Below are 72,089 nucleotides of genomic sequence, written 5' to 3'. Positions count from 1 at the left end.
CAAACCTGCAACATAACGAAAATGGCCACAATAAATTATTAATTGTGAATAAAACAGTATAAAAACTGTAATAAAACAATAAACAAACTACAAACAAACTACCAATCAGATACAACTACACAAAAATAAACAGCAAAGACCCAAAATCGTTTTGAAACCTAAAAAATAACAGCAAACAACTAACCCTAAAGAAACTCGAAAAACACATCAAACATAACAACACAAAAAATTATTAATAGTGAATAATACAGTCGGAAAACTACAATAAAACTATATACAAACAACAAACAAACTACAAAACAGATACAACTATACAAAAATAAAGAGCAAAGATCTGAAAATCATTTTGAAACCTAAAAAATAACAGCAAATAACTAAACCTAATGAAAATCGAAAACACATCAAACATACCATTATTAAACTATAAAAAAAACTAATAAGAAACTACACACGACTGATTGTACACACTAAAAATGAAAACAAAACACAGAACCTAAAAGCACAAAAAAACACTGAAAATAAAGAAAACAAAATTAAATTTAAAAACCACACCCAGGGGAGAACCAAAAAAATTGTTAAAAACCAACAATAAATAACTAAAAAATTAAAAAACATAAAACGAAATGTGCAAATGAAACCCTAAAATTACACAAAGCAGAATGAACAAAAAAACGCCAAAATCTGGGGAAAGTGTAAATGTTGGAAAAGGGGGAAACGATAATGAAACTTAAAACCAACCTGAGTTCGATCTTCAGCAGAGGCAAGAGATTTTTTCCCAGAAATTTCTGGAACCGTGTGCTCCTCCACGTTGAGCTTCGTTTTCTTCGAAGAATGGGGTCTCCCACGTTTGGGCAGTGGAGCATCAAAATCAGAATCATAGTCTTCAAGGATCGGGCGTTTACCCTTGGATTTGTTGGCCAAAGTTTTCTTGCCCATTTTCAATTTTTGTTTGAGAACTGGAGAAGGCGATGATGATGAACGAGTGATTGCCATCTTATAAATAAATTTGAAAAAAAATGAAACTGAGAGGGAAAAACAGTTGAGAAATCGTGGCCTTAGTGGGAGTTGAAATTTTGTGGATGAACAAAAAACGAGAGGGAAAAAACGTGATCAATAATGGGTGGTTAATCTTATGAATGGAGGTTACTTGATCTTCAAATCAACTTAGAAACAGAAAGGAAAAATCGAAAATGAAATTGCAAGAAAATGAAAAAAGAGAGGGAAGAGAATGGGATTTGATTGATGAGTGATGGGGATAGCACACTTGTATGTGCATGAAATGATGACTAAGTGGTGTTTTTGTAATAAAACAAACATGGTAAGTAAAAAAGTTGATATAGGCGTGTAGGGGTGTTTTTGTAATAAATTGTGTAAAATGGATTTTTCATGTAAATAATTTAATATTAAAAATTAAATTTAATTATTTATCTGTAACTGAGAATTAAACTTAAGTATTTATATTGTAAATTACTCTTATATAAATCAAATTTACATTATTTATGGGTTGAAAAATATCAAGAAAAAAAAAAACATCTTAAATAATGTTTTATAGTCAGCTTTTTCACCGGAATTTCGTGGGACCTTTGTCCATTTAAAATGATCGAGTTGGAGGTTGAAGGACTCATTTTCGTTATCAACATATATTGGTTGTGGTTGATGTATTTTTTTTTATTCCTTTTAATTATTTTTTTCCACTTTTTTAAATGCAAAATATATATAAAAACAAAAAAAAAATCATAAAATGCAACTCTTAGGAGAGAATATATCACTTAATCCTAAAAAAAAATACACATTCTTCAAGAGAATTTCAATCTCCATTGAAAACTACTTTCTTCATTTCACATAAAATTCCAAGACTAAATAGGCATTTAGATGTCCAAGACTAAATACGTATTTAGATGCACAACAAATGGCATAACAACTAAGGAAAATACAACGAAAACAGCAAATTTAATTGCTCTAGGTGCTTCCCAATAAATAAATGACTCAATTGTTTTTGCTGCCTAGGAGTATTCGCAGTGCGAGTGGTGCAGATTGTAATTTTTTATTCAAACCAAACCGTATATGTAGTTTTTCTAATTTCTCAAACTGCAACCACACCGCGAGATTTTAAAATCGCAAAAATTACACTGCAAAAATACAGTATAGTGCGGTACGGTTTGAGCGGTTTACACTATCATCATTATCGAACATTATAATAAAAATTTTCAAACAATCTATAAAGTTTTAACAATACAAAAAAAAAATCTTATTAAAATTTTAATATTATAATATATATATACTAATTATCAAGTTGTGGAATTGTCTCTAAGAAAAAAATGCAATGTATACATATATTACATATATTTGTTCTTAGATAAAAAAAAAAAAGAATAAAACTCACATTGTAAAAATCGATAATTTGTAATATATAATGTGGTGCCTTTTGAACTATAATTATTAAATTTAAAATCGCCAACCGCACTACACCACGGAGTTAGAGAAAAATAAAAATTGCAACTGCACCGCAAAGGATTTCAAACTGTACTTTTTATGCAGTGTAATGCAGTGCGAGCAGTTTATGCAGTGTGAGAAGTTTAATGAACAACCCTACTGTGGATGCATTAGCTGAAAATCTAATCTCCAAAAGGTGGTAGCATTGTCATCTACAAAAGCAAAGTATATGGTTGGTACAAAAAGAAGCTATTTGGCTAAAAGTTCTCAATAGTGAATTGGGATTCAGATCAGAAGACATGGTTGTTCACTATGACAATCAAAATGCTTTGCACTTGATGAAAAATCCTATGTTCCATAAAAAGTCAAAACATATTGACAAAAAACTACATTTCATTCGAGACATTATTGCCAAAAGGAAGGTTCAAGTGAAGAAAGTGTACATTGATCACAATCTAACAAACATTTTGACTAAATGTTACTCAAGCTAGACACTGTCTAGACTTGAACATAAGCGATAAAGGGTGATTCCTCATCATATGCAAAAGGTTTAACCTATCTTCAAAGTATTCAAAGACCTAGTGCCTATACCAAGGTATATTTGTTGAAATGTAGTTTAGTCACTAAGTCAACACTCTCTCTTTTTCTCTCCACTGGGGTTAGTTAAGTTAGTTGGGTTACTCTATAACTAACATAGCTCAACTCATGTAAAATACAATCATTTTTTATAAAGTTCATTCTTAGAGAAATGTTTAGCTTTAGAGATTGATTACTTAGGTATATATCTTTAGAAGGAGAGACTAGTTCTTCTCAGAGTGTTGTACTTAGAAGGCTTGTGGTGTGTCTGATCAAGCTCTTCTCAATGTTAGGTTTTTTTGTGTGAGTTAATCTCTTGTTAGGCCTTAGGGTAATAAATAAAGAGGGTAATTGGGTAATTGTAATGGGAGGAATTTATGTTACATATATGAGTGAGTAGGGAGGGTAAAGGGGTGGTGAATGATTTAGTTAAGTGAGCTTTTAGCTCTTGGGAGAGAGCTGGGTCTCTCGAATACCCAGCAAAGCTTTTATCTTCTAATATCAATTGATCATCTCAATTATCTCTACTTTGCTACTGTTTGTACCGAAATGATAGAAAATTCTTATCAAATGGTATCAGAGCATGATCTTGTGACCTCCGTCACGGCGCCAAGACTACCGCTCTTTAATGGAGTTGACCCGTATGGTTGGGTTCTTCACATAGAAGAATATTTCCAAGCTTATCAGACCCTAGAAAGCAAGAAGGTTGCTGTGGCTCAAGCATGTTTAAAGGATGTTGCTTGGAGATGGTTTCAAGCAGTGGAGGAGCAAGATCCAATCAAAAATTGGTTGGAATTTCGCATCACATTATTTAATTGCTGCTCGAAAAGTGATAACGATCCGTTTGACGAATTGATGGCTCTCCGATATGAGAATTGAGTGCTAGAGTTTTGGGTTCGTTGCCAAAGCATTCTTCGTTGAACGACAGCTGAAGTTCTTTCATCAAACTAGCACATAGAAAGAAGAGTTGCAAAATGACAGGGAACAACCTGTTAATCTTCTTGAGTCTCCAACGAAAATGGTGGAAATCAAGGAATCTAATCATGGCTTTAAATCTAAGTTGCTCTCTGAAAGAGAAGTAGAGAAAATATCAGGCCATCAATGTTGGGATTTTATGCCCTAAATAAAACCCATTTCAATCTAATCTGATTTATTATCAATAGAAGATTAGAAATTATTTATGTTTACATGTAGTTTTCAAAAGACAATGTCCCTGATTCATCAGTGCACTAGATTTATACTGATGTGATAATCAACGATAAAGTGTACTTACAACTTGGATAAGTGTTATGTTCTTTCCAGAACATTGGCAAAGTATGCTAGTTTCAGATGTATGGAGTATACATTGGACTTGGACCGATATTGATCTTGGTAAAGATATTATAATCTTACCGTTGTATCTTTCTAAGTCAATATCACTAGTTGATCTGACATCAAAAGATCTTAATCTTGACATGCTTAGGTTCAATCTCAGGAGTGTTATTCATGTTCTTTGATTTGTTAGTTAAGCCTACTTTTTGGTCAGGGTGATACGTACATTTTGGGAACATGATAGTGCAATTGAGTGGGAGCGCTAAACATAGATATGGAATCTATAGCTTTTATCTAGACATAGAAGTGAAACGATGATTTCCTTTGAGCTTAGCTTAATAGAGATAAATGGAAGAGCTCTTGTTTCAGTGATTATATTAGCTCACTAAAACATCATTTATAGGAACCTAAGTGTTTTAAGGATAAAATACACTGAGGGGTGAAACGGTAAATTTATCCCTACTCGGTGTAAATCATCTATAGAGGATCTTTAATCATTGAGATTAGAACGATGGTTAAATGTTTATGGTGTATCTATATCGTGGCACATATAGAGCGTCTATATGACTGAGAGTGCAATTCCAAGTTCTATGATGGATGCAATAAGGAATTAATAAGTCAGGGAATTTACTTGGTAAATTCTAGTTCTGCTTATTGGAAGCTCGGTTGTATAGGTCAATGGTCCCTATGCTAGTTGAGACCATACTGCTTGTAAGACTCAGTTAATTGATTTTAATTAATCAATTATAATTCTAAAATTAGACTATGTATAATTTATGAATTTTCACTAAGCAAGGGCTTAAATGTGAAGAAAAGAGGTTCTAGGAATTATTTATTAATTAAGAGACTTTATTAAGTCTAATTAATAAATATTTTAAACGGTAACTTTATTTGGTAATTAATTTTAATTATTAAATAAATAGTTTTGGGATTTAAGTGGTTAGAATTGGAAAAATGGCATTTTTAAGAAAATAGGGAAAGATTGTTGTAAAATGGCAAAAATTCCAAAGTGGGGGCCCACAACCTATTGCCGACCACTAGGGAAGGATTTTCCATTTAATTTCTTCAATATATTTTAATGCCTAAATAATTCTAACCTAAACTTAAGTGGTTGCCTATAAATAGATAGTGATGGCTCACACTAAAAAGATGATGAAAATTCACCTTCAGTCAAAATTTTCCCGAGCCTTCTCTTCTATTATTTTCGAACCAAACCTTTTCTTCCTCTCTTCATATTTTTCATACCTTGTGTGATAGAGTAAGTGCCCACACACATCAAGGGGTAACTCAATCATAGTGTGTAAGGCTGTGAAGAATCCAGATTCAAGAGAAGGACATTCGTGCTCAGATCTTGGTGATACTCTGCTACAGACAGGATACAAGGGTTAGAGATCTGAGTGGAAGGAGCCATTAATATTCCGCTGCACCCACTGTAAGGTTTCTGAAACTTTATATGTGTTTATTTACATTGTTTAAGAAATTCATATTTAGGATGTTAAATAACATACGTGGTAGTAAATCTAGATCCTGGTAAAATATATTCCAACAATCAATTTATTCTAGCGACGAAGCTTGCATTGCCGGAGATGAAGGTTGAGCTACCAGGGTTGGAGACGACATCGGTGCTGGAGGTGATACCGGTGTTGTACAGAGAGAAGTCGAGCTTGAATTTTCCACCCGAAATTCATCAAGCTCGGCAAGGGAAGGCAACGTGGTTAGAAAGCAATCCTCTGTTATTGTCAATGGAGGCTCACAAGCTCTTTGATCGTGGAAAGCACGACCAGCTAGCAATCGACGCTGTTAAAAATGAAGCAATCGCCGATGTCGGATTATGTTGGTCGGAGATTCTTAGTTGGATGGGTGAGACACGACGCTGCTTAAAGGTGGAGGAGCAGCGTGGTCAACTATCGACGTCAAGCTCATGGGAGTTGTGCTGCCCACCGGTGCCGGAGAAGACACACTATACAGAGGATAACTTTTGTTGGCCAGCGATGGTCAAAAAGGAGTCTAGCTCGCTGATCACCAAGGAACCCGTACCTGGTGCGAGCTGTTTCATGACGGCGGACTGTAGAAGATGATTTGAGAATTCAAGATTATCAAATCGTACCTTCCAACCCTATTAGGTTAGGCCCAATCCATTGGGTAACTTTTTAAATCTGGCCCATAAGAATACCCGTAACACAATGCCTTTATTGTTTCCTTCTTCCACTAGAGAAATAAAAGCATATCAGATAAACAAGCCCAAATTTATTTAATTACATTATTGATTGGGCCCACTTAAGCAAAGAATACCCAAGTAATGGGCTGGTGATATGGGCCTAGGAGAAACCCATTTATCTATTATTTTGGGGCTGGACAGTACAAAAGAAAAGCAAGTATTACTTAATGAGAACCCTCACGTAATCTCTTCCTATACACGACCATGCTTCTTGAATTTTATCATCTCTTCTTCGGTCCATCCATGGCGGACGAATATTTTCCAGGTGTTTTTTTGGACTTCAAATCTGATGGCAGCAATGAAATTGCTACAACAACTATTTCAATCTCATCCCATTTTGACAGAGGTGTTAATGAGAGAGAAGAAAATTTGGGAAGGTTTCCATTTTGACAACGTGGCTTCGTGTTCAAATCTGGTGTTCACAGAGAAAGGAAATACACCAACTACTCGTTGGATTTTTGACAGAGGGAGAAAAGTTACTTTTCAAAAGTATCTTGCATGGCCAAGTGTGCACAACACCATATGGTTACCAAGGTATTTCGGAAGGACCAAGGCCACATCTCTTGCTATGTTCATGTTTTCTTTTTGGCTTGAAAATCTGGGTGATGATATATGGGATTATCTATTAATGAGCAATGATATACAATGGCAGTAGAATCAATTTTTAATTTCCATTTATGGAAATTTTTGCTCTTGTTATTTGGTATTCCGAGATTACTGGGCAAATGGAGGAGGGTTTGTTGTTGTGAACTTATGGCCAGAGAAAGAAGTTTCCTCTAGTATTTCACCAATTGTTTATCAAAGGCAAGGATACCAACAAATTTCCATTGAAGGTGTCCAAAGGAAGCACATAAGGAATTTTTCCTCTTGTCACTCTTTGTTTGTTGCTGGTTGGGAATTAAAAAAATGGTATCAAATTGTGAGAAAATATCTTAGGATGATTTTTTATAAAGGGAGACCCAAAGAACAACAACTATTGAAACAAAATCGGGCCATGGAAAGCACTAACGTCCATTCGGTGTCGGAATTTGTCATGTTTCACCTAATTCAGACAGAGTATGCTATTTCCATGGGTTTTTTACAAGGGCAAAATAATCATTTCCCGAGGATTTATTCCGTGGTCGACCCCCAACGAAGTTGATTTGGCGGCAAGCTTGATTGTTTCTCTTTTTCATGGAGAGATAGAAGTGGAGATCCAAGTGACTTGCTTGATTGTTGTACATGAAAGATTGGCAGCCGCTAGGTACAATGGAGTGAAGTCAAATTTGGCAAACTCAAATGCCTTTTGTGTTTTAAATTGGGGTTCCGGAGCCAAATTGAAGATTGTGGTTCTTGCTGCCACATTTATGCAGTCACTAGTTCAGCCTACCAAAGGTGGGAACACAACTTTACTCAAGTGGTTTTTCGAGCGAGGTCGACTTGTTGATTGGAGTCTTTTCTTTCGCAGGAGGAACAACTGTTGGAATTTATTTTACCAGGATCTTAGATCTACTCACAAGTATGTTGTTTAACACCCTAAATATGAACTTTCTAAAACGATAAAGTAAACACATATAAAGTTAAGAAAACCTTACATTGATGCAGCGGAATTAATGTCTCCTTACATTGAAAAATATCTAATTTAAGTTGTATAGAAAAAAAAATCTAGAACTTAAATATTTTCAAATTTAGATTTAATTAAATATCAAAAATTAAGTTGTAACCACTTAATTTGAAAAATATTCCATTTTAAGTTTAAAACTAACTTAAAAAATATCTTAAGAATCTTTAATAACTAATGCCTAGGATTCCTCAACTTAATTTTAAATTTAAATAAAATATTCAAATTTAAGTTAGATATGAAAAATCAGTTAATATAATTGATTTATAACTTAAATAGGAATATTTAATTAAATAAGTTCCAGAAAGAATCTAGTTAGTTAAAATTCTTTATTTAATTAAATACAAGAAAAATACAAATAGTTTATCTAGAAATAATATCTAAAACTAAAAGTATTTTTCTTAAAATTAACTTTAAAATATTCAAATGAAAATAAATTTTTATATATTTTAAAAGTTAATTATGTTGCTAATTCAATTTTATTAGGTCAAACTAATATAATTAACCTAGTACAGTTATTCAAATCAGGCAAATGGGCATTCACAATTGGGGTAGTTCATGTGAGGGGGTGCTGGGTTCAGTATGTCGTACCCACTTCTATGGCTCCCAACTCTCACACAAGGCCCAAAAGAGAGGAATTTAACCTTAAAATAAATAACTGTTATTAATTGAATAGGTCCAAAAACTAAATGGACCTAAATAAAATCTATCATGGTGTGACATTTTATTTAGCAACAACCTATATGCATCTATATAATGAAATAAACATATAGGCTCACACAGGCACACATTTGGATGGATCCTATCATGTTGCTAGGTCAAACACAGATGAAAGAAGATTGTAAAATATACCGTTACAAATTATTTACTTGACCAAGGGAGCCATGAGTTAAAATCAGATCATTGGATCTGTCAACAAGTTAACCATGGCTATTTGCAATCAAGTAATAATAGGTTTTAAAAACTTACAAACAAGCTAAAACCACATACTCATGCAACAAGGTTAGCTGGATAGTTGGACGTAGGATTTATTTAATTTTAAATAATTAAATTTCGAAAATAATTAATTAATTAAATAATAAAAAAATATTTAATTTTCAAAAATATTTAAATAAAAAATATATAATTTAATTTCAAAATTATTAAAAAAAAATTAAAATTAAACCTACAATTTTGAAAAATTAGATTTCAACTAACCTAAATATCATTTCAAAATTTGCTAACTACTTTTAAAAATTAAATGTTATTTTATAAATAAAAATTAAAAAAAGATAAATAAATATCTTTTTCAGATTTTAGATTTAATTTAAATAAATAAAATAACAAAATTTAAAAGTTAGCAAAATATCTTACATCTATTTAAAATATCATGATTATAGTTATCTTATTTTAAATTTAAATAAGGTCAAATAATTTTAAAAATATTTAAATAAAAAATTAATATCTGACCTTTAAATTTAAAAATAAGATAAGATGTAATCAAATTTAAAAAAAAAGATAGATAATTAAGCAAAAAGATAGATATTTACTATTTTCAAATTTAAATTACACTAATATCATGAATTAAATTAAAAAAATATTAATTAATTTAATTATGATAATTAGAATTGAAATAGGAATAGTAAATGTCTAAATATAAAACTACACAAAAAATCGGAAGTTAAATCCATGAAAAAGCATGAAAAATTGAAGAAAAACGAAAAAAATGTGACCTCGGCGCAAGGGGGAGATCGCAGCATTTACGCGCGCGGAGGGGTGTGTTCAGACACCCTGTGCGTGTTGCTCGGACAAAATCCTGTCCAAACACGCGTATGACCGAGGTGCACTCGGTTCCGCGCGCGCGTGGGTGAGGCATCATCCCTGATTTTTTTCGAATCTTCAAAAAATCATAACTAATTCAAATTAAATCAAAATTGAGTTCTGTAAAAAAGTAACTTGCTTAATTTTTTCCATACTATCCAATAAAAATAATTCCAGAAACAAAATTTCAATTATTTTTCAAGAAAATTTACAAACATCAATCAATCATCAAATAACACTCAATACAACATGAAACCATCCAAATAACAAACAATCGTTTTAAAGTTCAAATTTCTTGCAAGCAAATCAATTACCATGGCTCTAAGGTCAGTTGTTGGAATTTATTTTACCAGGATCTTAGATCTACTCACAAGTATGTTGTTTAACACCCTAAATATGAACTTTCTAAAACGATAAAGTAAACACATATAAAGTTAAGAAAACCTTACATTGATGCAACTGAATTAATGTCTCCTTCCACTCAGATCTCTAACCCTTGTATCCTTTCTGTCGCAGAGTATTATCAAGATCTGAGCCTAAATGTCCTTCTCTTTGTGTGTGATCCTTCACAGTCTTCCAATCTATGATTGAGTTACCACTTGCTGTGTGTGGGCACTTACTCTATCACTAAGGTTCGAAATTTAGAAGAGGAAAAGAGAGAGAGAGGTTCGGCCAAGGAATAGAAAAGGGAAGGCTCAGTTTTTCTGAAAAATTGTTTTTCTGAAAAGTAGTGTGTTTTGACTGAGCAATCACTTTCTATTTATAGGCAACTGCTAGGTTTAGGTTAGGAATTATTTGGCATTAAAATAATGAAAATATCAATTTGAAAATCCACATAAAGTGGCCGGCCATGGTGTGTAGAATGGGCCCCACTTTGTTTTGCAGTTTTTACAAATTTTATTTCTATTTTCTCAAAAACGCTAATTTTCCAATTCTAACAATTTAAATGCCAAAACTAATTATTTAATAACTAAAGTAGATTATTAAATAATATTGTAATTTAATTTAATTATTAATTAGACATATAAACTCTATTAATAAATAAATAAACCTAGAATCTCTTTTCTTTACAATTTCGCCCCTGCTTAGTGAAAATTCACAAATTAGACATAGTCTAACTTTAGAATTATAATTGATTAATCGCGAATCAATTATTGAGTCTTACAAGCAGTATGTTCTCAACTAGAATGAGGACCATGGATCTATATGCTGAGCTTTCCAATAAGTGAACCGAATTTACTAAGTAAATTCCTACTTATTAATTCTTCGTTGAATCCACTCTTAGAACTTAGAATTGCAATCTCAGACTATATAGAGCATATTATATGTTCCACGATATAGATATGCTATCTCATTTAACCATTGTTATAATCTTATTGTGATCAAAGATCCTCTATATAGATGATTTACATCGAGATGGGATAATTTTACCGTTCTCACCCCTCAATGTATTTTGCCCCTTAAAACACTTAGCTACCTGTAAATGTTGTTTAGTGATCTAAGAATTAGTCACTTAAACAAGAGCTCATCCATTTACTTCTATTTGCTAAGCTCGAAGGGAATCATCACTTGACTTCTATACACCAGTAGAAGCTATAGATTCCATATTTATGTTCAGCACTCCCACTCAATCATACTATCATGTTCCCAAAATATACGTATCACCCTGACCCAAAAGTAGGCTTAACTAATAAATCAAAGAACATGAATAGTACTCCTGAGTTGAGCCTAAGCATATCAGGATTTAGATTCTTTTAATCTTAAGATCAACTACTGATATTGACTTGGAAAGATATAACGGTAAGTTTGTAATATCTTAACTAAGTTGCAATATCGGTCCAGTCCAATGTATACTCCATACATTCGAAACTAGTATACTTTACTAATGTCCTGGAAAGAACATAACACTTACTCCAAGTGTAAGTACACATCATCGCTGATTATCACATTAGTGTAAATCCAAAACACTGATGAAACAGGGACTTAGTCTTTTGATTCATATGATCACAATCACATTCCACTGTGTTGACGATACTGTAATTGTGAATAAACATATGATATGGATTTAACTGATTTTGTGTATAAATGTAATAAACATATTAAATCATGCAAACATAAATCACTTCAAATTTCTTATATTAATTACTAATCAGATTGTAAAGAGTTTTATTTAGGGCATAAAACCCAACAACAACATGCACCTGCTATCTTGGTTCTTTGACAAAGCACGAGCCAGAATTGTTGTGGAGGCTTGTGTTCTTCACCTTGAGGACAAGGTGAATTTCGGACGACCGATATTGTTAGGCCTTAGGGTAATAAATAAAGAGGGTAACTGGGTAATTGTAATGGGAGGAATTTATGCTATATATATGAGTGAGTAGGGAGGGTAAGGGGGTGGTGAATGATTTAGTTAAGTGAGCTTTTAACTCTTGGGAGAGAGTTGGGTCTCTTGAATACCCAGCAAACATGTTTGCTTTTATCTTCTAATATCAATATATCATCTCTATTATCTCTACTTTACTATTGTTTGTACCGAAATGATAGAAAATTCTTATCATCTTCATTGTTGAGTGTTGCTACCTTTGTTCTTGTCATCTAATTCTCAAGTAATCAACAAAGAAGAGGAGTGCCATGGTGGCTGAATATTTACTGTAACATTGATCCCAATTTCATCTTAGTTTTCTCTTCTATTAATTTGTCAATGTTGTATTCAGGTTTTACATTTCTTGTGTCCATGATTAATTAATGTTCTTGAAATCAATTTTAGATTAACATTTGTGTGATGGATGAATCACAACACAATCAAACTCATTTGAAACCAATCTTCTCAAACCAAACCCAACTCAGGAAAGCTCTTTCTCACCAAGGGAATAAGTGTCACCACACCACCAAGAAACAAGGAGTTAACTGAAACTTGTATTGCTTTCTTTACCATCTGGTAGTCTGGTGAATAAATCTTCTTCAAATTTGTCTGCGATGTATTGCCATCTATTGAGAAGCTTGTTAGCACTTTGTGCCTAGTTCCAGTTGACTGTAAAGACAGTCACAAATGATAGAATTGGAACAAGTTCAAGTTTCCAAGAGGGAACTCAAAAGCTTGCTCTTCGACCGCCGTGAATGACCCAAAACAAATCTTCCCCCATAGATTTTCTATCAAGAATTCTTTCTTCCATGCCAACTATTTCAGCATCTTAATCTTATGTTATCAGCTGCAAGTCCATATCTTCTTAACATAGTCAACAACTATAGTTGCTTAAGTACATGCTGGGAAGCCAAGATTGTTGCTTTTCTCAGCAATCTTATAGTAAAAGTACACTAAGTTTTGTTTTCCTTGTCAACATTAATCGATTGGAGATTGATTTGATTTGAGTATAACAAATGGGACTTCAAAGACCGAAGATAGACCCTTGTAATCATGTCCACTACTTCGACTCTAATCTGCATTTCACATTTTCTACAGCAATATATGGTGGCTTGGACATATGGAAGTGATGCAGTGGTGTGATAAGAACAAAGATGAAGAGAAACAAGGTTTTAGGAGTTACATGATTTTTGACATATTGTGTAAGTGTTTCGAAGAATGATTATGATCGGTAAGGCAATGAAGGAAGTATTTGTGAGTAGGAAGTGGATATTTGCCAACGAAATTGGGACAATGCATGGACATTGAAATAATAAGAAGAAAAAAACACAAAAGAGATATTTTTATTAGACTTGCTCATCATGGTATTTACTTTTTAAGGATATCTAGCTAATTTTCCTTGCAAAATAGTGAAGATGAAGAGTTCATGTTTGTAACTTATTCTTTATGTTTCGTTGGAATTGGAAAAATTAGCTACCCCATAAAGATGGCGCCTGTTTAATGGCTTGATTTAATGTATCTTGTCCCAGTATGATAAAAATTATAGACATTATCTAAACAAAAGATACATATAACACATACATAACTAATCTTGGATGACAGTTCAGATATAATTTATTTGGTAAATTAGGTGCGAAATTAGGCAACTCTAGGAGGCGTTTGGTTGGGAGTAGGAATGGGAATGGGAATGAGAATAAGAATGGAATAAAATTTAAAATGCATAAAAAAAATTGATAAAAAAATAATTAAATTTTTTTTCTTGTTACATTGGAATGGTCATTCATTCCTTTTTAAAATGGAATAGCCATTCCACCAAAATGGTGGAAAGAGCATTCCATTGGAATGCCATTCCAATACTTTAAAATGCAACCAAATAAAGGAATGGAGTGAAAATTGTTTCCTTTCCATTCCATTCCATTTCATTACCTCCAACCAAAAGTAAGTGTTTTTTTTTTCTCTTCTGGGGAAATTATACAGCTCAGACAACCAACATACATGGTTTTCTCTTCTGGGGAAATTATACAGCTCAGACAACCAACATACATGGTTTATAAAATAAAAATAGTCCTTGTAAAACCCTCCAACTCTCTTTGTCGTTTATTTTGCATTACATTAGGACTGAAAATAAAAATATTTGATGGAGGCTTTTACGAATAAATATTAACATAAAAGAGTAAATAAAAGATAAGAGTTTTTGACCACAAATTGCAAAAAGAGGGCAGATTTGACTAAACCAAACCCCTTTTTTGGCGTTGCTCTTACGAATTTCATTTTCCATTTTTTTTTTCAGTACGAGCTAAACAGAGAAACCAGAGAAAAGAAAAAACAAAGAAACAGACAAAATAGCCCAAATAACAAGCTAGACGGCACTCATATAGTGAGTACCTTTTTCACATAATATATCATTAGAAAAACCCAAATTCAAAGTTACTTCTTGAGACTACCACGAATACCAGGGCGGGGCTTGGAGCTCTCGACGGCGGGAACGGTGGAGTGACGATTCACAAGCTTATCCTCTTCGAATGGGATCTTCGGGTGGCGAGCCTCGTGATGAATCTGCATCGATTTCAAATCAGGTACGGTCGTCTTACAGAGTGGGCACTCAAACTTAGCGTGACCACCCTTTTCGATGCCGGAGCGATCGGCTAGCCCTGCCTTGCCGCCGCCGCGGTTGGTTGTGGCTGCATCGATCTTAGCGGCGATTTCCTTCGTTGTGTGTTTCTTCGGCTTCGCCTTTCCAGTCATGGTAAATATGATCGGATCTTAGAGAAGGGTTTTTGTAGATTTCTTATCAGGGATGATAATTTTTCCCCAAAAAAAAAAAAAACAGAGAAAGACCAAGATTTGAAACCCTAATGAAATCGAAGATAGAGTTATAGCTAAATTGAACGATACACGACAAAAGAAATTCATTTCTCTTTACTTCACTAAAGTTAAATGGTAATATTATAATATTATTAAATATGACAATTGCACTAAAACAATCACTCTCAAAGTAGGCAATATCCTTGTAGCATCATTTGAGAGCCTCTAAAACTAAAATCCCTAAAAGTTCAGGTAGAAGGGGAAAATGGTGAGCTTGAAGTTGAGCTGTGAAGAACTAAACCAACCCCACTCTCCTATCATCACAGATAATTGCATCAAAATCGAAGAGTCCATGGCTGGTGGAGATAGCCGCATCTACGTTCATCTTCCAGAGACCAGGCGAGGGATAACATACATTCACATTGGGCCAAAAATATTCTGACCAAAAAATTTAATCACAAATTTTGTGTGTAAGAAAGTTGTGATTAAAATGTCTCTCAATAAAAATAAAATTGCGTCCAAAACTCATTTTAGTCACAACTAATCTTTGTGACTAATAAATGTTATGATTCTCTACAATTAGTCACAACCACAATGTAATCACAACTTATTTATCTTGTGTTCGTGGTGGGGATGATGTAATTTTTGACTATTTTTTCAAACTAATCTGCAAATGCGATTATTTTAATTTTCTAAACTGCACTCTCACTGCGAAACTATAAAACTGCAAAAATTGTACCGCAAAAAATCTTGCAGTGCGATGCAGTTTTTGTGATTTCTGCGGTTTGGATTATCACTAAATAATTAAACTATCACAAATATAACAAAACTTGAACAACATTTGTCAAAAATACCATAAGGCTTGAGAATAAATATGAAAAAAAATTAAGTTTCAAAAATACAATAATTAGTAGATTTTGGTAGGGGTGAGCATCAGTCGGTTTGGTCGGTTTTTTTCTATATAAAAATCCAAAATTCAGTTTTTCGGTTTGGATTGGTGCAATCCGAAAACCGACCGACCAATCCATAACCTATATTAAAACCGACCGTTTTGAACCTCGGTTTGGTCGGTTTAAACCGCCCAAATCGAACTTTTTTTTTTAAAAAAAAACAAAATAATCCAATTTATTCTATAAATATATTATTCTACATTTTAGAACTACAAACATACAAATTAATTGTTCAAAACATAATTATTTTATTCTTTTAACTTTAATATTAATAAAAAAATAATATAGTATTTTTTTATATTATTAGTAATTATAATACATGAAAAAAAAACTTAGGTGGCGTTTGTTAACACTTTTTAATCAGTTTTTTGTTTTTAAAAGTAGAAAAGTGAAAATATTTTTCAAAAACATGTTCTATAAAACTGTTTTTACTTTTCAATTTTATAATTAGAAATCAAAATTTTAAAAACAAAAAAAAATCACTTTCAATATTTTTTTAAACAGTTTTTTTCTTAATCAATCTTTTAGATTACGACCAGACCCGGACCCTAATCCCCTCCCTACAGCCCTGGCGCTAAACCCGGCTTTTGACTTGAACCCGAATCCGACCCCAGATTTAAACCCGAATCAAAAAATAAAAATAAAAATGAACTTTACAGAACACACTTTTGTTTTTTGTTTTTAAAATTGAAAAACAAAAGTGGTTATAGACGCATTTTTGTTTTGCAAAAATAAATTTTTTAAAAACAAAAATTTTACTTTCATTTTGTGATTAAAAAATTAAAAAACAAAAGTGTTACCAAACGACACCTTAATAAATTAAGATATATATGTATAACAGTCGGTTTCGATTTTTTCGGTCGGTTTATTACAAAAAAAAAAAAAAACCGACCGTTTAATGGCGGTTTTAACCGTTAGAGGTTTTTTCGGTTTTCGGTTTCGTCAGTTTCGATTTTAATGGTGTTCGGTAGGTCGGTTTGAACGATTTTTTTGGTTTTCTGGATTTTATGCTCACCCCTAGATTTTGGGTTGGACATTCACATCTTGGACCTAAGTAAATATAAAAATTGGTATTTTTATAATGTGTGGTGTGGTGCGGTTTGAACCGCATATTAACAATTAAAAACCGCAAACTACACTGCACCGCGCGGTTTAGGAAAAATTCAAACCGTGACTGCACCGCAAAGAATTTCAAACCGTATTTTTTTTACGGTGCAAGTGGTTTGAACGGTTTGATAAACACCCCTACTTTAACCAATAGGCACTAAGAGGGCTCCTCCCAAAGTTGTAAATTTCATTTTATAAATTATTTTTATATTTAAATAGCTTTTTATATTAATTAATATATTTATTAATAAATAATGATTTTTAATTATATTTTTGATATAATAGTATATGATACCCTGTTCAGAGACGACGAAGAAAATAAATAAAGATATTTAAAGTATTTTAGAGTATCACAGCCAAACAAAAATATTGAATTTAAATTTAGAAATTAAAGGCTCGTTTGGTACGCCGTATTGTAATGTATTGTATTATATTGTGTTGTGTTGTATTGTATTGTATTGTATTAGTAATATTTAATACAATACAGTGTTTAGCATTGACTTGTATTAATTGATTGTGTAAAGTTATAATGTATTTTTTATACACTCGATCCCAACACCAACTACGGGTCCGCGTCCGGGTTTCGGTCCGAGTCCGGGTCTAGGTCTTGGTCCTGGTCCCAGTCCGGGTTTGTGTTCAGTCTGGGTCCGTGTCCGGTCCGGGTCTATGTCCGATCCGAGTCCAGGTTCGGGTCCGGGTCTGGGACCAAGTCCGGTCCGGGTTGGGTCTGGGTTCGGGTCCGAGTCGGGTCCGGGTCTCGAGTCTCGGGTTGGAGATTGGTGCTGATCCAAAATCCTTTGTAAATATTATAATACAAGCTAATACGCACCATTTATTATGTATTAAATAATACAACATACATTGTATTAAAAAATTTGGTCGTAATAATTAATACAATACATTGCTTTATCCAAACATAGTGTTATTTATTATTTAATACAATACGACCCTTATCCGGCTACCTAAGGAACCCTAAAATAAAATATAAAATATGATGAAATTATATAATCGTTAAAATCCAACTATGTCTTCCTCAAAAATTGTCTTCCAACTGACCTATGCCAATGATTACTACTTGAGTAGATGATCCATGATCACTAAAAAATTTGAAACTTTAAACAAAAAAAAAAAATGCAAGGCATTAAGTAAGTTATTATTTGGTTGATACTTCTCTTCATGTCATGTGTTATGAATACCCTTTTAGGAGTAGTATTATAAATTTAGAAGATAAAAATATTAATTATTTTCTTATTCTTGTAAATTAATTATACAAATGCAAATTTTCTCTTCATGTGGTCCTTGTCGAATTTTGTAGTGGTTGAAGTATCTAGAATCGTAGAAGAAGTACCAATAGTGGAATCGGTTAGAAGAGAGTGAGGACTAGGGCTGAACATCGGGCGGGTTTACCGGGTTTCGGGTTGGCGGGTTTCAGGTTCACGGGTTTCGGGTTCGAAAAATTGAAACCGAACCCGGACCCGAATAGGGCATGGGTTGGCGGGTTGGCGGGTCACGGGTTGACGTGTTTCGGTTGGTCGGGTTTAGCGGGTTGGCGGGTTGACCCGGTCAACTCAGTCAACTCGGTCAACTCTTTAAAAAAAAATAATTTTTATTCAAATAATTATTTTTTTTATTTTTTTATTTATTAAATTAAGCATATATAATATAATATATAACAATTTGTTCATAGTATCTATTATTGAAGGAAAAAAATACATAATCAATCCAACCAACAAACAAACAACCTATTTATCAAAGATTCAAATCAAACTTCATATTCATGTTCATGAATCATGATAAAAGTGAAAACTAAAATATTTCAAAATACATCCATATCCAATATCCATAGTCCATAAAAATCTAAAGTCCATATTATATATATATATAAAGAGTAATAAAAGAAATATATATATAATATATTTATAAACCGGGTTGGCGGGCGGGTTCGCGGGTTCAACCCGAAACCCGGTACCCCTAAAATCTCAACCCGCCAACCCACCCGAAGGGTACCGGGTTGAACCCAACCCGCCCGAAACTTTTTTAAAAAATTTTTTTTGCGGGTTCACTAGTTCGGGTTCGGGCGGGTTGCTCGGGTTCGGGTCAAACCCGTTCAAAATGTTCAGCCCTAGTGAGGACTATCCAAGTAACCCAGGAGAGAGAAACAATCGAAGAATAGAAAAAGAAAAGGGATCGTGATTCGTATCGCATGAAAGAGAGCAATTTGAAACATTAATTCTATTTTATTTTTATGTTTTTTATGGCATTTTTTTTTATTTATAAACAAATATATTTAGTTTGTTTGGTTAACAAATATCATATTTGGTGACATTAAGTTCATTTCATATTATTTTCAAAAAAAAAAAAAAATTGTTTATTTCATATTAATGTAAATTTTTTCTTTTCTTCCCAAAGAACTCTTTTTTAGGGGTTGTTTTTTTTTACAAAAATATTGGATTTTAGATAAAAATTTATAATTTTACTGCTACACGGAATTTTTTTTACAAAAATACTGTCTTTTTATAAAACAATCATAAAATAATAAAACAGAACAATTAAAAACAACAGTAAAACAACTAAGAAACAACCATGAAATAATAGTGAAATTTTAATACAGTGCATAGTATAAAACATACACAATATTTTTGAGGAAAAAAATACACTATTTTAAAAAAAAATTATACGTCACAATAAAAAAAGAAAAAAAATTAAAAATTATGGTATATGGTGTAAAAATATATATTTTTTTAATTCATTTTCCCCACTATCTAGATGGATTGTAGTATGTGTTGACTATTGTGGGATTGGACCTATTTTCTATACGACTTTCCTTCTAAGGGTTAAGTAAGTCTATGTCCCTTTCAACAAAAAAAAAAAAAAAAGTAAGTCTATGTAGCCCACTAAGGTTGGTTATTCTCATCAATTGGGGCCTGGGCCATAACTTTCTGAAGGCCCATAGTCAATCCAGACACACTATTGACCAAAACCCCTTGCCGCCCATGAAGAGAAGAGAAGATAAAAATAGGGAAATTTACAAAAATACTGAAATTTGGGTTAACTTTTACAAAAATACTGTCACAGGGAAATTTTTTCAAAAATACTGTATTTTTATAAAACACCAGTAAAACACAAAGCAGTATAACTCAAAATAACAGTAGAAAACACCAGTAGAACACCAGTGAAAATTTAACACTATATATACTGCAGTATGAAACTTATAAAAAAATACAGTAAAAAAGTAAAAAATACCGCCTGGCAGTATTTTTGTAAAAATATGGCAAAAGTTAGTATACCATGTAAATTTCCCTAAAAATATTAGGGGTTTTTTCATTTTTAAACTTCAAAACAGTTTTTTTTTTTTTTTACATTTCTACATAGAAATTTCTATTACAACTAGCGCTGCAACCTAAATTGCAATAAAAATCGTATAGAAACCTCTATTGTAACTAGCACTGTAACTGTTGCTCCTAAATTCGCCCAATATACGTGGACCAGTCAAGAGGGGACACGTGGATCAAATTACTTGAGAAGAACTGCTAAGTCTTTGTATGACACCAGGAAGCATTATTCGCATGGGTCCCGGAAGATGTACCCGGAGTACAAGGTACTCCCGGAAGCGAGCATAGCTTAAAGGCACTCCGGATGTGTCGATCTCTCCCGAGAAATCAAGTCGCATTTAATGCCGCATGGGAGGAAGCGTGTTGGGCCGTAACACGCAATAAAGTCCGACGGCACAACCCCCAAACAAGAAGGCGACAAGAATGATCATTTAAGTCTAGCGACGGCTACTCTGCGAAGAGTCACGTCAATCATAAGACAAAAAGGACATTCTCCATAAAAACCCTACAACACCTAGGGATTTGACCATGCATCACCCATGGTATATTCATCGGAAATGCCCAACTTTATGGATTCTTACAGACACATATGTAAGAACAATTCTAGGGATTACCCCACCAAAACACTATAAATACCCCCTCAAAGCTCATTTAAGGGGGTCGGAGGATCTTGGCTGCTTAAGAGCAAGAAGAGAAAAAACTCACCAAGAACATTCTTTGTATTAAAGAGGGAAACATTCTCCCAAGTGTAGAATCTGTATTAAAGATATCCATAAATAGCAGTGGCTCGTGGACTAAGGCTCATTAACGCCCCAACCACGTAAAAAGTCTTCATCTCGTTTTCTTACAGCTCATCATTACATTCATATTTTACTAGTTGCCGAAAACCTCGGTCAACATTTTGGTGCTTTCATTGAGAGCTGAGGAAAGCCGCTTCACAACAAGCATTTAACTTCACAACAATGGTGGAGACAAGAGCTACACGTCACCCTCGCCCTCTAGAAGACGCTCAAGACCCCAATGAAGAGGATGTAGCCTCAAGGGCAGCAGAGGAGTCCGAGGAAGAAATTCCAGATGAAAACCACGAGGAACACCTCGACGAGTACGCTTACGATGATGGAAGCTACCAAGAGCTGGTGCTCCTCAGACAAAAAGCTATCGATCACGAAGCTGAGATCGAAGCTCAGAAAGTGCAAAATCAAAAGATGCATGAGGTGATGCTAGCCATGCAGAAAGCCATGGAGGCAGCTGGCATTCACGTGCATCCCAAGGCAATGGCCGCTGGACTCGACAGGGACCCAGCTACGTCTTCGCCTAATTCCCAGCAGCAAAGGCCTAGGGAACCTAGCCCTATAAGGCACCCTGCTGAGGAAAACCAAACAAAAAACCCTACTTCTGTCCCTGGTCGAAAGAAAAAGGCGCAGGATCCGCGTAAGGTCCGCTCAGATTTCCCTAAAGGGAAAGGTCCGCAGAGGGGCAAGCCCCAAAGAGGGAGTCTTGGCCCTCAGGACCGAGGGGACCGGAAAAGCGTTTCCGTGCACCAGGAACCGGGGGGTAGAGGAAGAGGAGGACAGAGATGTCCACCCATTGATCTGAGAAATCAAATCAATGGGAATCAAGGTGACCTCCGGGATCACCTTGATCAAAAAAGATACAGACCCGAAGTCTCCTCGGGTACTGTAAACGAAGGGATTATGGCAGAGCTTGCCATCCTTCGAAAAGATATTGCCCGAGTCTCCGGAGGCGGAAGGGAGATGACTCCGACTCGGACAAAGTGAGGACCGGGAGCCCCGTGCCAAGCATATCCCGGAGGCGGAGCTCCCTAAAAACTTCAAAATGCCCGAAATGGCGGCATATACCGGGAACTCCGACCCGGTTGATCATTTGTCACGATTCAACCGAGTCATGACAGTCATGCGGGTCAGCAATGACGCCAAATGCCTATGCTTCCCCCTCACTCTGAGCGGTTCGGCGGAGGAATGGTTCAAAAAACTAGAACCGGGATCGGTGGGATGTTGGAACAAACTCCAAACCAACTTCCGGAGACAATTTGTCGCCGCCAGGAAGGTCAATTTGGAAGTTAGTGCCTTGACTAACATCAAGCAACTACCCACCGAGACCTTGAAAAATTACATCAAGAGGTTCCGAGAGGAAGCCTCGAAGACCAAGAAGGTCGATGACGGACAACAGCTTGCGCTTCTCCAAGCAGGAATCCGCACTGGGACTCCCTTCTGGAACGAATTACAGCAAGAAGGCGCTGCTAGCCTTCAAGACTTCCAGAAGCGAGTCCAAAAATATATTAACCTCGAAGAAGCCCAAATCGTGGCTTACGGAGGCTATTATCCCACCGGGATAGCAGGATACATGCCAGGAGTATCGCCCTCGGGTACTGTCCCGACCGCGACCCCTCCGATTAGTGGCATACAGTTTTCTGCTACTCCCGGATACGACCGAGGCCAAGCTACGCCCCCGCATCTTCCCATTACGGCAATCCGTCCGGGTGAATGGACGGGCTCCTTCACAGCTGCCCCAACCGCTAGCTTAACAGCCCTACCCAAGGGTCTAAGCAAAAGATCTTCCAAGGGCGACCCGAACGGGGGAGAAGCGCCAAAAGAAGGGGTACACACCCCAATACACCCAGTACACAGAGCTCACGGACTCTCAGGAACGTGTCTATTTTGCCACAAGGCAGAATACGCATTACCGGAGGCCCCAGCCATTGTACAGGGACAGCTCCCGGAGAGATCCGAGTAAAAGGTCCGAATATCACAACGATATTGGCCACAGCACCAACGAGTGTAAAAATCTCAAAGATGAGATTGAGAACCTGATCCGGTTGGGCCACCTCTATGAGTGGATCAAAAATAGGTTGCCCCACCTTAACCCGGGGCAGGTGGCAGGGGGCATGCCTTCGGGAACACCAGGGGGTACAGCAGGAGCATTGCCTCCAGCTGCTCCCGCAGGTGACGCCCAGCATATACCCGGACTACCGCCCCGGCCTAATGGACGGGTAGCCATGATCTCCGGAGGTCCCCATATCGGAGGAAACACTCGAAAGGAGCGAAAGAGATATGCCGAGGCCGCAAGGCACAGTGAGGTGTGGGAGGTCACTCAACTCCCAGCTCAAAGGCCTCGGCTAATGGACCAGCCCATAACGTTCACGGAAGAAGACGCCAAGACGGTGCGCTTTCCTCATCACGACCCGCTGGTCATAGAGACCCCCATTGCAAATAAAGTGGTGGCCAGGGTCCTGATTGATAATGGAAGTTCCGTTAACTTGCTCTTCAAAGAGGCCTTCACTGCGATAGGGTTGACCGACCGGGACTTCTCTCCTAGCGGATCGCAGCTCACAGGGTTTAACGGGACAACTCTAATCCCGATGGGAAAAGTCAGGCTCCCAGTTACCCTGTGCCCGGATACTCCCCAGAGCACGTTCAAGTATTGCACCTTCGTGGTAGTAGACTGTCCAACAGCCTACAACGCAATCTTAGGCCGACCGGCCCTCGTCGACTTTGGTGCAATAACTTCCATCCGACACCTATGCCTAAAATTTCCTACCCAGGAAGCCGGAGTCGGAACGGTGAGGGGAAATCAAGGGGAGGCCAGGCAATGTTACAACGTTGCCACCCACTTGCCAGTGCTCATGGTCCGGGGGCCCCCTGAAGTAGAGAAGGCTGAAGAAGACGAGTTGGATCCTCGTGTAGGATCCGAAAGGGTCGTAGAACCAATGGAGGACGTCGAAGAGATACCAGTGTGCGACGACGACTCCACCAAAGTACTCCGGATAGGGAGAGGCCTAGATCCGGAGGAAAAGGATAAAATAATAAAAACACTGAAGGGCGCCATTGACATTTTTGCATGGCGCCAAGAGGACATGACCGGCATCAGCCCTCATGTCATCACCCATGTCCTCAACGTCAACCCGGACATGCCTCCAATACAGCAAAAGAGACGCCCGCTCGACTCGGCAAAAGCCGAGGCATTAGAGAAAGAGGTGGATAAACTTTTGTCCAATAGCATGATCCGCGACGTATACTATCCGGAATGGCTGGCCAATCCGGTCCTGGTGCCCAAGCCAAACGGGACTTGGCGGGTTTGCATAGATTTCACAGATCTAAACAAAGCCTGCCCAAAGGACTGCTTTCCGCTGCCTGTGATTGACCGGATGGTGGACGCCACCTCCGGATTTAAACCTGCTATCTTTCATGGATGCCTATGCCGGGTACAATCAAATAAATATGCATACGGCAGACCAGGAGTGCACTAGCTTCAGGACCGATAAGGGGGTATACTGTTACCTAGTCATGCCTTTCGGACTGAAAAACGCCGGAGCAACCTATCAAAGAATGGTTAACCGGATGTTTAAAAGCCTCCTGGGACGAAACATGGAAGTATATGTAGACGACATGCTCGTCAAATCCAAAGCATGCAAAAGCCATGCAAACGACTTAGAAGAATGTTTCGAAGTCGTCCGGAGATACGGCATGAAGCTCAATCCGAAGAAGTGTACCTTCGGGGTCAAGTCGGGAAAATTCTTGGGCTTCATAGTCAGCCAGAGGGGGATCGAGGCAAACCCGGAGAAAATCCAAGCTCTCTTGGACATGCCATCCCCCAAGAAACATAAGGACGTGCAAAGTTTGACCGGAAAGGTGGCCGCGTTGAGCCGCTTTATCTCACGATCCACGGACAAGTGCATACCCTTCTTCAACATACTGAAGAAATGCCAAAAGTTCGAATGGACGGACGAATGCGAAGAGGCATTCAAAAGGTTAAAAGACCATATGGCCAAACCTCCTATCCTATCAAAGCTCGTCCTTGGAGAAGACTTGTTCCTTTACTTGGCCGTCTCCGAGCATGCGGTCGATCGTCGCATTGGTCCGGGAGGAAGAAAAGATTCAGCACCCCGTGTACTATGTTAGTAAACGCATGATAGGGGCCGAGACAAGGTATCCGGTCATTGAAAAGCTAGTATTCTGCCTCCTGATGGCATCACGGAAGTTGAGACCATACTTCCAAGCCCATCCGATCAGAATTTTGACCAATCATCCACTCCGGCAAGTTCTCCAGAAACCTGAAGCCTCCGGAAGACTCCTCAAATGGGCAATGGAACTGAGTCAGTTTGACTTGCATTACGTGCCCCGGATTTCCGTAAAAGGCCAAGCCTTGGCGGACTTCATCACCGAATGTAATGAAGCCGAGGCAACAGCCAATACTCCGGAGCCACCCATCCCCACTTGGAGAGTATTTGTGGATGGAGCTTCAAATGAAAACGGTTCAGGAGCCGGAGTGGCTATGATATCGCCTACCGGGTTGCGGCTCCAGGCAGCACTCCGATTCAGCTTCACAGCTTCGAACAATGAAGCCGAATATGAGGCCCTGATAGCAGGGCTAAAGTTGGCTAAAGCTGTAGGAGCCAAGAGGGTGGAAGTCTACAGCGATTCTCAGCTGGTCGTAAACCAAGTATCCGGAGAATACCAAACCCGCGGTGAAAGGATGGCCGCGTACGTAACAATAGTCCGAGAACTGCTCCACGAGTTCACAGACTATAAAATAGAAAGAATCCCCCGAGAAAAGAACGCTCACGCGGACTGTCTGGCTAAGTTAGCCTCGGACAGTGAGATCGAAGAGCTGGGGGTAGTACCAGTGGAACGTTTGGCAGAGCCAAGCATCAAAATAAAAGAGACCACACAAACGGTTGGGCAAGAACCCAGCTGGATGGTCCCCATCATAAAATACATAACCACAGGTGAGTTGCCCCAAGAGAGGGCACTGTCTCGAAAGATTCGCATCGTGCTCATCGTTATGTAATGATGGATCAAATTCTCTACCGAAGAGGACTCAGCATGCCTTATTTAAGGTGTGTATCGGACCCTGAAGCTAGACAAATCATGCTGGAGGTCCATGAAGGGTTCTGTGGAGATCATACGGGAGGACCCAGCCTCTCAAAGAAAATATTGAGGCAGGGATACTTCTGGCCAACAATGAAAAAAGATTGTATAGACTATGTCCAAAAGTGTGACTCGTGCCAAAGGTACGCGAACATACCGAGAGCTCCTCCAAATGAGATCACGCTGATGACAAGCCCCTGGCCCTTAGCGGTCTGGGGCATAGATCTCATCGGGTCTCTACCTACGGGAAAAGGAGGAGTAAAGTATGCAATAGTAGCAGTAGACTACTTCACCAAGTGGACGGAAGGCTGAGCCTATGAAGACAATAACCGCTAAGAAGGCGTTGGACTTTGTTATCAAAAACATAGTGTGTCGATACGGCTTACCTCACAAAATAGTCTCGGACAATGGAAAGCAATTTGATTGCGAGGAATTTACTGACTTCTGCAACCAACACGGAGTAGTGAAAAGCTTCTCCGCGGTAGCCCGGCCTCAAACAAACGGCCAGGCGGAGGCGATCAATAAAATCCTAAAGGTCACCTTGAAAAAGAAGCCGCCGGCTTGTAAAAATAACCGGCTCGAAGAATTGCCAAGGGTATTGTGGGCCTACCGGACGACCCCCGAACCACAACCGGTCACTCGCCGTTCTCAATGGCATACGGTTGTGAAGCAATGGTCCCGTGGAAACATTATTCCCATCCCACGGGAGAACGACCTACGATCCGCCACTAATCGTGCCCCCGCTCCGAAGCTGCGGATCAAGTCGAAGAACTCCGGATGAGTCCCAAATACGGATGGCCGCTTATCAAAAGAAGGTGACCAAGTATTTTAACTCCAAGGTTAAAAACGAGAAAATTCGCTATTGGTGACATGGTCCTAAGAAGGGTCTTCCCGGCCACCCAAGAACCCGAGTGGGGGTACTTGGACCAAATTGGGAAGGACCATATGAAATCGAGGACGAAATCGGTTACGGCACTTACAAACTGAAAAGAATGGACGGAACTACTGTCCCAAGAGCCTGGAATGCCGATCACCTCAGAAAATACTACCAGTAGCGAATTAAAAACTTAGCTTTTGTTCAAAGGGTTTGTACCGTCCAAATGTATGCCTCCTCTATATTAAATAAAACTGAGTGCCTTAAAAACAAAGTTTCTATGCCACTCAAGGGGGTACTAGGGTATACCGCACGGACAAACAAAAACAAGCTAAGTAAAATATCCTGACCCAAAGGGCAGGTCAAGCTAAGTAAAATATCCCGACCCAAAGGGCAGGTCAAGCTAAGTAAAATATCCTGACCCAAAGGGCAGGTCAAGCTAAGTAAAATATCCTGACCCAAAGGGCAGGTCAAAAACATGCGCAAAAATAAAGAGCGTAAATATGAAACCCTGAGCCAAAGGACAGGTTGAAATATATAAAGTGTGAAAAAAGATCGCACATATATATAAATAAAAAAAAAAAATATCCTAGCCCGAAGGGTAGGTCATACACGTATAAATGGCCCGGGGACAGGCCTTAAATTGTCCCCCCTTCAAATAAAAGCTGCCGCCTGTAAGTAAATTGTTCTAAGGCAGCAGCAAGTATAGACAAAGAAAAAAAAAGGAGTTATAAAGAGAACGGGTACAATCTGGGTCAATAATATGGCAGCTCGGTCGGCCGCGGCGGAAGACGAGGTCCGATCCGTGCCTCAAGCTCAGCATCAAGTCTCTTCTTCTTCTCCCGAAATTTGGCAATCATGTCCTCGGGTTTGGGATAGAAAGAAAGCTTGATACTCTGATCATTGGTGGCCCAAGCCATGTAGACACCATCATCAAAGCGCTTCGGGCACCGGGCACAGGAGACGGGAGAAAGGAGCTCGGCCCTCTTGGCCTTCCCGATGGGCGATCTTTGTAGTCCCGAAGCTCCTTCAACTCCGCAGCTAGAGCGGCCTTGGATTCGATATCCGACTGGTGAGTCTCCTCTAGAGACCTCACCTTGGCGGCCATTTCATCCAAAGCCTCCCTGGCCTCCCGAAGGTCTCGCCTAGCCTTCTCGGCAGCCTCGGTTTGAGCCCTTAGCTCCTCCTGATGGTGGGCCTCCATCCTGCCTCTCCGCTGGGCCTCGGCCTGGATCATGTCCTCCGCCTGAGCTTCCCTCCGGATGGCCTCCTCTTCCCTGGCCTTGGCCTTCTCTTCCTTGGCCTTGGCCACTGCCTCCTGGCGCTCGGCAGCCTCCTGGTAGATCTGCCTCTCCGCTGTAAGGTCTTGGAGGACCTTCTTGACGTCGTTCATGTCCCCAAAATCGGACAGAGCGAAGCCATGGCTTATGATGTTCTTGGAGAGGCGACCACCACCGCAAGCTGAACCATGACGGGGTGTAAGGGAAAATTCCTCAAAGGAAGAAAACAAAATACAAACACCAAAAAAGGAAACGCAAGAAATTGCAAAGTACTTACCACTGTGAGGGAATGGCTGAGGTCCTGGACCTGGAAGATGGAGTTCAGGGAAGCGCAAGTGGCAAACCGCTTGGGCGCACAGCGTGTAAGCTGAGAAGCGAACTCACCGGTCATTTCCGCGGCAAAGGGAGCCAAAGTGGGCCCTAGGAGGGGACGGAACCAGTCCGCCAAAGGATCCAGGTTGAGGTTCCACGGATCATGATAGTCCGGATGGCTAATGCTCGCCTCAACCTCCGCTCGCAGAATCCTCCTAAGGGCCTCCACATCGGCATATCCCCGGGAGTACTCGTCCATAGCGTAGTTGTGTTTGGCTATGCGAAGCTCCTGCCTTGCCTCATCCCCCGGAATCGGGGTAAGCTCAATGTGAGGAGGAGCAGGATTTTCCTCCATCGGAGAAACCCCGCCGTCTAGGCCATGAGCGGGAGTGTCGGCCCTCCGAGGCCTCTTCGGCTCATCCTGGGCAACCATCTTGCCCTTGCGCTTGCGAATCAGAGCCACTTCAGGCTCCTCCTCGTCCTCCTCTGCTACCACTGGAAGGGCTTGAGGCTCTCCAGCACCCTCGGCGGCTTCCTCCGAGAAGTCCCACCCTTTCCTCGGCCTTCTCCCGAAGCACCTCCTCGTCATCCACTAAGTCAAGGGTTTCGGGAGGGGCGCCGGAAGAAACCTTCAAGGAAGGGGCCGGGGGAGAGGGAGTGAAAGCCGGAGGAGCCACCGGAGTATGGACCCCGGCAAGCTGTTCCAGGATGGCATCCATGGAGGTACCTGTTCCAATAAAATAAGCAAGTGTTAGAAGTCCGTGAGAAACTGCTTACAAAAAGGTGCAGCAAATAAACTACTCCTACCGGACTCCTAATTCGGCCCTAGCAAAGTCCCGAACTTTAATGCCGGGCATCATCTCCAAGATAACCGTCCGAGGGCCGAAACCACCGGACGCTATGTAAGCCGACGGACCTAAGGGAATAGGTTCGGAGGGCCGAGACCCATCCGGACCGACCTAGGTAATCTCCTAAGTTTGTAAAATAAAATTCCTTCAAATGATCCCCCCACCGGTCGACGGCATCTTAAACCTACGGAGACGCTCGTCGAACCCTATGGGCCTACGACCGGTATATTCATCAACGGAAGGGACATACCGAATTATCAAAGGAGACTTACCACCGGCTCCGGAAGTCTTGCTAGCACGGGAGCGCCCGAGTTTGATTCGGGACCGAAGGCCGAGGCCGGAAGTCTCGGTTCTCGAAGAACCTTCAAGACGAAGGGGTCCCCCGCCGGAAGGACCTCCAATCTCTTCTTGAAGAATCTTGTCAAAAAATTTTGCCTCGGACTTCCCGCCGATGGCTTGGCTCCTCCGCACCACCGGCTCCCCACGCGAAGCCCTCTCCCGCAGGCGGCTCGGGCACTAGAATACGCCTTCTCCTGGGCCTTCCGGTAGAGATAATCTTGGTATTTCTTCTCTGCCGTAGCAATAAGCTCATCCCGGAAGGCCTTCTCCGCAACCGGCGCCCTCACGTTAGGGCAAATAACCTTGGAAAGGTTGGAGTCATCCACGGATTGGTGAGAAAGGATAAGTTTAGCCTTTCTGCAATTCTCCGTGGTGACCAGGCCCCCGACGTCAAGATCGGCATGGTCGTAGGAGGCGAAGGCTTGGGCCCTTCGAAGGAAAGCCTGAGTGGTGAGCGTCCGCTGGTAAGGTGGGATTCGCACCCACTCCGTGAGAAGCTCCGGATGGTCCACGGCCCTAAAACCGGAGGAGAAGAAAAATCGGTGGCGGTACTCCTTAACATGAGTCTGCCTATTATACGGAACCACCCCTTCGTTAGCAGGGTGGATCCGGAACCCATAAAAACCGTCCTTAAGTTTGTCCCCTTTCTTGGGGACGGATACAAGTTCATAAAAATACAAAATCTCCGCCGGGCTGGGAGACCCCCAGCCGCGCGCGGAGTAAAAAATAAATAAGCCTGAGAGCAGGCGGTAAGCTTGAGGAATAAGTTGGTATGGCGCAAGGCCGACAAATACAAGAAAATTAACAAAATAATCCTGGAGCGGGAGCATTGCACCGGCCATCAGATGGGTCTGACTCCAAGCCCCGAAGCCATCATAGTTGAGGTTGGGCGTCTCCGAGTCACGGGGAGGCCGGTGGAAGGTCCCTGAAGTAGAGGGTTTGATTCCAGCTACATTGATGATGTTCTCCAGCTGGTGAGGGCAGGTCAGGGTCGATCGGAGCTCGGCCGCTTCCCAACCAGTAGCGCGGGACTTGTACCCTTCCTGGGCAACAGGTCCCAGAGAAACCTCCTCCAGGGTGGCAATATTCTTCCCCTTCTTCTTTGAAGACTTCGAGCCAGAAGCAGACATGTTATGCTCTGAGAAAGGCAAAAAGAAAAAACCCAGCAGTTAGGCCCCATATCAAACCCTAAATCAGAGAAAAAAGGGAGTGGGGGTCCCCTAACCGCTGGAAAGAGGCCCCCCTCCGGACACGTGTCACCTGGGAAACTCAAAAGAGAATCCCTGAACAAGTGTCGGGTGCGGTAAAATCACAGTAAAAGTGGTTTTGCAAAAAGGGGAAGAAAAGGAAAAAGTTTTCCCATGCCCTAAGCGATGGCTAAACGAAGGATACATGGCCTTCTTCAAACAAAACTGTACGCCTACGACAGAGGCATGACAATGGCGACTCTACAGCTAATACAGTAAAGCGTAAAGCCGAACTCGAAGAACTCAAACACTCACACTCCAGAAATCTCTAAGTACGAACCCAGAAAACAAGCAAAATAAATGTAAGCATGTTATTATCTAAAGATGCAAAAAACTTACAGTTGATTGTTGAACTGGGGGTACTGGGTATGATTGAGCGAGAGTTGAGAAGCACTGGCAAAACCAAACACTGGAAAATTACAGGAAGTGTTTAAGTGTTAGAAGGGCCAGGTTACTTCGAGGAATTTTCTCTCTGAGAAATTCGAGCAAAAATGGTAAGGAATGGAAAGTAACCGAAATGAAGGAAAGGTGGTGGCTTTTATAGGCAAAAATGCATGAGGAACAAGCGTCTCCACCTACCAATCGTACGGCAGGGGAAACGCACGATTCGAATTCCCAAAAGATCAACGGGCTAGATCAATCCACCATTAAGGCGGTGCAAACGTTTGAGTATCCGCCTGACACCATCAATGCGCCGCATCAATCATAGGGCGTGAAACGAATCGACCTCTGCAAAAGTGAATCACTGCATTTAATGCCATTATTAGACACACCTTCACGCGCCCCCAAGTCGTATCATAAGACCGAGGAGGCGGCTGGAAACATTCCTGCGAACAAACGTATTGTCGCATTAAATAACATCATTTAATGTGCCCCCACGCGCTCGAGGCTCGAGCTGGGGAAATGAGGAGTCAACTGGAGACACTTGAACAAGCCTTGGTTTATTTTTACTAAGTAAACAAGGCTTGGGGGGTAAATGTTGCTCCTAAATTCGCCCAATATACGTGGACCAGTCAAGAGGGGACACGTGGATCAAATTACTTGAGAAGAACTGCTAAGTCTTTGTATGACACCAGGAAGCATTATTCGCATGGGTCCCGGAAGATGTACCCGGAGTACAAGGTACTCCCGGAAGCGAGCATAGCTTAAAGGCACTCCGGGATGTGTCAGGTCTCTCCCGAGAAATCAAGTCGCATTTAATGCTGCATGGGAGGAAGCGTGTTGGGACTGTAACACGCAATAAAGTCTGACGGCACAACCCCCAAACAAGCTACAAGGTAATGATCATTTAAGTCTAGCGACGGCTACTCTGCGAAGAGTCACGTCAATCATAAGACAAAAAGGACATTCTCCATAAAAACCCTACAGCACCTAGGGATTTGACCATGCATCACCCATGGTATATTCATCGGAAATGCCCAACTTTATGGATTCTTACAGACACATATGTAAGAACAATTCTAGGGATTACCCCACCAAAACACTATAAATACCCCCTCAAAGCTCATTTAAGGGGGTCGGAGGATCTTGGCTGCTTAAGAGCAAGAAGAGAAAAAACTCACCAAGAACATTCTTTGTATTAAAGAGGGAAACATTCTCCCAAGTGTAGAATCTGTATTAAAGATATCCATAAATAGCAGTGGCTCGTGGACTAAGGCTCATTAACGCCCCAACCACGTAAAAAGTCTTCATCTCGTTTTCTTACAGCTCATCATTACATTCATATTTTACTAGTTGCCGAAAACCTCGGTCAACAGTAACCATTTTAGAAAGGAATAATTACATAAGACACCATTTTTTGTAAAATATATACATTTTTACATGCAAGTAATGTTTTTTTTTTTTTATATTTTTACGGTTTTCTAAAAAAATAAAACGAAAACAACATAAAATCAACAAGAAAACTACATAAAAGTAACATCAAAATAACAATAAAAAATAATATACATATAACAAAAAATCAACAACAAATTAACATGATTACAACATAAAACGACCGTATTTTCTGTAAATAAACTCAAAAAAATCGTAAAAATGTTTAAAAGTCCGTGAAACTGTATTTTTATAATTTTTTTTTGTTGTTTTTATGTTTTTGTAATATAATCCCTCTTAGAAACTCAAACTTTAAATTTAAAAAAAAAAAAAAAAAAATAGTATATGAAATAATTTTTTAAAACATTAATTATTTTTTAAAATAGTCGCACTTAAATATTTTTAGGAGCCAACCCACAATCTTGGCGCGTGAGTGCAATGCCACTAGTAGTAAGAATAAATTGCATGGAATGGAATCCCATAAAGCTGATAAGAGGGGGTAGGTCATCAGTGATGGAGAATCTGACCAGAAAGAGAAAAATAATATTAATTAATTAAACAAAATCCAAAATCCGAAATGCTTTAATCACAAGCTAAAGCTACCAATCATTTTTCTTTGCGTATCAAGTTGAGAGTCATAATAAGCAAGAAAGAAGAAAATCCCAGGAGCTCTGCCCGCTATTTCTTCAAAATTTCAAGCCTTCCCAAGATCAGTAATTGGGGAAGGCGGGCAGATTTGCTCCAAGTTATTTTGATTCTTTGAGATCAACCACAGAGACTATTCTTGTGATTCTTTGGAAAATCTTGTTGGGAATTTTCTTTTTGTGTGATGGGTGTTTCAGATGATTGTGATGGTGGTTCATTATCATCTTCACGGGGTTCACGGGGTTGGGGAGGTGGCATTAAGAGCTTGACCAGGAGGAAACAGGTGGATTCTGCTAATGATAAGAAAGGACCTCAATTGGCCAAAGAGTTATCTGTTCCCTATCTTGTTGCAATTGGTAACATTTGGTTTTTCTTTCTTTAAACTAACTCCAATAATTGGTCGATCTTCCCATTTATTAATATGGATTTTATTATTTTGAAGCTGTTTGTTTTAGATTAATGTATGCCCAGTAGTTGTATGATGATATTAACACATTTCTATCACCCAAGTCTACTGTCAAATTTTAATGTTCAACAGTTCAAAACTGATTGATTGGGACGCTACTTTATTTTCTCTAGTTTGAGGCAGAAGTTGTTTGATTACATAAGAGAGCCATTTATAGTAGGGGTTGGCAATTCGTGTCATGGAACAAAATTCTTTATATCAAATAATTATCAAATGTGAATAAGCTATAATGTATTTTTGTGAGTAATTTTCTTTAATTTCAACAATATACTGAATATAAACAGATTAATTCATGTTAGTTTCGAGCGTGTTTAACCTAATCAACGCAAAAAATTGTTTTTGTCATTCGGGTTCGATCCACACCTATTTTTCATGACACTTACTCGTAATAATTCATGTCGAGTTTGTGTTGTCGTGTCGGGTTGTGACATGAATTACCATCCCTAGTTATATTGTCACCATTGGAAAAGTAAAGATGATCAACAAAGTGCTGATCACGAAAAGCAAAGGTGATAAACAAAGTTTTGATCTAATACTATTCTTCTTAAATTAAAACAGATATCCCTTGACTCTCCTAGTTTGACATGTAACATTTGTATCTTTTGTAGTTTTGTTTTCCTGAACTCATCAGTTAATTCGTCTATATACTTTGATCAGGAGTTGGCTCAACAATTGGAGCTGGAGTTTATATCCTAGTTGGAACAGTTGCTAGAGAGCATACTGGACCAGCCTTGACCATTTCATTTTTAATAGCTGGAATAGCTGCTGCTCTATCAGCTTTTTGCTATGCAGAGCTCTCAAGTCGTTGCCCTTCTGCAGGAAGTGCCTATCATTATTCATATATATGTGCTGGAGAAGGGTATTCCGTTTTTTCTTTAATTATTTGTTTCATCAATTGGGTACTTTTGAAAGAATTAAAATTATAAACACCATTTGAATTATGCCATTAAATGCCTATTGCGAAATATACGTCAAAGGTGACAAAACTTCCATTATACATATAGGTAAGGAAATAGGGTGCAATCTCAAATTTTTCCTTTCCTTGGAGGGGAGGAATGACTAATCTCAAGTTTCTGTTTTGATGTATATGATGAATGTTCTCTGGAATGGGGTGGGTGTTCAATATGTGGTTTATTTTTTCAGATTGTAATTTTTTTACTTTTATGTTTGCTAGACTTGCTTGGTTGGTTGGTTGGGCTTTATTACTGGAATATACACTTAGTGGGGCAGCTGTTGCTAGAGGAATATCTCCAAATTTGGTATATAAATTCCTTAAACTCTAAACTTTTTTTTTTCTTTCCTGAATTTCAATTTGAATAAGATTTATTGTCAATGCTGCTATTAAATTTTGTTTCGTCGTTTTTGCGCAGTCCAAAATTTTTGATATTAGCAATTGGTTTCTTACATTTTGTATGAAGTTCCTATGGCAGCTGTCTTAGTCTCTGTCGCTTGATGTTGATATGAAAGTTAAATTTGTCTTTGGGTTATGAAAGTTACTGTTTTTCTGCAATAATTTCACTATTTTTACCCGCATTCTTTTTCCTCTTCTTCTTTCTCTTATAGGGATTTCTTTTTGGAGGACAGAACAACCTGCCAGCTTTTCTTAGCCGTCAATATATCCCTGGGCTTGACATTACGGTTGATCCCTTTGCTGCAGTTTTGGTATTTGTTGTCACTGGGCTCCTGTCTGTGGGAATTAAGGAAGTAAGCTATATGTTTGTGCTCTAGTCTTGTTTAATTTGAGGCCAACATTTGATTGTTTTCCATTACCTCAAATTTGTTAGGCTCATCTTATATCACTTAAATATTGCAGAGTACTCTAGCACAAGCTATAGTGACAACAGCAAATGTTTGCGTACTGCTATTTGTCATAATAGCGGGTACTTACTTGGGTTTCAAGTCTGGATGGGTTGGATATGAGCTTCCTACTGGGTATTTAGACAACCATCTTTTTTGCCTTTCTGTTTTCTTTTATAGGATACAATAGAGTTAGGCAATCTATTTCTCTTTCTATGTATATAATATATATAGATGAATAATAATGTTTTAAAAAATATATCTTCCTTTTCTAAAGGTATTTTCCCTTTGGGGTTGATGGAATGCTTGCTGGATCTGCTACAGTTTTCTTTTCGTACATTGGCTTTGATACAGTTGCAAGCACCGCTGAAGAGGTACTAGTATTTTTTTTTTTTATTGTCTTTACCAAAATTTATTTTTGGGTAGGGTGGGGTATGGGGTGCGATTAATAAAGGGGAGCTTACATTTTTGAAGTTCCTATTTTTCTTATTTTCGTAGGTGAAAAACCCTCGACGAGATTTACCTCTGGGTATTGGAGCATCACTTTCTATCTGCTGTGCTTTGTACATGTTGGTCTCTGTTGTCATCGTCGGTTTGGTACCCTATAATGCAATGGATCCTGACACTCCCATCTCTACTGCATTTGCTAGCCATGGGATGGATTGGGCTTCGTAAGTTTACAGATATGCTATGATAATTTTTGAAAATTTGTTGAAAGCTGTGACTAAATTTAACAGACTTTTTATGCTTGTCATTAAAGGTATGTGATAACTGTTGGAGCTGTTACTGCACTCTGCTCGACGTTGATGGGTTCTCTCCTTCCTCAGGTACAAATTGGTTGTTAATGTGTTTTCCTCTGTCACAATTTCACAATTTATTGGTTTTTGCTTTTGAGCTAGCTATTGTTCATGCTGTATTATGCTTTTGAGCTAGATATGGGTGTACACCATTTATAGGATTTTTCGCGTAACTAAGATATCTTTATCTTTGTCTTTTGATACTAATTCCCTTTCCCTGCTCAATCCTTGCAATTAAGATAGTATGTAATAGAGATGGTCGTAATTATGTGGGGTTGGAATGAATGATGATTGTACATTTGATAACTAATAATAGAAATGCATGTTTACAGTGGAAATAGAATATGATTTTGTTATATACCTTAATATTAGTCTCATTAGTATAATTGATTAGAATTTTAGAGGCTGAGTTGTCAAAATATTAGTAGCTTTAAGTGAGCTATCCTATATTACTAAGTGAGTAAAAGATTACTCAGGGAGATACCAAACTGCCCGAAAGGTTTGGAACTTTGTAATATCTCTTTTTGGTATCAATAAATACCTATTTTCTAATTCTTTCAAGTATTGGGTGTGGCTTGTCTTGAAAATGTGGGATAAAGTTAGATATTGGGTAGCAATGTGAACGAGTTCAAAAGGCCCCCCGCTTTTTTTTTTTTTCACTTAGCTAGCTAAATATTAGAGTGTCTTGTTGTAAATGTCTTCAGTATAATTTCTCAAACTAGTATTTTTTTCATTATTAATATAAGTTCAGCTGGGGCCACTGCCTAGACTTATAAACTTGGGGCCTATGGGAGTTTTATTGCTTAAACTGCCAGGGCCAAAAATTAAAAATATATGTATATTTATAGTTAAGTTTATTTGTTTATTTAAAATTGGTAATAGGAATGCAAAGGTAGGCAGTAGTCTGTCCTGATACAGAATGTACCCGTTAACTGTAAGACAGAAGGAAGAATGAAAAACAATGCTTTACAAGCACGAGCATTTTTTAGTTTATCATACAATAATTGATCATTTTTGTTTTATATGGAACCATATTTAGTATTAGAGAAAGGATAGAGTTGCAACTTGCAAAAGATGATGCTGGGAATACAGAAGGTCATAAGGGATCACTTTAAATAACCACCAAACGTGTCTTATCTTTATGTTTGCCAAAAAAAAAGAAAAAGAAAAAGAAAATAAGGAACTTTACACATTCCTGTTTTTCTTATTATCACGTGACAGTGATAGAACAAGGAAGACCGATTTTTCTCAATTTTATAAACATTTTTCTTGAATATCTAAAAAATTCAACATTTTTTTAGCAAGAGTGCCGGCATATAGCCGATGATGTCACATTCCAGAGCTTCTTTCTTCTACTTGATTTAGATCTTGATACAGTAATTGATTATAAAATAACTAATCTTAAAATAATTACTGAATTAATGTTCTAATTAGGCTTAGGTATAGTACTATTCAATTACAGGCTGTATTTTAGTTTGTGATATTTATCATGAATCCAGAAATGAAAGTATAGTAGTTATTGCTCAGTAGGTTGCCCTCCTAAATTTATATTATTTCTTAAATGTGAAGATTCATTTGCTCCTTTCTGCTGGTTTATTACCATGAATCTTCTATTGTTGTCATTTATGTATCTTTCCTTTTTGTTAATTCTATTTTAAATTTTTCCTGGATAACACTGTTATTTCTTGATTTCTTAGCCAAGAATTCTGATGGCAATGGCTAGGGATGGGTTGCTGCCATCATTCTTTTCAGATGTTAACGAGCGCACACAAGTTCCTATAAAGAGCACACTGGTAACTGGAATTGGTGCTGCAATCTTGGCATTCTTTATGGATGTTTCAGAATTGGCGGGAATGGTAAGTTACATATTTTCTGGGTAATTATTGCAATGTTTGTTTTTTTTTTTCTGCAATGTAGTGTATTTTTTTTTCATTTTGTTATGAAGATGCACACAGTGGCGGTACTAGAGAAGATCATGGTGCATTGAGATTTATTGGGAGCAATTTTTTTATCACAAAGCAACTCAACAAAACTGATATGATGTAAAAATTGAGTGATGCCGAAAACATTAGCTGTGATCTTTCCTATCATTTTTGTTTTTGCAAGTGTCTTCTAAATCTGAAAACTTGGATAATGTTGGGAGAATCAAGTATTGGGTAGTTTTGCGGTTATTTGATGTAAAACATGTCAGGAATCTATTCTTTTCAGGCTTCTTAAGGGAGCTGGCATCTATCTTGTAATTATTGGACTTCTCTCCTTTCTTTGTACTTCTTTCTGCTTCACATTCTTTTTTCCTATTATTTTATTATTAGCTGGTCATCTAGTTAAGGTGTCAAGCTTCAGAGTATTGAAGATTTTAAAAATTATCACGGATTATGTCGTCAACCATTTATTGGGCAGTTATCTAGGTATGTCCTTTCAATTGAATATAGGCATTTTTTTTCCTCCAATGTACTGCTGATGAGTAGGGATGAGGAGTCAATAGGGAGTGGGAATGCAAGCCTATTATGCAGATTACTATGCTGGAAAAATGTTGGTAGTAAAAAAAAAAGAATGCTCATTGTTTGTTAAGTATCATAGTCATAGAGCATCTGTTGTTTCATAGGTAGTTTCTACAAATGTAAATTTTGAGTATAGCTATAATGGTTATGTGCTGGGCATCCTGGTTAGAGTTGAACATAAGAATTTTTGAAGATTTTGAGGTTAATCCTGAAAGCCTATGAGATAAGGTTAGATATTGGGTAGCTATTTGGTTGTACAATGTGAAAGAGTTCAAATGAAGGTTATTTGTTGATTTAGCCAGAGATTGGAGTTTCTTGCTGTAATTTCTAGTCTGATGTATTTTCCCATTTTTGAATGTTTTCAGTTCCTTTTATAAAAACGTACAAATTTAAACTTTGAATTCCAGTTTGTGTTTTTTGTACTGATGCCTTTGCCATTGGCAGGTCAGCGTGGGTACACTTGTTGCGTTTACTATGGTAGCAATATCTGTATTAATACTCAGGTATGTCCCACCAGATGAGGTGCCACTGCCACCATCTCTTCATGAGTCCATTGATTCATTCGCATTGCAGTATGGTGAGAGTAGTAAGAAAAGCAACGGAAAAGATCCCAAGGTTATTGTTATCTCCTCCAAGGATAGTGCTCAACCTTTACTTGATGAAGTAGATGTCTCCGTGGAAATTCCTTTGATTGCCAAACATCTACATATTGGCAACTGTAAGTCCTGTAATGCTTTCTTATTCCTATGAAATTAGGTACAAACACTTATTGTGATGCCAATTACATCTACTTTATAACTATAATGCTAAATAAATTCAAGCATTTGATGTGCGCTCAATAGCTTTCTGTTTTGGTACTGTGACCATTACATTTGTTGCTGCTATAATATTTTCCCCCGCTTGTTAAAACTATGTTAGAGGTGACTGAACTATGTCTGAAGCTTTGTTTGCTTTTTCTTTTTTTTATTTAATTGTATTTTTCCTTCAGTAGCATCATTTTTTTCTATGTTCAGTTTGGCATATGGGCTGTTACATGGATATGTTAGAGCATGGATTTCTGTTACGACCTTTGTTTGTTCTGAGATTTAGGAATCTAATTATGCATTCTATTCTTTTTCATGCTATATGATTTTCCTATCCTATGTCTCTGGTTTCTTCTGAAAAATGTTTAAGTACCATCTTATTGATTGTTGCAGATGTTATGAATGAAAGTAAAAGGCGAAAAATTGCTGGCTGGACGATTATGTTAACATGCATTGGGGAGTTTCTCCTTGCGTATTCAGCTTCAAGTTTGGGCTTTCCAAGGTATGTTAATTCCTTGGTTCGTTTTAATTTTGGCTCATAGTATATCCTGTTTCCCAATTACATGGGGTATGTGATGTGAGTCATGGATGCCATTTGGCTCTTTTGTCCACAAATTTTTTGATTCTCAGAGATTTGATGTAAACACTGGCCTCTCATTTTTGTGGAAGGTACTTGTGGTTTTAGTTGTTCTGGTTGACCCCAAAATTAAGTAAAAATGGTTGCACATTATTTGTGGGGTTTCCATTTTCATATATTTTCAATTTTTTTTGGCATTTCCCACTTCTAAGATTTTGTCTGTTCATTGTTCTTCCAGCTTTCTTCGGTACTCATTGTGTGGAGTTGGTGGTGCTCTTATTTTATCTGGTCTTGTTGTGCTGACCTGTATAGATCAAGACGATGCACGCCACAGCTTCGGACACGCAGGAGGTATGCTCACTAGTTATATTTAATACTTGGGGGGTGGGGTATACTTGGTATTTCTTTGAATTAATGGATGCAAGTACACTACTAAGCAGTGGAGATATTGGTGAAAATAGGTACAGTTATTTATGGTTAGATGTTCTTGAGAAGTCGGCTATGGCTATGTCTATACTTGTTAAGCATGTCTCATAAATTTATGCCATGCCCAAGTGTACCTATATATGAGTTGGGCTATTCCTTGGGCCACATCACAAATTGTGTGTTTGATAAGAGGAAGTGGAATGAGGAAGAAGAGCGGTTGGAGGATTAGTTTGTGTATGGAAATGGTAGTATGGATTTCGTATTATCAGGCTTAGCCTATAATTATCTCATCATAATTGGATCCTTCCATTCATATGAGATATAATACAACAGGAGAAGAGTCTTCCTCTCCTCAATATTTTTCCTCCCTAAGTCATGCAACCCTCTACGTAGCCATGCCCAAGTGTACTATATATCCATATCATTTGTACTAGAGTGCCATAATATTTTGAAATGCATTCATCCAAGTTATTTATTAACAGAGATCATCTATTTCTTTTTTCAGGTTTCATTTGCCCGTTTGTCCCATTGCTGCCTATTGCTTGTATCCTCATCAATGTGTACCTTCTGGTTAATCTCGGGTAATTATTTAATTTATTACTTTTATATGTTCTTTTATTTTATTTTATGTTACATTATACTTTTCTTTTTCCAAGAACCATGGGATAGATTCGTATGCTTTAGCTGAGAAAAAGAAAACAACTCAATAATATTGGCAAGAAAGGACAATGCAATCTCAAAGCAACCAACTAAATCTTTTGATTCTTCAGAGATATTGAAAATGTTGTCTGTGTAGGAGATTTACTAGTTTGATAAATTCAGAAGGCAAGACTTCTAAAAATTGAACATAACTAGGCAGTCATATAGACGAGCAAATAAACAATCCTAATTGATAAGTATTGAAATCAGATAATATCAAATCCTTAGTTAATATCTCTTATTCATCATAGCTGTCCTTTGGAATTGGAACTTGGGCTTCTGAGACTGTTCCCAGTTTTTGAATTGCATATTTTCTTTCTCTAGCAGCTAATAGAAAATTTACTTTCATTTCACGTGCAGAGCTGCAACTTGGGCGCGGGTTTCTGTGTGGCTGGTTCTAGGGGTCGTGGTCTATTTGTTTTATGGTCGTACACACAGCTCACTGCGAGATGCAGTTTATGTTCCGACTGCACACGCAGATGAAATTCGTCATGGTTCAGCAAACTATGTGGCTTAGTTCCCATTGTCAAGGAATTTCATGTGATCCAACCAAGTATGGTTTGTAACAAAGGTGTTGTCTTGTTAATATTTACTTGCATTATTTATTGCCGGAAGGACTACAAAAGTAGTCCACTCCTTTGTACGATAGACCTTACAGATATCATGTTTGTTCTTACTTGTAAATAGAATTTGCAACAAAAGTCTCACCACTTTTACTGATTTCATTATACAAGTATTTTAGAGCTCTCTCTCTCTCTCTCTCTCTCTCTCTCTCTCTCTCTCTCTCTCTATTAGTTTAGAATCAATCAAATATATATATATATATATTATATTTATTTAGAGGCTATGTAAATATTACTTAAGATGAAAATGTTAAAATTGAAACACAATAAATATTATTTAGGGATTTTTTCTGTTATAACCTAATAGGGCAATATTAGTACAAAAATACTTTGGATTGGCTTAATAAATTTTTATAGTCCAATAAAAAAAAAAATAACAAAAATATATCTTCCTCTACAATTGCAGTCGCACTAGCATCGCACTAGAGAAACAAAGCCAACTACGATAGGAGTTCGATAACAATAGCTAATATTCTAATTGTTGCTGTTTTTTGGAATTTCAATGTTGAAATTATTCAATTCCAGTTGTGACATTAAACTAAATTCACATTCTTCTTGTGTCATGAATTTGGCCATGTAATTTTGATAATTTTGTTTTTACTATCAACTTTATTGACACTCTGATAATTGATGTATCAATAATTATACACTGATCAAACTTTATTATTTTTAGTGTTATTTGTAGGTATTTCATATAGACAATCCAACATAGGACTTTCATAAAAATAATTCTAATGTGGTCAATTTGTTCATAAAAATAATTCAATATGGTTAGGGTTGAATTATTAGGAATATAAAAAGTGATAAAAATAGGGTAAAAACTTGATGGCCGGCCACTTAATGATCCCCACACAAGTTTGGGTTTTGTTATTTTTTCCAATTATTTTACCTATTTTTCATACATACCACTTTTTACAGTTTCAACCCTATAAATGTCAAAACTATTTATTTAATAACTAAAATAACTATCAAATAAAATTGTCATTTATAATATTTATTAATTAGACTCCATAAAGTCTCTTAATTAACAAATAAATTCCAAAACACTATTTCTTCACAATCAAGCCCTATCTTAGTAAAAAAATCATAAACTAGACATGGTCTAAATTTAGAATTATTGATTAATTAGAATCAATTAACTGAGTCTTACAAGCAGTTTGTCTCAACTAGTATGGGGACCATGGGCCTATATAACCGAGCTTCCAAGCAGATTTAGAATTTACCAAGTAAATTCACTAACTTATTAATTCCTCATTGCATCCACCATAGAACTTGGAATTGCACTCTCAGTTACATAGAACGCTCTATATGTTCCACGATATAGATACGTTATTAATTATCCATTGTTGTAATCCCAATAATCAATGATCCTCTATAGATGATCTACATTGCATATGGACAAAATTACCGTTACACCCTTTCAATGTATTTTATCCTTAAAACACTTGGCCACCTATACATGATATTTTAGTGAACTAATATAATCACTAAAATGAGATCTCAATCATTTATCTCTATTCAGCCAAGTTCGAAGGAAATCATCGTTTCACTTCTAAATACCTATAGAAGCTATAGATTCCATATTTATGTTTAGCACTCCCACTCAATTATACTATCATGTTCCCAAAATGTACGTATCACCTTGACCAAAAAGTAGGCTTAACTAACAAATCAAAGAACACGAATAACACTCTTGAGATCGAACCTAATCATGTCAGGATTAAGATCATTTGATCTAGGATTAACTAGGTGATATTTAATTGAATAGATATTACGGTAAATTTATCATATCTAATCCAAGTTCAATATCGGTCCCTTCCAATGTATGCTCCATACATCCGATACTGGTAAACTTTGCCAATGCCCTGGAAAAGACATAACACTTATCCAAGGTGTAAGTATACCTATCGCTGATTATCATGCCAGTCTAAAACCAGTGAACTGACAAATCAGGGAATTAAACTTTTGAACATATAATCATGATTATATTCCACTGTGTTGACAACACTATAATCATGAACAAATACATATGTTCTGGACTTAATAGAATTTATACATTAAATATAACCATGAAATAAATCATGTGAACCATGCAACATAAAATCATTTCTGATCTTTATTAATTAGTAAATCTGATTATATTGAAATGGGTTTTATTTAGGGCATAAAACCCAACAATTCCGACGTCCGAATGCTTCCATGCGAAAACATCCAGATTTTGTTTGAGAAAAGTGACATGTTTTTCTCACCATTGAATTGTTAGTTTAGAAAAAATTTTAAAACTTAATTATGATCGAAATTTTGGTACCTCAATTGTTTGTTCTGCAGCTTGTGCAGTGTTGGTGTAATTGAGGATCCTCAAATCCAAATTGGGTTTTTCAACATGCGGTATCTCCTCAATTCTAAGAACTTCCCGTCGAAGAGGAGGTGCTTCGAAAAAATATATAACATTTATTGATTTCTTCTTTTTTTGCGAGCTTCAGTGCTATATTATAGCACTCTCGTGAGTTTGATTAGACTCCTTGCACAGATCCCACACCCTTGGGGGTAGGGAATTTCATCCTAAGATGATAAATTGAGGTTATTATCTTCATTTCATTCAAGATTGGGCGACCTATTACTGCGTTGTAGGCGGAATACTGGTCGATTACTATAAAATCGGCCATTGACTTGGCAGTGACAAAGGCAGTTCCCTGAGTAATTGGTAGCTTGATCATTCCTTTCAGTGTGATTGTATCTCCTGTGAACCCATAGATACTTAAGGTTACAGGTTGCAAGTCCTTCTCTTCTAACCCCATTTGCTTAAAAGCTTGGAAATTGAGAAGATTAACTGAACTCCCACTGTCCACTAAAATTTGGTGGACATTATCTCCTCCTATATTTACGACTATCACGAGTGCATTAGCGTGTGGATGATGAACCAACCTGATGTCACTCTCCATGAAGGTTATGTCATTGCATTCTTTCTTGAAAAACTTCTCAGGTCGCTCACTTAGATTGTTTACATTGGTGAGCAGTTTCTCTTTTGCTTCTTTGGCATATCGTTCTTGCAAATATTTGGAATCTCCACCAATATGGGATCCCCCAATAATAGTTAAGATATTGTGAGGAGTTCGTGAACCACTCGCATTGTTTGTGTCATCATTCTCTTCCGCTCAGGGATGAGTTTCTCTGTTCTTCTTGTACTTACCAAATTTTCCTCGTCTGATCAATTCTTCGATTTCATCTTATAGGAACCACCATTCTAGAGTAGTATGGCTGATGTCCTTATGGTACTTGCAAAACTTCTTTGAATCCCTTTTGTCACAATTTGTGGAGGCTTTCTGAAGACTTTATTTTTCTCTTCAATCGCACAAATATGGTCGCGAGGGAGTGCCGATTCAGTGTAATTGACAAAGCGTGGTCCTCCTTTTCTCTTCAGAGATGTTTCCATCTTGGAAGGGGACTTGGTAAGCTTTGGACTTTGCTTCCTCTACAAGTTGCATCTTCTCGGGCTTTTACCTCTAGGGTTCTTTCCTTTAGGACTTTGAGAGCGTGACTGTGGTACAGTACAGGTGACTCACATTTCTCCTTCACCCTTTCTAGTTCAGCCAAGGAATTCTCAATTCTCTTATACAGCTCAACCATGGCGAAGAATTCTACCAACGATTTCGGTCTTCGAGCTTTCAACTCCTTCTAGAAATCGGTTCTTAGTAAGACACTTGTAATTAACATACACACCAACGAAGACTCAGGGGCCTTCTTGACCTTGGTTACTTTAGCATTAAAACATTAAAATAATCCTATAAGGACTCACCGACTTCTTACTTGATGTTATCCAGGGTTGTATAAGGTGGTTTGTACATCATCGTGACTTGGAAGTGCATCAAGAATAAATCTACGAAAGTCTCCCAAGTCGATATGGACGCCTCAGGCAACTAGCTGAACCAATCATGAGCATTATCCTCCAAGGTTGCCCCAGGATGCGACATTTTGCTAATTGAGGTACATGCTCTACTTCCATAATTGTATTAAATTTTTCTAAACAATCCATGGGATTAGTAGTACCTTTATATTTTAGCGATTCAGATAACCTGAATCCTTTGGGAAGTCGAGCCTGTCGCACTTCTTCGGTGAAAGGAGAAGTCCCATGGAGCTTGTAAATGGGCTTTCTCTATTGCTGGATTATTTTCAACGCTCGCAGCAGGATGCCCTGATCAACACCCTCTGGCATGACGGTGTTGTTTTGAGTTGTCGCTGGTACGGCCGCAATCGAAGCTATGTTAGTTGGGATCACTACCTCGGTGGTCACAGCTGGTGCGTTAGGTTGGTTGACAACATTTGCTGGGTTATTGCCATTATTTGTGCCTTGATCGCTCACTTAGGGATCACGAGGCTCATCACGGTTTTGGGGCGTTTGAGACTATGCCTTAAAAACTGCATGAGGTGATCACGAAGATCACCCCTGTGAACACGATACCTTCTTCCTCGCGGTGTCTCCACAAAGCTAGACGTGGTATAACCACTAGGAGAACGACTTTGTGAGGATAAAGAATAAGATTCAGCATCATTTACCTCATTTTGTGGTTGGGCTCTACCCCGAGGGTTGCGTCGTTGGGGATCCTCCTCTTGCGGCACCTTGCGACCAGCATTTCGTGTGACTTGTTCCCTTTGCGTAGGCTGGTTCAAGTTGAGTCCCTCTTGTCCAGTTCGTTGTTCTCTACGAGTACGATTATTAGTTCGTCGTCTAGTGTTTGTTACCTGAGGGTTATCCGAACGCGTGTTTGGCACTCAAGGAGGACGTCGCGTCCTGACCTTCCATTGACCTCAGCCTGCAAAGCCTGCATTTGCTCTTGTAGGGTCGTATATTGGGTCGTGGTTAGTTGAATGATTCCCTCAGACACCACAGCTCGTGTGATAGACAGGAATTTTCCCACAGTGGCTGCTGGTGTTAATGTTTCTCCAACATGACCATTGGTTTCAAGAAATAAGTTGAGGGGAGTAACGGTGGTAGGTCCCACTCCTCCATTGATTGTGTTGACAGGTGCTGTTCCATTACCTAGGAGTGGAACATTCATTGTTCTGACATTGAAAGATCTTGTGTTGTTATCTCCTTTCATCTTATTTCCAGCCATTATGATTTTCCTCTGAACTCAACAGAAAAATTCTTTCCCACTGACGACGCCATATGTTGTTGGAGGAATTTAGACAACATCAAATAAAATAATATATTTAAAATATGAGCTGGATTATGCGATTACTCTACCCAGAATGGCGAGTATTCAAACTATGGACTGTGATAACCAAAATATTTAATTATTATTTTCCTATTACGCTAGTCTAGATAACTCGATATGGAAATAACGATTTCATAATATTTATACATATATTTGTTTGCTAGAGAATAATATTTCTAAGAATATTACCAATTTGTAATGGTATCTAAAATAAAAATAATAATAATAAATATATTATGGATATCAGTAGTCTTTTTTTTTTAAAGCCAATATAAAATATATAAAAGAAAATTGTGAGAGTATTGATATATTATTAGGCGGTAATATTTCATCATGGAATGTATGGAGGTGGTTATTGTCCAATTTTAGTGGAGTTTGTTATAGTATATTCATTTGATAAGATAATTAAGGTATATATATTTATAGTAAATAAAATTCAAATGTTTAAAATGTTTGGAATCCTATGTGTGTGGCACTTGATTATGAAACAGTTAGTTATGCATAGGTATATGATGGCCTACGTGTATATATGAAAGTCAATGAGAGAATATTAAGAATTTTTATCAATTGACCTTGTATTATGTATGTTGAGGTTAGTTTTGGTCTTAGGTCATACATGGAGAGTTATGTGGGTTAGTCAGTATAGTGATAATATATTAAACTTAGTTAACTCAGTGAGGTGTATACGTGAGCTTATTATTCTCAATTACATGAGCTAATCAGGTCTATATTGACCAGTTCTTAACCGATTATAGCTTGAGAATAATTTAGAAAAATCTATGTGTTATTATCTAGGAATTTTTATTAGTTTTATATTAACTAGGGTTGATGTGATTGGTTAGGATGATGAGTTCATGAGCTATAAATAGAGCCTTAATTCTTCACTTATTTCCTCACTCAAGTAGCCAAATTATTTTTCTCTTGAAGCTTTCTTCCTCCCTCCCACACACCACTATAGCCACGCCACCATTACTACCATCCACCATCAACTTCCTCCCATAGCTATCAAAGCCAGCCTCTCATATATATATATATATATAATATATATATACATCTTTCTTTCATTATCCTAGAGTCACCATCCATCAAATTTTACATTCATGTTCTAGTGCTCAACTAGATCTCATTGGAAGCTAATTAAGGTTTTTCATAAGACAATTATTTCTCAAGGGTCATTTTCATTGCAATTAAAGCTAGGATCTCCACATTCGAGGTAAGAAAATTAAGTAGAAAAACATAAGTTTTCTATATGTAATAACATTCATAGGAAGAGCGGGAATAGTAAAAGAAAAGTTAACTAAAGTCTTCTGCCTGACTCTTTATTGTTTGTTATTTAATGTACTGTATAATATATATTCAAATAATATGTTTATAAGATTCATGTTATTTATGTATGTTTACAGTATTAGAGCATGGCCATTGCTAAAGATATATATTTAAATAATATGTTTATAAGATTCATGTTATTTAAGTATGTATGTAAATAGTGTGTTTATAAGATTCACATTATTTAGTTATGATTGTTTTGTTAATTAAATAATGTATAGTAGTTTGCCATTATTTAAATTAGATAGACTATAGTTTATGTGACATGGTTTGACCGAGAAGATAATGGTTAAATACTTGACTGTTGGGTCTATATGGTAGATAGGGGGCCATTTAGTAGTGGGTACGATTTTATTGAACCCAGCCCTCCGCCATTTAGTCCAATAGCTAGAGTTTATTTGCCAAAATTGAACTCGGGCGTAATCATTATTATGTGATTTAGCTTAGAACCTAGTTATTAGTGACTAGTGATATGATTAAGTTTATGTTTTGCTATCTGCCTAAATATTTGCATGTGCATTTTAATTAAGTTTTGTTTTTATTTATGTGAGTACCTGACACACATTTCCTTACTGAATTTAGTAGCTCACCCCTATCAAATTACCATGTGCAGACCAAGGTAACTGAAAGTTTAGAAAGCCGGTGGCGAGTGGAACTTTGGATGCTTGTGTGTGTGAACTCGCTGAGGGCCATATAACTGCGGGCGGTCTAGGGCGCTCTATTTATTTATTAACGTTATTAAACTTATGTCGCAATTATTTTAGTTATTAATTATTATGTCTTTTGTACGAAAACTGGCCAGTTGTGAACATTTTCAATTATTAAATAAAAATGCGACATTATGTTTTTTCCGCGTTTAACGCTTGTAAATAAAATTAATATTTTTATTAAAGTACGGGCGTTACATGGACACACAGACATACTGGAAATATAATTAACACAAAGAGAATATGGTGGTACGGTCAAATCACAGTCTGCTTAGTCCACTGTTGCAAGGGTTTTCTGTCTTGTCCATTTCATGTTGGATCAATCCTTTATATATAAAGCAAGTGTCCTTTGATTACATAGAGGTTGATTTAATTATTAATCTGTTTGTACATTAAATATAAACACTTAAATCAATTAAAACGTAAATACAATAAATGAAGAACGGTTTCGACCCAATTCACTAACTACAGCATTGTATGCGACCTTCATGGTACGAGTTTTCTGTTCCTATTCTCGCATAAGCTCACAGGCTCAAGATGCATACAAGATAATCGAGTCTATGATGTTCGCGTCCTGTTCGAGTCGCATATACGGACATCCTATAACAAGTTTATAACTTAGGACTTGCGAGTCCTTATCGGGTTATCAAGAACGTTGGGTAGAGAATCAATCTTTACTACTTTACAGGAAGACCTTTATAGTTCTCACATATACCTCAGTATATGCAAATCTTAAACACGATCTTTGACCCTGCATCATGCGAGTTATAAGAATGCGACTAGACTCTGTCAAGGTCACATCATCCCGTTGAGTCTGGTTCAGGCGAGGTTTATACTTAAGAGGTCTCCTTCTGGCATCTCAGCCCTCCTCGAGGAGAGTGAGTCCATGTGTCATTTTTATGGGAGCCTGGTCTCAGATTTCTAGGTGAAAAAATTCTCACTATAACACTTTCTTCTCAAAGCAGATAGAAAAGTTATGCTGATCCGAAGCGCATAGACATTAAATTTCAGGCAAAAGAACATATTTTCCTGCAGGTTTCTCCGGTGAAGGGCATTAGGCACTTTGGAATGAGGGGCAAGTTAAGCCCTATGTTCATTGGGCCATTTCAGATACTCTAGAACTTCAGACAGATAGCGTATCGGCTAGCCTTACAAACAGCGTTGTCGGCTGTTCATAATGTATTTCATATTTCAATGTTGAGGAAATATGTTTTAGACCCGACTCATGTCATGAGTTACGAAGCCCTTGAACTACAGTCAGACTTATCCTATGAGGAACAACCAGTTCAGATCCTCAATAGGAAAGAAAAAGTTCTTCGAAACAAGACCATAGCCTTGGTGAAAGTGCTCTGGAAAAATAGCAAGGTTGAGGAAGCCAGCTGGGAATTAGAGTCTGGCATGAGGACTCCATATCTGGAGCTATTCATGTTAGATTTTGAGGACAAAATCCTTTTAACGGGGGGATAATTCTAATGACCACATATTAGAATATGGATTAGTAAAGGAAATTTGCGTTAACTATTGACATTTTTATAATTATGCATGAGTGTATTATGTTGTGGGTCCTATTTTTATAAATGGGCACTAGAGTTTTAATTTTTCAATTCTAGAGATTTTATTAAACTCTAGAGGTATTATTTTTATTATATATGACTTATGCAATTTTTATGTTTTTTTGCTCGGCGACAATGGAAAATATGATGGATGGCCGTTTAAGTCACAATGGTAAGTCTTGAACCTAATTCTTAGCTAGACAAACATAGAGAATATTTGAATACTGGGTTTGAGCGGGGTTATGGCTTTTGACCATTTAACCCCTAGGATTGTAATTGTTAAACTTTAGAGGTTAAAGGGTATTTTGATAATTTTTATTAGTGGATTAGGTGGTTGATTGTAAATGAGACAGCTGGTCTCTAAACCTATTTTTAGCATTATCCTAACTAATTTGATTAATTAGAGAGGACAAGAAAAATTTCCTTTAGAAAAACAAAAAAAAAGAAAAAGCAAGTTTGAACCCCCCCTCTCTCTCTCTCTCTCTCTCTCTCTCTCTCTCTTCGAGCCTTCATTGAACCAGCAAGAACTTTAACTTTTCGGTGTGATTTTGGAGAGGTTTTGGCTGAAATCAAGTAGAGTAATCCTAAGGTAAGAGCTCTAGCTTCTCCTTATGGGATTTTGGTTGAAATTGATATTTTTCTATTGTTTAAGTAGTTCTTGATCGTTTTTTAGTGATTAATGGAATAGTTCTAGGTCTGAATTTACTGGTTTTGGAGGTGTTTTCTTGGGTTGAGCAAATTTGAGTTGTAAGAACTCAAACTTGGCTCAACAATGGCATATTGATTTTTTGTGCTTTTTAACTACTATTTTGGTTTGATTCTTTTATTGGATGTTATTCTTGGTGTTCAGGAAAGTTTGGCTAAGTTTGGAAATGTTTTGGACAAGATTTTGATTGCTTGGGGAAACGTGGTGCAAACTGGTTAACAGTTTGCCATGTCTTCTAAAATCGGTTAATCGGTTCAAGGATAGGTTGCTGTTAGGCTATTTTTAGCCTATGTCTCGGGTCTAATAGATAAGCATTTTCTCGATTATTCTTGTCTTTTGGAGCGGTTTTGTGCTTGATTTTCCTTGTTTCAGGTTCTTGGGGTGTTAAAGTTCAAATTCAGTCAATTGACGAAAAGACGGGACAAACTGGTGAAAAATCGCTCAAAGCTGCTCGAGGGAGTCAGTAGTCGCGACCAGCTTGAAGCCTAGTCACGACCCTTTTTTGTGGTTGTGACTATGGTCGCGACTTGGGGATTTGGTAGAAACTCGGTTTTTCGAGTTTTGCCTGTGGTCGCGACCAACCTTTAAGTGGGTCGCGACCAGGTACGAAAAACGAGATTTTTGACCTAATTTTGATTTTTTCCCAATTAGAGGCACACCTCTCATTCCTATATAAGGGATACGATTTAGAAGGCCAAGGCAGGCAGAAATTAGACCCAAAAGGGAAAGAAGGAGGCAGAGGAAGCAATGGTGGCGATCTGGAATGCAATCACCAACTAGTTCTTTCTTAAACTCTTAATTTCTATGTTAATTTCTATTTTAGTTTTGATTATGGATGTTATTATGGATTTTATGAACTAAACTCCTATTTAGGGAGATGATGAATGTTGATTGAAATTACTTTTGGTTAATGATAATTGCTATTTCTCCTTTCTTGATTGTGAATTTATCCATATTTGTGTTTAATTACATGTTTAAGATTGATCACCTTCTACATGTTCCATGGTCCTAATTCAAAATCTAAAAAGTGAGAATTGGGAATGCTAAAATTGGATAAACTAGGTTTTGATGTGAAACGAAAGTATTTGCATAGCCTTTGTGACATTTAGATTATTCCTTAAAGCTGATTATATGTTAATCTATCTCAGAGATGATTAGATAACATGTGATTTAGGACTTAAAAGATATGAAAAGAGTTAGGTTAATTTTTATAATCTGTCATTCACATTAAGGAAGAGAATAGTAACTAGCATTAAAAATTGGGTAATTAAATCAACATGATTCTTTTTCCTAATTTTTCATCCTTGATTAAACACCTTTATTGCTTTCTTTAATTTTATTGTTTTTCTTTATTTCAAAATCTATCAAAATTATTTATCTACCAAATAGAATCATAAGTCTAATTTAGTGGTATTCAGTTCAATTCCTTGTGGTTCGACCTCACTTGCGTGAGTTTACTACTTGATTACGTGCACTTGCGTATTGTTCATAATTTTCGTAACAGTTGCCCGAGCAATCCATTTTGTCGATTCACGTTGTTTTTAGAGCCTTGGTTGGCTAATTTCTTGATGCTTAGGGTATTGTAATTTTAGTTACCAATAACAAAACCCTTAGTTGGAGTTTGGGTTTCCCATATTAGGGTTTTGACATGTCGTTTACCCGTTTATGTGATTCTAATTAGGGCATCCATCCAACACATGTTTTTTTTTTCGTTCAGGTCGGCCAACTCACTTGAATTCATAAACGAGGTAAGAATAGCATAGAACATATTGTATATATGTAAATGTTTGTATGTGTGACATATATGCATGCTTGTCGTGATTCGTACACTACCAACACTAGTACGGTAGCGGTACAGAATGCATTGGTATAGTGTACACTGTTTAGAGAGTACATTACGATGTTACCAGCACTAGTACGGAAAGGTACGGGGTGTGTGGTACAGCACTTAGTGGTACTTGGGGTATAAAACAAACCCTACCAATACTCGTACAATAGTGGTTCATTGTGTATGTGGTACAGTGGTTGTACCCTAGTAAAGAATGTTCTTACTTATCTGTTAAGCCTTGTAAATAGGTGTATGGGTGCCTAGATACAAGTCGATATTATATTATCTTTTATATGCTTTTCTTAAGGAGTTTGTTGACTCACAGAAGCTACTTCCATGTGTAGGTAAAGGAGAGGCGAAGACTGAACAGTAGTGAGCTTTAGGCTTGGATAGTGATTGTACATGTCGAGGCAACGCGACCTAGAGTGTTCGGTCTCGGGACATCTGGGGCTTGTATTTTGTTAACATTTGTAAAAGTATAACTCGGGATCCTGACTATGTAAATATATATACATATAAGTTTACAAGGTTTCACAATTAAATCAAAAATTTTAGTTTGGCACGATTTCCATGAAAAACCCTTTAATTAGCAAAGGTGGCACATTAATTAAAAAATCACTATACTCTACTTATGTATTAGGGCGTTACATTTATTTTTATGTTTGATTTTTGTTGTATGGCCTTAAAGGCCATTTACTTTGGAACAAGTAGCTGGACAGATAGCTTTTAATACTTGCTTTTCCTTCTTTTGTTAAATATATAGAAGACTGGGCATCTTTTAATCCTGAACGTATGCTTTTTATGGTTAACTGAAGTTTTCCATTCGCACATACTTATCCTTCAATTTTTTTGCTTAAAAAATCTTTAAATTTGTTTGATTAAGTATTTACTTTGTGCTTGTTCGATAATGTGTGAGTGTAGGTGCCCCCAAGTGATCGAGTAGATTTATGGACTTTTGGTCACTTGCAATTAACCAAGTACATTAGACCTTTATCTATGCTTGGACGGACCTGTTTGCAGGTATGTTGAACTAAAAAGAAGTTAACTTGAAAAGTTAACTATTTGCAAATTGTTTGACATAATTTGGAAAGAAAAAATCTTTTATCTATTTATTGGTCTTGCAAATCTATTGTTGTGCAATGTACATATATTTTGTAATAAAAGCCTACTAGTCTAAAGTCTTCTTTTAAAACCCAAATGCATACCTATTCTTGCACGGCATGCCATGCTAAAGCAATCAATGAAAAGGGATGGTTTACTAGCTTTTTCTTAAATTCTTGCACGACAGTTCATGAACGAAACACTACTTAAGAGTAGTGTTTTTTACAAGTTGGCTTATTGGTAGTACTTTTTGAGATGTTGTCCATTCAAATATCTTTTCTAATAAGCTTTCAACTTTAGATTATGTTAGTCTCTTTTCACTTCTATTTCATCAAGGGATTGTGATAGCAAGGCGTGGTTTACTTCTTGCTCATAGGATATCCTCCTGTGAGATAGTGGTTCCAATTTAACGGGTAGCATTATTTCATAGTCATATGCTAATGCAAATGGAGTCTACCTGGTGGCGGTCCTCTTGATGGTCCTGTATGACAAAAGTACCTCTAGGAGCTGGTTAGGCCAATTTCCCATTGCCTCTTGTAAACACTTTTTCATAGTCTTTGAGGGTTTTTTTTTACAAGTGTTTGGTAGGTAGTCCCTATATTCTTTAATCTAAATTGAATTACTTTGTAGCAATACATGCCTACATTTGTCAATAAACTTGTATGTTCCAAATCTGGTGGATACATTTTGATTTGGTCATAACCTGAACAGGCATCTATAAAACTAAGAATCTCATGACCAGCTATAGCATCTACTAGCTGGTCGATCATTGGAAGTGAGAGACCATCCTTTGGACATGCCATATTCAAGTAAGTAAAATTTATGCATACTTTCCTCTTATTGTTTAGTTTGGGCACCAATATAGGATTGGAATCTGAGAGTGGGTTGAAAGCTTCAATGATGAAGTCATTTGTGCGCATCTTTTCAGCTTCATCCTTTAGGGCTTATGCCCTCTCTTTATCTAGTAGCCTCCTTTTTTGTTGTACAGGTCAAAAACTTGGTTCTATGTTTAAGGCATGAGAAATTGCGGATGGGTGGATCCCCACAATGTCTTCAGGCGACATGGGAAAACTGGGAAGCTTTCCTCTTAGAATTTTTATTAAATCTAGGGTATTTCTAGCGCTAAACCTTTTTTTAATTTTTTGTTTCCTACTGGTTGGAAGAGTGGGGTCGACCTCTACTTCTTCTAATTCCTCTACCAGTCTCAAGCTATCTACAAGATCCCCAAAGTGAGGATCTAGATATTTCCTCTTCACCTAGGGAAAATCTTTATTACCCTTGGCTGGACTAATTGTTTGAGCTTTTGGCGAGCAAAACCTCTTTCTTTGCTTTGGACAATGCAATGTTATAACAGTGTTGGATAGTCTACTTATCTCCCTTTAGGCACCAAACCCCATGCCTTGTTGGAAAACTTTAGGCATTGGTTGTGATTGACGTTATAACTTGTACAGAGTTGGCTAGCCAATCATTACGTTAAAGAAGGATGTTTAATATATCACTAGGCACGAGTGCTTACACTTGTTTGTGTCACTGAAAAAATCATTGTAAAATTGGAAAAACATAGAGGTATCCCTCTTACTAATGTCCTTCATAATAGGAGGAGGTTTTCTGTAAGGAACAACGTTATGGGTGGCCATGTGTATTATTTCAAGAGTATTAGAGAGGAGCGTGAAGCATGTGAGCTTCTCTTCCTTCTTTCTTGGGTGTTATGGCGTGGAGGAATGGCCGAATTTCCCTTTTCTACCATTCCCTCAGCCAGAGCCATTGTGTTACACTTTCCTCCATTATTATGATTACTAGGAGGGGGCGACATTGTTAGCCTCAATGCTGGCAGGTATACTGGATGTGAACTGGGTCTATTTGCCAGTTTGAACCTACCCACTTGCTTTTTTTGCTCCCGCATGCTGAACAACTTCTTCAAGTTTTATAAAGCTATTTGCTCGATCATGGAAATTAGCCTTGTTGTTTGTATAGTGTTGCCAAACATATTTTCATAGATAGCTCAAAGGGAAAATACCTCTAAGGATGGGTAAGTATCTGTTGGAAATATTTTACCAGGATCTAGATTTACTAACAAGTATGTTTCATTAACATCCTAATATGAATTCTAAAACAATGAAATAAACACATATAAAGTTTAGTAAACCTTACATTGGGTGCAGCGGAATATAATGACTCCTTCCGTTCAGATCTCTAGCCCTTGATTCCTTTCTGTAGCAGAGCATCACCAAGATCTGAACCTGGATCTCTTTCTCTCCTTCCTTTGATGCCGAATCTCCTTCTTGTTGTTCGGAATCTCCTACAGTCTTACACACTATGATTGAGATACCACTTGATGTGTGTGGGCACTCACTCATTCACTAATGGCTGAACAATATGAAGAAGGAAAGAGAAGTATAGAGTGGCGGCTAAGATTTTATGTGAAGGAATGAGATGCATCATCTTTTTCCTGAAGCCATCACCACCTATTTATAGGTAACCACCTAGGTTAAGGTTAGAATTATTTGGCATTAAAATAATAGAAAAATAAATAGTAAAATCACACTAAGTTTGCCGCCCATGGATAGTGGATTGGGCCCACTTTGCAATTTTGTCATTTTGTCATTTTTCTATCCCATATTCTTAAAAACGCAAATTTTCCAATTTAACCATTTAAATGCCAATTTTAATTATTTAATAACTAAAAATTAATTATTAAGTAATATTGTCATTTAAATATATTGATTAATTAGACATATAAAGTCTCTTAATTAATAAATAAACCTAGAATCTCTTTTCTTTACAATTTCGCCATTGCTTAGTGAAAATTCATAAACTATACATAATCTAACTTTAGAATTAGAATTGAGTAATCAAAATCAATTAACTGAGTCTTACAAGCAGTATGGTCTCAACTAGTATGGGGACCATGGGTCTATATATCCGAGCTTCCAATAAGCATATAAAGAATTTATATCTTAAATTCACTGACTTATTAATTCTTCGTTGAATCCACGCATAGAACTTAGAATTGCACTCTCAGTATATAGAACGCTCTATATGTTCCACCATATATACACGTCATTATTTATCCATTGTTATAATCCTAATTTGATCAATGATCCTCTATATAGATGATCTACACTGTAAAGGGATTAGATTACCGAAACACCCTACAATGTATTTTATCCTTAAAACACTTAACCCCGTATAAATGATATTTCAACTAAGTGAAATGAGTACTCCATCATTTATTTTCGTTTCGTCAAGCTCGAAGGAAATCATCCTTTACTTTCTATTTGTTAGATAGAAGCTATAGATTTCATATTTATGTTAGCGCTCCCACTCAATTGCACTATCATGTTCCCAAAATGTACGTATCACCCTGACCCAAAAGTAGGCTTAACTAACAAATCAAAGAACATGTATAATACTCTTGAGATCGAACCTAAACATATCAGGATTAAGATCATTTGATGTAGGATCAACAGGTGATATTGAATTGAATAGATATTACGGTAAATTTTAACAAATCTAATCAAAGTTCAATATCGGCCCCTTCCGATGTATACTCCATACATCCGATGCTGGTAAACTTTGCCAATGCCCTGGAAAGAACATAACACTTATCCAAGGTGTAAGAATACCTATCGCTGATTATACCATGTCAGTCTAAATCCAGTCAACTGACAAATCAGGGAATAAACTTTCGAACATATAATTAAGATTATATTCCACTGTGTTGACAACACTATAATCATTAACAAATTCATATGTTCTGGACTTAAATAGAATTCATACATTATAATCATGAAATAAATCATGTGAACCATGCAACATAAAAATGTTATTCTTGATCTTTATTAACTAATAAATCTGGTTATATTGAAATGGGTTTTATTTAGGGCACAAAACCCAACAAACTCCCACTTGCACTAATATAAAACAAAATGTGCATTTCAAATAATCTCAACACCTTGATATACAAATCAAACGTAGTAGTAGTAAACTCCTCGTAATAGGATCTGACAGGTTGAATTAACCAAAACCTTTCCTCCACCATTACTCTTCCTTAATCACAAAATTCTTGATAATGTGAAATTCCTCTCTATATGTCTACTCTCTTGGGATACTGGATTCTATACTTTTGGCAACTACTTTTTGGTTATTCAGGAAGTAACACTAGTAGTTAAGACAAGTTGGAACGGTGCCACAAATGTATAGAACTTTCCTTACACTGAATAAGTACCTTTCCTGCAACTTTAACATTCAGTCTCTCTCTGGTAGACCTAGAGATTTCAGATAGGTTTTTACACTTCTCCAAAATCACTACTCCACCCCCAGAGTAATCACCATCTTATCAGCAGACTTTCTAGCACAAAGGCATGTTGGGTTTTGTGCCATAAATAAAACCCATTACAATCTAATTAGTTATCAATACAAGAAATTTGAAGTGATTTACGTTTGCATGAATTTTACATGCTTATGGTTTAATATGTTTTAATGTTAATACACAAAATCTGTTAAGTCCAGATCATATATTTATCCACAATTACAGTATTGTCAACACAGTGGAATATGATTGTGATTATATGACTCAAAAGACTAAGTCCATGTTACATCAGTGTTTTGGATTTACACTGATGTGATAATCAGTGATGATGTGTACTTACACTTGGAGTAAGTGTTATGTTCTTTCCAGGACATTGGTAAAGTATACTAGTTTCGAATGTATGGAGTATACATTGGACTCGACCGATATTGAACTTAGTTAAGATATTATAAATTTACCGTTGTATCTTTCCAAGTCAATATCAGTAGTTGATCTTAAGATTAAAAGAATCTAAATCCTGATATGCTTAGGCTCAACTCAGGAGTACTATTCATGTTCTTTGATTTATTAGTTAAGCTTACTTTTGGGTCAGGGTGATACGTATATTTTGGGAACATGATAGTATGATTGAGTGGGAGTGCTGAACATAAATATGGAATCTATAGCTTCTACTGGTGTATAAAAGTCAAGTGATGATTCCCTTCGAGCTTAGCTAAATAGAAGTAAATGGATGAGCTCTTGTTTAAGTGACTATTCCTTAGATCACTAAACATCATTTACAGGTAGCTAAGTGTTTTAAGGGGCAAAATACGTTGAGGGGTGAAAACGGTAAAATTATCCCATCTCGATGTAAATCATCTATATAGAGGATCTTTGATCACAATAAGATTATAACAATGGTTAAATGAGATAGCATATCTATATCGTGGAACATATAATATGCTCTATATAAGTCTGAGAGTGTAATTCTAAGTTCTAAGAGTGGATTCAACGAGGAATTAATAAGTAGGGATTTACTTAGTAAATTCGATTCACTTATTGGAAGCTCAGCATATAGATCCATGGTCCCCATTCTAGTTGAGACTATACTGCTTGTAAGACTCAATAATTTCTTTGTAATTAATCAATTATAATTCTAAAGTTAGACTATGTCTAATTTGTGAATTTTCACTAAGCAGGGGTGAAATTGTAAAGAAAAGAAATTCTAGGTTTATTTATTAATTAAGAGACTCTATATGTCTAATTAATAATTAAATTAAATGACAATATTATTTAATAATCTATTTTAGTTATTAAATAATTAGTTTTCGCATTTAAATGGTTAGAATTAGAAAATTGGTATTTTTGAGAAAATAGAAATAAAAAATTGTGAAAACTACAAAATCCAAGTGAGGCGCAATAACACATGTGGCCGGCCACTTAGTGAGCTTTTTCCAATTAATATTTTCATTATTTTAATGCCAAATAATTACTAACCTAAACCTAGTAGTTGCCTACAAATAGAAAGTGATGGCTCAGTCAAATAACAAGTTTTTCAAGCCTTCTGTTAGAAAATTGCCTTTTTCAGAAAAACTGAGCCTTCCACTTCTCTCTCTATAGGCGACCCAACATCTCTCTCTTTTCTTCTTCACAATTTTGAAACCTTAGTGAGAGAGTAGTGCCCACACACAGCAAGTGGTTCCTCAATCATAGATTGGAAGACTGTGAAGGATCACACACAAAGAGAAGGACATTCGGGCTCAGATCTTGATAATACTCTGCGACAGAAAGGATACGATGATTAGAGATCTGAGTAGAAGGAGACATTATTTCGCCGCAACCAATGTAAGGTTTTCTTAACTTTATATGTGTTTAATTATCGTTTTAGAAAGTTCATATTTAGGGTGTTAAACAAGATACTTGTGAGTAGATCTAAGATCCTAGTAAAATAAATTCTAACAACTGGTATCAAAGCCATGGTAATTGATTTGCTTGCAAGAAATTTGGACTTTAAAACGATTTGTTTGTGATTTGGATGGTTTCATGTTATTTTGTGTGTTATATGATGATTGATTGATGTTTAATGAATTTTCGTGAAAAATAATTAAAATTCTGTTTCTGGAATTATTTTTAATGGATAGTATGGAAAAAATTAAGCAATTTACTTTTTTACAGAACTCAATTTCGATTTTATTTGAATTAGTTATGTTTTTGGAAGTTTCGAAAAATATCAGGGTGGTGCAACCCACTCACGCGCGCGAATGAGGGTGATACCCTCGACAACACGCACAGACAGGTTGCTCGACCGAGCTACCTCGGTCAGACACGAGTTGCTGTCTGAAAGACGTCCCATGCACGAGCGGAACAGGCTGCATGCAGCCTCCTACGCCGAGGGACCTCGGCCATGCATCTCCCCTTGCGCGTGCAGATAGTATGCAATGCATACTGTCCGCACAGCTCGCAAATTTTTTCGTTTTCTTCGATTTTTCATGCTATTTCATGGAATTAACTTCCGATTTTTTTGTGTAGTTTTGTATTTTGATTTTTACTTTTCAATTTTCAAATCTAATATCAGAAATAAATTAATTTGAATTTTTTTAAAATTAATCTTAGATATTAGTGTAATTTGAATTTGAAAACAAGTAAAAATTTATCTTTTTGCTTAATTTTTTATCTTATTTTTAAATTTTATTATATTTTATCTTATTTTTAAATTTAAGGTCAGATATTAATTTTTTTTTAAATTAAATATTTCTTTAAATAATTTGACCTTATTTAAATTTAAAATAAGATATTTATAATCGTGATATTTTGAATAGAAATAAGATAGTTTGCTAACTTTTTAATTTTTTTAATTTTATTTATTTAAATTAAATTATAAAATATAAAAAAGATATTTATCTACCTTTTTTAATTTTATTGAATATTTAATTTATAAAATAACAATAAAATTTTTAAAAGTAGTTAGCAAATTTTGAAATGATATTTAGGTTAGTTGAAACCTAATTTTTCAAAATTGTAGGTTTAATTTTAAATATTATTTTATTTTTAAAATCCGAAAATATATATATATATTTATTATTTAATTATTTTCTTTTCGAAATTTAATTATTTAAAAATTAAATAAATCTTACATCCAACTATCTAGCTCATCTTGTTGCAGGAGTATGTGTTTTAGCTTATGTGTAAGTTTTATAAAACCTATTATTGCTTGATCTAAATTGCCATGGTTAACTTGTTGACAGATCCAATGATCTGATTTTAACCCATGGTTCAATTGTCAATAGGTCAAGTAAATAATTTGTAACAGGTAAATTTTACAATCTTCTTTCATCTGTGTATGACCTAGCAACATGATAGGATCCATCCAAATGTGTGCCTGTGTGAGCCTATATGATTATTTTATTATATAGATGCATATAGGTTGTTGCTGCTAAATAAAATGTCACATCATGATAGATTTTATTTAGGTCCATTTTAGTTTTTGGACCTATTCAATTAATAACAGTTATTTATTTTAAGGTTAAATTCCTCTCTTTTAAGCCTTGTGTGAGAGTTGGGGGCCAATAGAAGTAGGTACGATATACTGAACCCAGCTCCCCCTCACATGAACTACCCCAATTGTGAAGGCCCATTTGCCTTATTTGAATAACTGTGCTAGGTTAATTAAATTAGTTTAACCTAATAAAATTTATTAGCAACATAATTAACTTTTAAAATATATGAAATTTATTTTTCATTTTAATATTTTAAAGTTAATTTTTTAAGAAAAACACTCTTAGTTTTAGATTTTATTTTTGGACAAACTATTTATATTTTTCTTGTATTTAACTAAATAAAGAATTTTAACTAACTATATTCTTTCTGAAGCTTATTTATTAAATATTCCTATTTAAGTTATAAATTAGTTATTTTAACTGATTTTTCTTATTAGTTATTTTAACTGATTTTTCTTATCTAACTTAAATTTGAATATTTTTTAATTTAAAGCTAAGTTGAGGAATTTTAGGAATTAGTTATTTAAGATTCTTGAGATATTTTTTTAAGTCGGTTTTAAACTTAAAATGGAATATTTTTCAAATGAAGTGGTTTCAACTTAATTTTTGATATTTAATTAAATCTAAATTTGAAAATATTTAAGTTCTAGATTTTTTCTATAACAACTTAAATTAGATATTTTTCAAATTTTTGTTGAAAAGATACTTAGTTGAAATAAGATATTTTCTAGATAGTTATTTCTAGACTACTTATTATTTCTAATATTAAATAGGAAAATATTATACATTGTGAAATTAATTATTTAAATAATTAATTTTGGTACAATTTAAGTTAAGAATATTTTTCCTAGTATTAAACTAGAGATTAATAATTAAGTCTTCTCTACACTTAATTATTTATTTCTTGAATTTAATACTTTTAATTAAATTAAAAAAATTAAATATCTAAGTTGATTTTCATCATGATACTTAAATATTTTTTTTTTCATGACACTTAATTAAATAGAAAATTATTTTTAAGTTGCAATTTATTTTTTCAACTTAAATTTAAATAATTTTCAAAATATATTTTTTTTATTTTATTAATCAATTTCGAAATTGCATTTAATTATGCAAGATGATTTTAAATTTATATTGAAAAATAGATTAAGTTGTAAATTAAATATTTATTTTAATTAATACTTGGACCAACTTAAATCAATGATTTTTAATCATTTAATGATTAATTTAAGATAAATGAATTAAAATATATTATTAAAAATTGAATTAATTAGTCCAAAGAAAATCTAGATAGGTGATATTTTTGCTTGAAGTATTTTTTTTAAGTAATTATTATTTAAGTATTTCAAAATAGTATAGTATTATGCTTTCTTTTTCATAATACAATAAATATATTCTTATGAAAATTTAAATTTGAGTTGCAAATTAATTTAAATTAATACAACTTTAATAATTTTCTTAATATTTATTTGAAAATTACTACTAAGATAGAAATAATTCAATTTATTTTAATCACCATCTAAGTGTAATTTTATAAATATTAAATTAAATTCTAATTTAGAATTTTATTCTAAATTTGATATTTAATGAATATATTTTGTTATAAATAATAAAGAAAATACATTTTAAATAATGAGCTTTATTATTATTAAGATATTCGATCTCCATTGTTGGTTTTACATAACTTTTGTTTTAGTGAGTAATCCTCCCTAATGGAGGAACGTTCATTAGCAAGTTAGCACCGTTTAATCTCGAAAGATAAGTAGCTTTGTAAGTGTTTTATATGGTATTGATCACCCTAATGGCGACGACTGTATTTGACTTACAAAATATGAAACAATGGTGGAAGCTCATAAGATAGAATAGCCTTGACTCTCGCCTAAACGGGACAACACTGGATTCTAATCTTGATCGAATAAAAGGTTGCTAGAATGTTTAACATTTTAGATGAGCTGACAACTCTATTCAATGGATGGTAGCTTTGACTCTTGCCTAAACGGGACACTAATATCAGTTTGTTGAGAACCTTGGAAATTATTTAGGATTGTATTTTTTAGTATTTTCTCTTATCATTCCTTCATGCTATGTGCTTATAATTTCTGAATTGGATTTTGTGTTAAACCATTATTGATTTCTATTTATTATTTTGTAGTATCCTGTATAACTATGTCGAATCCCATGTTATCACTTTTGACTGAAAATAAGCCAAATGGATCTAACTTTCCAAAATGGAATGAGAACATTAATATTGCTCTCGTAGGAGAAAGTGCCTTGTTTGTGTTAACTGAGCCGTCCCCTGATCAGCCGGGTGATAATACAACCAAAGCTGTTAAAGAGAAATACGAGCGTTGGCAGAATGCTAACAATAAAGCTCGATACTTCATGCTTTCCAGCATGGTTGACACCCTTAAAACTCGGTTTGCCAAAACCGAAACGGCTGCAGAAGTTATGACGAAGTTAACTGAGCTATTCGGTGTGACATCTATTCAGTCTCGCTTTGACGCGACTAAGAAGTACATCAATGCACGAATGGAACCCCATCAGAACGTGCGTGATCATGTTCTCCTAATGGCAAGTTATTTCCAAGAAGCCCAGGATCATGGTGCTGAAATGGATCACACTACTCAAGTAAGCCTTATCTTGAATAGTCTGACTCCAGCTTTTCTGCCCTATACATCAAATTATGTCATGAACAAAAAGGACGTACTTTCATGAGTTAGTCAATGACCTTCAGACATATGAAAATTTGATTGGAGGACCCAAGAAGAAAGGGGGTAAACCTCACAATTATGGCAATGGTAATGGGTTGGTCAAACCGGAGGCACATGTAGCCTCTACTTCAAGACCCAAATCTAAGAAGAAGTGGGAAAACACCAAGAAGCGAGCCAAAGCTGTGAAAACAGTTCAAAACAAAAAGGCTGCTGCTACTGGTGGTGCACTAAAAGGAAAGTGTTTCTACTGCAATGAAAAAGGCCATTGGAAACCCCAATGTCCTAAACTTCTTGCGGAGAAACAAGGTATTTCTTTCTATAAGCTTGATGAGTTTTAGTGAATTATTATCCAATTAGATTTTTGATTCTGGACTAACTTTGTTTATTTATTTCTTCTTCTTATAGGCCAAGCTACTTGAACTCAGATGCTATCTTACGGAGTTGGATCGGAAAGCTGGACAAAAGGGTGAAGATCGTCAAAGATGAAGATGAAGCTCATTTATTTATTTTTGAATTAATTGTTTTAGTTTAAAAACAATTTGGATTTCGAATTTTAGTTTGGGATTTTTATCCCTGTTTTTCTCATAACGTTGCAATATGCTTTTTTATTATTAATATTTTATTTTCTATTACAAATAAATTGCAATTTATGAGATTGAGCTTCATTTACTTTATCTTAAACCACAATTACCAAATTATATTTATATGTTTGTATGTGTAAGTGTTTTTATTATTGATACAAATTCTATAATATTTACAACTCTTCATAGAGTTATATTAAATAAACACTAGAAATTATTTCTATGTTTATTAATAATTGTTAATTCTAATACAATTGTTGAGAATTTGTTTAATAAAAAGATCTTTTGATCTGATAGGGGTGGAGAAAAGTTAAGAAAACTATGCAGTTCAACGATCTTTTATATCTAATGAACTCTGGATTGTATTCAACTTCACATAATCTCAATAACACTTAAAGAATCATGATCTTTATAACCTTTAGGGGTGGATCATAATCTCTATATACTTAGGGGTGGATTTTAAAATCCACAGTATTCTATGTTACACATATTTTCTTTAAACATGGAAGTAATATAATGAATTAGCTATTATCAGTAGAAATTCTTGATCTTGATTGTATGTTCCAACTTAGTTTTACTGTTGTAGTAAATAATGATACCCATAAAAGTTCTTTGATAATGTATCACACTACCTTAAGTGAGTGGGAGAATTTTAAAATTCTTTACCCATCTTCATGAGGTTGACACTTGTGATAGGACCTTAAGAACACTACTGAAAGAAAATCTAATCATTCATGTGGATAGAAATAACTTATCAGAATTATGAGAATAAGATAAAGAATTCTAGCATAGTCTATTCGAATGACTTGAGCCAAGATTTCTAATCCTCATAACATGTTTATGGTATCTTAATTTTGATTACTTAATCCCTAGCAAGTATTTTTCACTTCAAATACTAGTCTGCTATGTTGATGATTTAGTCTTAAAAGAAACTTATAGTTTCACACTAATACAATAAGTCACAACTAGATATCCATCCAAACAATAAGAGGTTAAAAGTATTATTTAACCAGACATCTGCTATTGAGTGGGAGCTATCTGAGATGTAATCAAATAAGGAACGTTTAAAGATATTCAAGAAAGATTTATGAAAGTGATCTATATGTTAGATATTAAGGAACTGTATATCAGTTATCCTTATATCTACCCCAACTCATTCAAAATTTTGAGATGGTGGTTACTCTAGGGGTGGAGGAGTTGTTCTATAATAATTCAAGCTCTACCAAAGAAGATTTATAACTTTGTAAATTCAAAATTACCAGAAAGTTATTTTACTGAAGAAAATTCTACACTATATTGTCTCAATTCCATATTTTAAAATATGAGAGATATGTCTTCTGTTTATTCAGATGTACTTTAAAACAGTAAGGATTTCAGTATCCCTTGATAAGTAAAGCATATAGTAAAGGATATTTCATAATGTTTTTATGAACCTGTTTCCAGATATTTGGGTGGATTCAAATATACTACACTTGATCTGAAGATCAAGACAACAGATTGATTAAAATGCACAGTTTGTTTTATGTTAGTGCAAGTGGGAGTTTTTTGGGTTTTGTGCCCTAAATAAAATCCATTACAATATGATTAGTTATCAATATAAGAAATTTGAAGTGATTTACGTTTGCATGAATTTTACATGCTTATGTTTTAATATGTTTTAATGTTTATACACAAAATCTGTTAAGTCCAGATCATATGTTTATTCACAATTACAGTATTGTCAACACAATGGAATGTGATTGTGATTATATGATTCAAAAGACTAAGTCCTTGTTTCATCAGTGCTTTGGATTTACACTGATGTGATAATCAGCGATGATGTGTACTTACACTTGGAGTAAGTGTTATGTTCTTTCCAAGACATTGGTAAAGTATACTAGTTTCGAATGTATGGAGTATACATTGGACTGGACCGATATTGAACTTAGTTAAGATATTATAAATTTACCGTTGTATCTTTCCAAGTCAATATCAGTAGTTGTTCTTAAGATTAAAAGAATCTAAATCCTGATATGCTTAGGCTCAACTTAGGAGTACTATTCATGTTCTTTGATTTATTAGTTAAGCCTACTTTTGGGTCAGGGTGATACGTATATTTTGGGAACGTGATGGTATGATTGAGTGGGAGTGCTGAACATAAATATGGAATCTATAGCTTCTACTGGTGTATAGAAGTCAAGTGATGATTCCCTTCGAGCTTAGCTAAATAGAAGTAAATGGATGAGCTCTTGTTTAAGTGACTATTCCTTAGATCACTAAACATCATTTACAGGTAGCTAAGTGTTTTAAGGGACAAAATACGTTGAGGGGTGAAAATGGTAAAATTATCCCATCTCGATGTAAATCATCTATATAGAGGATCTTTGATCACAATAAGATTATAACAATGGTTAAATGAGATAGCATATCTATATCGTGGAACATATAATATGCTCTATATAAGTCTGAGAGTGCAATTCTAAGTTCTAAGAGTAGATTCAGAGGAATTAATAAGTAGGGATTTACTTAGTAAATTCTGTTCACTTATTGGAAGCTCAGCATATAGATCCATGGTCCCCATTCTAGTTGAGACTCTACTGCTTGTAAGACTCAATAATTGATTTGTAATTAATCAATTATAATTCTAAAGTTAGACTATGTCTAATTTGTGAATTTTCACTAAGCAGGGGTGAAATTGTAAAGAAAAGAGATTCTAGGTTTATTTATTAATTAAGAGACTCTATATGTCTAATTAATAATTAAATTAAAAGACAATATTATTTAATAATCTATTTTAGTTATTAAATAATTAGTTTTCGCATTTAAATGGTTAGAATTGGAAAATTGGCATTTTTGAGAAAATAGAAATAAAAAATTGTGAAACTGCAAAATCCAAGTGAGGCCCAATAACACCTGTGGCCGGCCACTTAGTGAGCTTTTTCCAATTAATATTTTCATTATTTTAATGCCAAATAATTACTAACCTAAACCTAGTAGTTGCCTATAAATAGAAAGTGATGGCTCGGTCAAATAACAAGTTTTTTAAGCCTTCTGTCAGAAAATTTCCTTTTTCATAAAAACTGAGCCTTCCACTTCTCTCTCTCTATAGCCGACCCTACCTCTCTCTCTTTTCTTCTTCACAATTTCTAAACCTTAGTGATAGATTAGTGCCCACACACAACAAGTGGTACCTCAATCATAGATTGGAAGATTGTGAAGGATCACACACAAAGAGAAGGACATTCAGGCTCAGATCTTGATAATACTCTGTGACAGAAAGGATACAAGGGTTAGAGATCTGAGTGGAAGGAGACATTATTCCGCTGCAACCAATGTAAGGTTTTCTTAACTTTATATGTGTTTAATTATCGTTTTAGAAAGTTTATATTTAGGGTGTTAAACAACATACTTGTGAGTAGATCTAAGATCCTGGTAAAATAAATTCCAACAAGGCAAGTCTCAAAATTTGATGTGATGTAGTCTAAGAGTTTTAAACGCACCCTTATAGACTAACATATAGTTCCTCTTCTTAATCTTAAGATTTACTTGATTGTCTTCCAATGTTCCTCTCCTGGATTAATCTGATACCTACTCATTACTCCCACTCAACAGCAGGTGTCTGGTCTAAGGCATACTAAAGCATATCTGAGACCTCTCACTGTTGATTTAAGAAATTCTTTCATGGCTTTATCTTTTCTGGAATAGTTGAGACTTTTCCTTAGATAAATAAAATCTATGCCTAGAAGTCGAGAAGCTTCTATAGATTGCCATTAGAAAAGAAAACGCTTTAACATCTTACTTAAGTAAGTTGCTAACATTAAAGTAAGTAATTACCAGGTATACCACAAGCCATAGGCTTAGATAAACTCAAACCTATAATACTAGGAACAGGAAGTTTTGTTAAGTCCATTGAATAGATTTATTAACGAAAATTTCCTTTTATGTCCTTGTAATAGAAAACTTTAGGTTATTCCATGTGAATGGATCAAACCATAGTTTCTATTTGCTTTTCTTCTTAGTTTCTTATCTTGACAATCCATTACTTGTTTAAACTCACAATGGATTTTAATCACTAGTGTCTTCCAAGTCATAAGAAGTAAAGTTCCTTTAAACTCTCCCACTACGACAAGGTACCGTGAATTATGTCTAAGAAAACTAAATGGTATTGACCTCTTTGATTGTGACAAGACAACAGAGGCAGTGGGATCATCATATGTGAAATAAGATGAAAGAACACTTTTGGAATCAAGAAAAAATATCTCCTTTAATTGCTACTTTATTTTCAGACTTAGTCATTTTTCTTAGAAAAGTTGTATTTGTTTAAACAAACACTTTCTTATCTAATGACTATGGGATGGTCCACCCCTAATCACTTAGAATAGCTAACAAACATGCAAACCATGGTTAACAGTTCTAGCTTTTCTTAAGATTTCGATTAGGTCATCCATGAATCTAGTAATGGTTTACTCTAAGTACCCAACCATTGCATCATTCTGAAATTGTATTACCACAGAAGGACTTATGCAACGACTAGTAACTAATCATCAATATGCGAATTGAATTTCTGGGGAGGTAAGTTTGGATATAATTCAAAAATCAATTTAATGATCTTTGAACTGCATATCTTCTAACTATTTCTCGACCCCTATCAGTTCGCAATATCTTTAACCTCTTACCTTAATGGTTTTTCACCATTGCTAGAAATTCATGAAAATTTTCAAACATTTCAAATTTCTTTGCATAAGGTATAATCTAGAGTGATCGTTTTAAGAATATAACGATAAACTCATATCCACCCCTGAATGTACATCCATCTGCGAATGAGATGAACTTACTTTCAGTGGATATAGGCATATTAACTCTTTGCAGAGATTGATCTTGTAAAACGACTATGAACAAGATACAAATGCCATAGGTTAAAAAAAATGTGTGGTTGTGTCTTTTTGATGACTTAGGTATAGTTACATCAAAGAGTTCTTAGAATAGTGCAAGTGGATCCTGGTCACAGAATACTAAACTCATATTTTATACAGTTTGAATCCATTGATAGAAAATGGTTATTAAACACTTGTGAAAGTGAAAATGTATTGTAAAAAAAAAATATTTGGAATCTAAAATTTAAAGTCAAAGACTTAAATTTATACCAAATATAATGAGTAATTCTTTCTTGGACCACCACTACTAATTTAACTCTAAGTTTGATTTGCCTATACAAGTAGGAGATTTCTAAGATTGAGGATTTATATCATTTTGGGATAGAATTTCGGGAATATAATCATATGCGTCATTAAATTTCTTAGAATGACATGAAATGATTTATAAACCATTCATCTAATGATATGTTATTGAGCTAATTCGAAATGAATAAGCTAAGAGGAATTAGAATAATTTCGTATTTAAATAAGAATCCAACGATGCTCCGATTAGCGAGAGTCAAAGTAATCTTATTTATACAATCTTCTTGTTTCATATTGTAAAATACTAGTGTAAGGTGTCATCAATTAATGAACAGCTAGATATTGCATATACAATATTTATCTTTCGAGATCTAACACTATTATATTTGTCTAATGGTGAAAATCCATTAGGGATTTATCTCATTAGAAAAACAAACCAAGTTAGACCAACAATGAAGATTCGAAATTAAACTACAATTTAATAACAGAAAATAACATGGTTCAATATAAATTCGTACACAATTCAGAAATTATTAAACACATAGCAAGTAGGAATGACAAGTGAAAATACTAAAACATACAATCCTAAATAATTTCCAAGGTCTTCAACAAACTGATATCAGTGTCCCGTTTAGGCGAGAGTCAAAGCTACCATCCATTGAATAGAGTTGTCAGCTCATCTAAAATAATAAATATTCTAGCAACCTTTTATTCGATCAAGATTGGAATCCAGCGTTGTCCCGTTTAGGCGAGAGTCAAGGCTATTCTATCTTATGAGCTTCCACCATTGTTTCATATTTTGTAAGTCAAATACAGTCGCCACCATTAGGGTGATCAATACCATATAAAATACTTACAAATATACTTATCTTTCAAGATTAAATGGTGCTAACTTGCTAATGAACGTTCCTCCATTAGGGAGGATTACTCACTAAAACAAAATCTATGTAAAACCAACAATGGAGATCGAATGTCCTAATAATAAAGC

At 36.0% G+C, this 72,089-nt stretch overlaps 2 protein-coding genes across 3 annotated transcripts; one reads left to right on the top strand and one right to left on the bottom strand.

Annotated features, from left to right (window-relative positions):
* Window positions 1-14,445: 14,445 nt before the first annotated feature.
* On the bottom strand, window positions 14,446-15,223 carry LOC115697944 (protein METHYLENE BLUE SENSITIVITY 1). The gene has a single exon (XM_030625121.2). It carries the CDS (start codon window positions 15,043-15,045, stop codon window positions 14,728-14,730), a length of 318 nt encoding a protein of 105 aa, XP_030480981.1. The 5' UTR covers window positions 15,046-15,223; the 3' UTR covers window positions 14,446-14,727.
* Window positions 15,224-33,510: 18,287 nt separating this feature from the next.
* On the top strand, window positions 33,511-42,552 carry LOC115696988 (cationic amino acid transporter 2, vacuolar). Of its 2 annotated transcripts, none has more exons than XM_030623883.2 (14): window positions 33,511-34,095; window positions 34,863-35,064; window positions 35,380-35,464; window positions 35,769-35,909; window positions 36,019-36,137; window positions 36,280-36,376; window positions 36,501-36,673; window positions 36,763-36,829; window positions 38,497-38,655; window positions 39,745-40,018; window positions 40,497-40,605; window positions 40,919-41,031; window positions 41,612-41,687; window positions 42,166-42,552. In XM_030623883.2, exons 1-14 carry the CDS (start codon window positions 33,924-33,926, stop codon window positions 42,320-42,322), a joined length of 1,944 nt encoding a protein of 647 aa, XP_030479743.1. In that variant the 5' UTR covers window positions 33,511-33,923; the 3' UTR covers window positions 42,323-42,552. The 2 variants fall into 2 exon arrangements, with proteins under 2 accessions (XP_030479743.1, XP_030479744.1); XM_030623884.2 differs by having other exon boundaries at window positions 33,584-34,714.
* The last annotated feature ends 29,537 nt before the right edge of the window (window positions 42,553-72,089 follow it).

This window comes from Cannabis sativa, chromosome 7 (assembly GCF_029168945.1).
Source record: "Cannabis sativa cultivar Pink pepper isolate KNU-18-1 chromosome 7, ASM2916894v1, whole genome shotgun sequence".
Taxonomy (NCBI): domain Eukaryota; kingdom Viridiplantae; phylum Streptophyta; class Magnoliopsida; order Rosales; family Cannabaceae; genus Cannabis; species Cannabis sativa.
This window is presented reverse-complemented; position numbering and strand designations above follow the sequence as displayed.

Bases quoted from the DNA above. Each gene is read 5' to 3' on its own strand.
- LOC115696988 (XM_030623883.2), top strand. From the start codon at position 33,924: ATGGGTGTTTCAGATGATTGTGATGGTGGTTCATTATCATCTTCACGG. The intron at 36,138-36,279 runs GTATTTAGACAA...CCTTTTCTAAAG, and splicing joins GGATATGAGCTTCCTACTGG to GTATTTTCCCTTTGGGGTTG. The intron at 36,377-36,500 runs GTACTAGTATTT...TTATTTTCGTAG, and splicing joins TTGCAAGCACCGCTGAAGAG to GTGAAAAACCCTCGACGAGA.
- LOC115697944 (XM_030625121.2), bottom strand. From the start codon at position 15,045: ATGACTGGAAAGGCGAAGCCGAAGAAACACACAACGAAGGAAATCGCC.